Source organism: Lissotriton vulgaris, chromosome 5 (genome assembly GCF_964263255.1).
Source record: "Lissotriton vulgaris chromosome 5, aLisVul1.2, whole genome shotgun sequence".
Taxonomy (NCBI): domain Eukaryota; kingdom Metazoa; phylum Chordata; class Amphibia; order Caudata; family Salamandridae; genus Lissotriton; species Lissotriton vulgaris.
Window position 1 is genome coordinate 1,943,899,723 of NC_141693.1, and position 72,089 is coordinate 1,943,971,811.

Below are 72,089 nucleotides of genomic sequence, written 5' to 3' on the forward strand. Positions count from 1 at the left end.
TTTTCTCCAAGAAAATTTTGGAAAAAGACAGGCCAAAATGTTGAATTTTACAGCACATTTTTCATTACATATTCAATTGTTTCAACTTTCAAAGCACAGTAAATAGTAGATGATGACCTTAAGAGCACCAGGTTACACACCCAGTCATATGTACCCCTAGACATTCTTACAGAGAGCACCAAAAATAGACACGAGTAGTGAATCAAAGAGATCAAAGTAAAAGTGAGACCAGCCCCTATATGGTGTGTAGTGAGCAGGAACTATTAGGGGGAGTTTGGGGGGGTTCTCCCAGAAAGAAAATTTGGGAGACAGAAAGGCCAAAACAAAGCATTTTTCAACACATTTTTCATTACATATTAGATTGTCTTAACTTTTAAAGCATAGAAAATGAACTGAATTTAATTTGGAGGAATCTAAGGCCGACAAGGACTTATCTAACCATGTCTCAGCAGTCATTATGAACAATTTGTATGTAAAAAACACCCCACAAGGGAGGCCTGTGGAAGACTAGAGCTACAGCTCACCGTCCTTGAAGAGCATCACCCCACCATGTCCCAGTATCATTTTGAATGTTTAACACAGGAGAGTTTACGGATGCATATTCTTTAAAGTGCTGTGAGTGCAACTACTTCTGTAAGTGTATGGCTAGTGTAGTGTATCACTATTCATTGTTGCACTTTTCTGAGCATAGCTATTTCCACTGGAATTAAGAGTGCTTGCTCCGCTGGCAAGGGCTCTATTGCTCCACACCTTATTGGGCTGATTTAATATTGCCTGTTATATCATATGGTAACTCCATCTAGCAGTGTTTAGATATTGACAAGGCTTCAAAGGCCCAGATGTGCCCTCTAGTAGTAGCGCTTAGTAGCCATTGACTAGGGCATGTGCTTCGTCTGAAGGTAACCTGTACCTACACTCAGCTTCTGCTATGTGTCCCAGAATCCACACAGAGAAGACACAGGACATGTGCTGAGTGTTATGTGAAGCAGATTAGCAGATATGTATGTACATTTACTTTGAGGAGTTAATAATTGGCATTTCTCACTGCCATTGTATCAGCAGCAAATAGTTACAGACCCTACCACCAATCATTTAGCCCAACCATGAACATGAAGCATAGGTTGTCCTCAAGGGCACTTATGTGACAATTCACGTGACTTGTGTGACAACTTGTAGGACACTTTATGCCAGGCATGAGCTCAATAAATATCCATGACTTAACTACATGTGCATCGCATGTGCGCAGCCTTTTGAATCTCGAAAGAACACGGAGGAGACTACGGCGAGTGATCCCATTTAAATGGATGGATATATGGATAAATGGATGAATGAATGGATAGATGGATAGATGAATGAGCTTTGATGAAGATGTCTGCGAAAGACATTGTAAGAGTTTGACCCGACAGGGTTATCACTGTAGAACTAGGGTTCCTTCTCAAGGCCCCCTCTCGCCTCAAAGGCCACCTCCTATTACATAATAAAAATAGGTTCCCTCTTGCTTCCCTAAATCGGTATGTTTCCTGATGATAATGTTCCCCCAGCAGCAGGATGGCACACGAGTGAGAGACGTTATGGCTTAAGCTGCATAGTACTTCCACTGCACAATCAACTTGGAGGTTCCCTGTGCAGCAAAGTAACTTCATGTTTTCACAAAATGCAGATGTTCAGGGTTACTATCCTGGCACTAGACAGTATGCTCTCTATTCACGGCTTCCACTTCTATTGCTAGTGGCGCTGTAAGCATGTCCTTGTGTCGCTGTTGACTGTACTGGAGAGCACGTACAGACTTTTAAAGTCATACAATGCAGACTTACTGTAAGTATTTATGCAGCACAATTGGCGCACATGTGAGGCTTCAGAGCATGCGCTATGGCATCATAGCATGGGCTTGGCAGGACTTTGACGTTGTGCAAAAGGGAGGGTGACTGGCATGATTGCCTCACATGACTATGACATGCTCTGCTGGAAAAATGTGGGTGAGGTGGTGTAGCATTACCCACCTATGCATGCTCATGGATACCACTGAGGGCGGCAAATGAATATTTAGTCTAGTGCAGTGACAGGCTGATATGGGGTCTCAGATTTACATTACCTGGAGAGTTACACAAACCACGGCTCATCAGTAACTAACAACTGCCAGTTCTACCAATTTGGCTCCCAGCCAGGGCACTCAGAAGAAAGAGCACACCAGCACTCTATTCTTCGGGCCCACCTCCAGTCCCTTCGCTCGATCACTGACACTGCTTTAAATTCTGCGTGTGCCTACACTCCAGTGCAAAGGTCAATGTGATGTAATGCAATGTGGTGCAGCACAAAACAGGCCACACAAATATCGTGCTCTTTTTCGGAGGAGTCCACCATTGTGGCCAAGAGCCCTGATGTAACATTAAGAGTCCCAATTCTGACTGAATACTTCTCCATGGCACTGAATGCAGCTTTTGCTATTTTGTTGACTTTATATATCAGGCCACCAAGCCGGTGCTTGATCTATTGCTAGAAGGGCAGCCCCTGTCACCTTCCTGGGGGTTCAAAGTTTTCTTAGAGACCCACTTCAGGAGTAGCTGAAAGCTGGGGTGCCTAGACTTGTGAATAACTAATGTCATTTTCCACCACCCCCACACTGCTTTAGCTTTATTCTCTTACAGGTTCTTTTTCGTCCATGCTTTCCTCTTTTTTACTCTTTTCCTATCTCTCCTTTTTCCTTTCTCTGCCTTTATCTCTTTTACTCTGGGTAAAGTCTGAATAATGAAAAATGTGTCCCATTCCGTTAAAAAAGATCGCAAGACACCACAACCTGGACAAATGAGACGCTGGATATTTAGGATGTCAGCCAGATCTACTGTCAGGCCCTTGTCAGCAGGACACCATGTTTACACAATCCAAGGCTTTCGTTTTAGGTATCTTTATTTGCAAGTGTATTCATACAAAGTGGTCCACTGAGGGGCATATCAAGCCCACAACTCCCAGAAAGCACAGAATAGTTAAATCAGTGCCATAGCTGCCAATTTTTCAGATTGCTATGTTTGACATTCTCATAATTTCATTGTAAATATGAGTCAGCCGCCGCAGATCTTCTTAGAGTTTCTTGTTGCTCAAATCATGGGTCTAATTTTTGTATTTATATGTTTCCCTCGCCTTCATTGCTTGATTTTTGCCTGCAAGAAAGTATCATTCATACTCATTGTAAGTGAAACGTCACTCATAATTACACTGTAATTATGAAAATGTCACACATAGTAATCTGAAACTTTGGCAATGCAGCTATGCAAATCAAAAATGTTAACTATGACGATTGTCACTCACTATCGCTGACCCTGACAAACAATCATCACGATTAAAGTATTTTATTTATTGCTTGCAGGCTGCAGCCAGCCACAGCCACGCCCACGACGGTGCGCAACTCAAGCCACCACCTTGTCCGCCCTGCTTACAATTTAAATCTACTGCGCAGAACCGGGCCCGGGCATGAAATTGCAGGCAGATACTGGCCACAGGTGTACAGAAGAAAGTAGAAACGTCGAATACAAAGGAAACGTTGAAAATTATGCAGCAGCCAGCAGGGTTGCTATACATAATGATTTGTCATGTGAATTAACTGTAATAGGAAAGGGAGGGCATATTTTAAGTTTACAAAGTATGCAAAGCGCCTGATGAATATGTGATTGCGCATCTACGCGCCCAGCACTCACACAGAAATGCACCCGCACCCCTGACATCTTGTGTGATCTTTATGAGATCTCTCCTTAAGATTACACGGAGGGTGAGGAATTCTTTGCTGGACGCCCGAACGAGAATTTAATGGACATTATGTCGCAGCTAAGGTGCATTTACATGAAAACTAAAGCTACCGGCCGGGTCCTAATTATACCTTTTGCTTTTTTTAAACCCGGCCCGGTCGTGACACCCGCTCAGCAAAGCCCACACTGCCCATGATGATTGAGACTGGACAGACTCACCTGGCTGTGGACGGTAGACAGGGGGCTCAAAATATTTAAATTATGGTCGCACAAGTCGGTGCGGTGCCTTGCCTCTCCCTGTCTCATTTGACTCGTTTCTCTAGCAGGGGCCTCTGGGATGCCTTTGCGTCCTTGCCTCACCAGTCACGCGCTCTTTTTAATGTGCGAGCAACAATGCGCATGACAGATCGCCAGCCCCACCCTAAGGGTGCACTGCCGCGGAGACATCTGCGCAGCCTGCGCTGCGCACCCTATATCCGCCTGGCCAGACTGCACCGGGTGGTGCTTAGAGTGCCCCAGAGTACCAGACAGTTGAGCTTTTTGGCCGCATACAGCGGAGTGGCCTGGTATGGTGTCTTTCTAATCTCTGCTGGTGCTACTCCGCAGCCCGCAGCGGAGGTCAGGTCACACAGACAGACAGACTACTGACTAACTCATGCACAGGGTGCCGGTTTTGTTGTGGGGCTGATTTTCGATCCGTGACTCACAGACCGAAAACCGGCCCCGCAACAAAACCGGCCCCCTGTGCAAAAACCGGCCCCCACCCCAGCCAGCCTACCGGGGGATTGCCCGGTGCCCGGAAATACCAGTCCGGCCCTGGAGCTGTCTCTGAGTCTTCACACACTGAGATGACCTCCCTCCCAGGGTGTAACCAGGGGCCAACTCTCAACTCCTAGAACGTCATCATGTCAGACCACACTCATTGAGGGCCCTGTACTAGTGTTGTAATATTTTTTTAGGGATATTAGATTTTGTTTTAAAGGAAACCTGTCCTATTTATGAATGGCGAGGCAGCTGATACAGCCAATGACCTCCCTCCCAGGGTGCAACCAGGGGCCAACTCTCAACTCCTAGAACGTCATCATGTCAGACCACACTCATTGAGGGCCTGTACTAGTGTTGTAATATTTTTTTAGGGATATTAGATTTTGTTTTAAAGGAAACCTGTCCTATTTATGAATGGCGAGGCAGCTGATACAGCCAATGCCTCGAAAGGGCACCTGTTGGAAAATCTGTCATCAGTGGTTTTTAAAGTTTGAAAAGTGGTGGTGCTGGCCGTGGGGGGCTCGCTTCTGTTTATGGACCCTGTCCACGCGAGACTTCAGCAGGCCAGCACCCTCACACTGGGATCTTGACGGACCCCTCACCTCACACAGTGAGAGGGGACCGACCACTCCCTGCACCGTGTACACAGGGACAGACCTCTCTTATTACACACTGTAATCAGGAGACACCCCACACCTTCAACACTGCAATCAAGAGCGACGTCCCACTGCAAGCACTGCAAACAGAACTGACCCCTCAACTCACATCGCATCATCTGTGGCAGACCCTCACTCCCCACGGACGAACCTCACTCCCCACAGGGTGTTGAGGGCAGACCCTCACTCCCCAGGGACGAACCTCACTCCCCACAGGGTGTTCAGGGCAGACCCTCTCCCCACAGGGTGTTCAGGGCAGACCCTCACTCCCCACAGGGTGTTCAGAGCAGACCCTCACTCCCCAGGGACGTCCCCACAGCGTGTTCAGGGCAGACCCTCACTCCCCACAGTGTGTTCAGGGCAGATTCTCACTCCCCACAGCGTGTTTAGGGCAGACCCTCATTCCCCACAGCGTGTTCAGGGCAGACCCTCACTCCCCAGGGCAGACCCTCACTCCCCACAGCGTGTCCAGTGCAGACCCTCACTCCCCAGGGCAAACCCTCACTCCCCACAGCGTGTTCAGGGCAGACCCTCACTCCCCACAGCGTGTTCAGTACAGACCCTCACTCCCCAGGGCAGACCCTCACTCCCCACACCGTGTTCAGGGCAGACCCTCACTCCCCAGGGCAGACCCTCAATCCCCACAGCGTGTTCAGGGCAGACCCTCACTCCCCAGGGCAGACCCTCACTCCCCACAGCGTGTTCAGGGCAGACCCTCACTCCCCACAGCGTGTTCAGGGCAGACCCTCACTCCCCACAGCGTGTTCAGGGCAGACCCTCACTCCCCAGGGCAGACCCTCACTCCCCACACCGTGTTCAGGGCAGACCCTCACTCCCCAGGGCAGACCCTCAATCCCCACAGCGTGTTCAGGGCAGACCCTCACTCCCCACAGCGTGTTCAGGGCAGACCCTCACTCCCCACAGCGTGTTCAGGGCAGACCCTCACTCCCCACAGCGTGTTCAGGGCAGACCCTCACTCCCCACAGCGTGTTCAGGGCAGACCCTCACTCCCCAGGGCAGACCCTCACTCCCCACACCGTGTTCAGGGCAGACCCTCACTCCCCAGGGCAGACCCTCAATCCCCACAGCGTGTTCAGGGCAGACCCTCACTCCCCACAGCGTGTTCAGGGCAGACCCTCACTCCCCACAGCGTGTTCAGGGCAGACCCTCACTCCCCACAGCGTGTTCAGGGCAGACCCTCACTCCCCACGGTCTGTTCAGGGCACACTATCACCCCCCACAGGGTGTTCGGGGCAGTCCTTCATTTCCCAGAGCGTGTTCAGGGCAGACCCTCACTCCCCAGGGTAGAGCCTCAATCCCCACAGCGTGTTCAGGGCAGACCCTCACTCCCCAGGGTAGAGCCTCAATCCCCACAGCGTGTTCAGGGCAGACCCTCACTCCCCAGGGTAGAGCCTCAATCCCCACAGCGTGTTCAGGGCAGACCCTCACTCCCCAGGGCAGACCCTCTGTAAAGTAAGACGCTGGAATTAATTAAGGAAGTAAAAGGTTTATTAAATAAAAAAGCACAGGAGCAAGGTAGGGCGCAGCCTACTCAGGACTTCTTCCCCAGCAACTGTCCTGCTGGACCTGTAACGAATTCTAAGATACAATGGAATGGGGATTAAAAGAAAACATTCTACAAAACAAGCATTACAAATATTTAAAGAAACATGACACATCTTCCTCCGTAACACAAAACAAAAACAAAACACAAAAATTAACATACAAAAACGTCTAACCGTTTAGGTTTAGATGAAATACGTTTCTTAAGCTTATCTACATTACTGTTTGAAACATTCCTATTTACAAAATCAGTTTTAGACAAAATATCATTACTAGAAGTAGAAGCTTCAAAAACAGGCTCATGCAAAACCTCATTGCCAGAAGTACCAGCCCCAATGGTAACATCTCCAGAAGAAACTACCTCAGAAATGGCACCACTAGGAGGAAACGCACTTTCCGAAACAATGATGCCACCATGATCCTCCTTTTGAGGAGTATGAAACTCTCCAATTTTTGAAGAACAAGAAGAAAAAGGTATAACCGAATCATTCTTTACATCGTTCTTGCCCCTGTAAATAGCAATTCTTCTGAGGTTCCATACCTTACCATCACTCAAAAGTACAGCATTACGTAAAACATTAACCAACAAAGGTTCTGAAAATTGTGATTCACCTTTCTTCACCTTCCAAGGTTTTTTAACCTTAACCCACATGCCTGCTTTGATGTCAACCAAACCATCACCAAATTTGTTATCGAAATGCCTTTTATATTGAAGATGCTTCTCAAGCACATTATTTTTAACCTCATTGATACAAATATCCACACATGAATGTTTTTGCAACCGATCAGAATGACACTTTGTCCTAGCAATATGGCATCTCATAACCTCAAAAGGAGACATCTGCAAAGCATCATGAATATTAGTCCTATAAGACCAAACTGCCTTATACACATGTGCTTCCCTATCCTCTCCTTTAACACCAGCAATTTGGATAACAATTTTGAGCACCTTATTAAATCTCTCGCAAAGACCATTACCACTAGGATTGTACAAGGAGGTGGTCCTATGAGTTATATCAGTTCTTTCAAAATAAGATTTCGCCAATTTAGACATAAATTGTACACCGTTGTCACTTATGATTTGAACTGGAAGACCTTCTTCAATGAAAACACTGTCCAAAAACTCCAAAACTTTAACAGAATCTACTTTATCAACAATAGTGATGCTAGGCCACCTAGAAAAAACATCAATAATAGATATTATATATTTATGAAAATCACCCAACGGTCCCATAATATCAATGGCAACAGTATGCCACGGACCATCAGGAATGATAGGTACAGACATATCGGGACTTAAGGTATTAAGTACTTTGTCAGAATTAGCACACGTAACACAATCACGATCAATCATTTCAGCAGCCAAATCCACTCCTGGCCACCAATACCATCTCTTAACATTTTGTTTAGTTTTAACTATGCCACAATGGTCTTTATGACACAACTGTAAAATGGAAATTCTCAAGGAAGTAGGAGGGACAGCTCTATCACCACGAAAAATTGTACTATCCTCTAAAGTCAATTTATTCCTAACTTCCCAAAAGAGTTTACGGTCAGTAGATAAAAAGCTTTTATCGGGCCAACCTTGACGAATGTAGGAAATAACAGAAACGAGTACATCCTCCTTTAGATATTCTTCACCCCATTTCTTCTTATCTATGCAAAATGAATTTTCATCATGTACTAAAGCAACTTGTCGTGAATCCCATTCATTCACATCACACTCTTTCAAATCAGACGGCATGCGGGATAAGAAATCTGCCAGAGCATTGCTTTTGCCAGGTACATATTCAATTTTGACTAAAAATATCTTGAAGACGCATAGACATTCTTGCTATCCTGGCAGTAGCGTTGTAAAGCCCATCGGTAGAAAGAAGTTTTGTAGGAGGTTTGTGGTCAGATCTAACAACACATTCTTTTCCCCATATAAAACTGTGAAAATGCTCCAAAGCCCAAACCACTGCCAAAGTTCCCTTCTCAATTACTGAAAATTTACTCTCAGGATTAGATAGAGCTCTAGAGGCGAATGCAACAATACATTCCTTACCATCAGTATCAATTTGAGAGAGTACACCCCCCAAACCTTTGTTACTAGCATCTACTGTGATTACAGACTTTAAATCTAGGTCAAAAGGACTCAAAACAGGTGCATGAATGATGTCCATCTTAATACTGTTGAATTCATTCTCGCAAATTGCAGACCATACAAATTTCACATTGCTTTTAAGCAGCTGCCTGATATTAAAGACTTTGCTAGAAAAGCCCTTAATGAATTTAGCATAAAACTCCACCATACCTAAAAATGAACGAACATCATCTTTATTGGAATGAGGTGCAGCTTCTTTTATAGCATCTGCCAATTTGGGTTTAGTAGAGACACCATCAGAACATAACACATGGCCTAGATACGTTAAAGATTCAACACCTAACTTACGTTTAGAATACTCAGTGGTCAATCCTTTGTTCTCAAGAATGGTTAAGACCTCCTCCAAAACAGTATTATGCTCAGCTTTATCCTTACCAAAAATGAGGATATCATCCTGAAAAAATCTTACATTAGGGTGTTTACCAAATAATTGATGCATAATACGTTGGAAGATGGCGGCAGCAGAAGCCAAACCAAATGGCATTCTTTTAAACTGAAAACACCCCATGGGTGTAATAAAAGCAGTGAACTGTTTACTGTCTTCATTAAGTAAAATTTGGTGGTACGCCGAGGATAAATCGACTGTAGAAAACATAGAAGCACCACTTACAGAAGACAACATTTCCGAAATCTTAGGCAAAGGGAATTTGCCAGCAACAATATTATTGTTTAAGTGTCGAAGATCAATGCAAAGACGAATTTTGCCATTGGCACGTCTAACAAAAACGACTGGAGAAATCCATTCTGAGGATTCAATTGGTTCAATTATATCCTCCTTAACTAGCCTTTCTAACTCTTTTCAAACTTCTTCTCTAACTAAAATAGGTATATTCCTGGCCTTGAATGTTTTGGGATTAGCATTGCTTTTCAAAACAATGCGGTGTGAAAAACCTTCCAAAGTACCAATTTTCCCACTAAAAACATTTGTAAATTTGGTTAACATATGATTACCAATTTCCACACCATCATTAACAATGAGAACAGGGTCAGGACTGTTGGGATCCAACATGATGTCTAAATTACCTTGGTCACACCAACCAAGAACAGATGGCCCATGTTTAGCAACATATAATTTGCCAAAAGACTCTCTCCCCTTGAATCTAAATTTCAAAGGTCTGAACCCAATCATGTTAATTTTTTATCCCAAATACCCTTCAGGAGAAATATCAGACTCGTAAAGGGTGTTACCCAAATAACGAACAAAATCTGAATTCCACACCTTCTCGTTAACAATAGTATAAGGAGAACCAGAATCTGCATAAATATTAATTGGTACTCCACCTATCAACATGTTGCAAATTGTTTTTTTCCTAATTTCCTTATTAAAAGAGTCATTGATGTTAAAGGTTTATAATCACCCTTATTCTCCACTGAACAGTGCATGACTTTCTTGACAATGCACTCTTCATCATCTGAAGAAGAATCATAAATAACTTTCTCCTTTTTATTCTTCGTCCTATTGCAAGCCCTGGAATAATGTCCTATTAATCCACAATTAGAACATTTTTCCTTAAGAGCAGGACACAATGTGTTATTGGCTAAATGTGAGTCATGGCCACAGCGGAAACATCTTAACTGTTCACTCTTTTGGACCTCCTGAGCTTTACTTTTAATTTTAATTTTTTGTTTAAAATTAGATTTACTTTGAACTTTAGAGACAGTCTGATCAGTTACTGTTTTATCATCTTGCTTAATCGCTTTAGCACTTCGACCAGATAATTCAGCCTTCCTGACAATCGCTAAAACATCTTTGAGGTCGGCATCCCCATTGATCCATAATCTATCCTGAATCGCTGGGTCTGAAGCATGCATAACAACTTGATCTCTAATAAGTTGTTCTTGAAGATGGTCAAATTTGCAATCTTCAGCCATCTTCTTAAATTCAGAAACATAAACATCAATAGTCTCACCTGGAAGCAGTTTCCTACGAAAAAACGTATATCTGGTAATACCTATGCAAACTTTTGGGGAAAAATGATTATCAAAGTCTTTTAAAATATCAGTAAATACATTAGAATCACCACCCCCAACAGTTTTACTCATTTCATCATAAATTTTTAAACCACAAGCACCCACTGAATGTAAAAATAATTTATTTTTTCTTTCAGGTTTAATTTTTCCTTCTTCGTCGATAGTCTCAATAAAATTCAGGAAGTAAGATTTCCATTGTAACCACTTCATGCATGGTTCAGAACCAGTAGGCCAAAATGCCTGTGGGTATTGAATAGTATAGTTCTGAGAAGCCATGGTTGACAATCCAAAATGAATAAGGATTAAACAAAAAACAATTTTAAAAAATGCAATTTAGAAGGAAATAAGTCTTACTGAGAGTTCGCCGAAAAAAATCGAAGAAGAAATGAAGGAGAATAAAAACATGAAGGTTTAAAACTAGATGAAATACCGAAGATCTTAGTGTTCAAGCGTTTGTATCCAGTTGTCAAGGAAACAAAAATGGCCACTGACGTCTTACATCATCATGCAAGCGTCATACATCACAACGTGATCTGCACGATGAATCCTTGCGTCGGAGAACACAGAGGATGCCGGCGTCAGGAGGAGAAGAATGCAAAGCTCCAGCGTCGAAAACAGAACATGGAATGAAGAAAGGAATCAGTTGCTCCACGCTAAGCTTCACAACGAGGTAACGTTGAATTAAAAGATGCACTTGTAGAAACGAAGTAGAAATGCTCACAGAGTCCAAAACACGTAGCAAAATTATATGCACATAATCCAGAAGGACACTCATTAGGTAAGCTTCACCACAAAAGTCATGCAACTCGTTAATCAACGCATAATATTTAAAACAGCGTGGCAACCTTTTAAAAGCAAATAACAGTCTCAAAATTCCAGGAAAAGTACTCACACGGCTTCTATTAATCAGAAATCACAGAATCCTTGAAGTGAGCCTTGAAGAAATATAAAGATGAAAATCCAGGAATGGAAATACGAAGAAAAAAAATAAAACAAAAAGAAGATCAAAAGTGGGTCCAGGGATTCCCTAGTGCTTCTTCCACATCGTCGCCAATTGTAAAGGAAGACGCTGGAATTAATTAAGGAAGTAAAAGGTTTATTAAATAAAAAAGCACAGGAGCAAGGTAGGGCGCAGCCTACTCAGGACTTCTTCCCCAGCAACTGTCCTGCTGGACCTGTAACGAATTCTAAGATACAATGGAATGGGGATTAAAAGAAAACATTCTACAAAACAAGCATGACAAGTATTTAAAGAAACATGACACCCTCACCCCCCACAGCGTGTTCAGGGCAGCCCCTCATTTCCCACAACGTGTTCAGGGCAGACCCTCACCTCCACAAGTGAAGACAGGACAGAAAGAGATGCCATTGAAGACCCCACTAAAATAACCTGTTCAAATGAAGACCGTAATAGAACCACCTATTGAACTTTAAACAGGACCTTTAGATGACCAAAAACAAGATTGTGGTTAAATGTGTACAGGCTAGGGTCACACAGCCCCATGTATGCAGCTGTACATGGAAGGATGGTGCAAATATAACACCTTGACACGTTCCATACATAGGCAAGAGGGACTTTAAATGAACCCCCGTAGCAGCCAGGGATGTACAGATCTGGGTGCCAATGGCACATACCCTGAGTCAGACCCTTCAGAATCTGTCTGCACAAAGAAATGACTGAAACATTTCTCAGTCCCCCTAAGGGGGTTCTGAGGAGCAGCTATAGGAGTATCCCACCCTCCTATGAGTGAGTGAGTTCTATTGTCCTCAGGGGTACCTGATGCGGGGTGGTGTGGACAGGGCTCCTGAAATCTGTGATTACCATGGGTGGGTACATAGAAGGGTGCACCCACAGCTGGGTGGCAGGGTGGACGATGCTGCTGGGCTCTTTATGCATGCAAGTGGATACTAATTCTTACCAGTGTTGCTCGGCAATGATAATTATGTTGTGTTACTTTACTTGAATTTGTAAAGCGTGGCTAATCACCCGTGAAGGTATCCAGGCGTTGAGTAGGGCAGGCCTGAGGGGGAGGAGGAGGTCATGTCTGTTTTGTCTGGAAGAGCACTGTCTTGAGGTTCCTTCGGAAGTCCATGAGGTGCTTTGTGAGGTTTTGCTACTCACTCTGCCCTGTCAGGAGCAGCTCACTTGCCTTTAGTCACACACTAAAAAGAATGGACGAGAGGAAAAAAGCTTTCCCTGGTGCTCCCTCAAATATGTCTAACCACACACAAAGAAGAGAAGTCCTTAGAATTCAGTATGTATTTGATGATCTGTGTTCGGGGAAAACCCTCCGGGTTTTTAATACTGCCCTCACCCACTAGATAGTGGTATGCTTCATAATAGGGCACTTGTAAACCCTGCTGCAGGCCAACATACAGGGTGGAGTGCAAAAATATATATTTTTTAAACTCTAGGGATCCATTTATGCAGAGCCATACATTTTGGTTAAAACTATCTAGTAGGGTACCCTCTATACTACTTTATTCTTGGGTCCTTCCTGATAGGGTTAAAAAATGTATATTGTGGGTATACTTAGGGAATTATCGTCCCTGTCACCCTCTCTGCTTTATATCGACATGTTTCTTCCCAATTTTCTAGCCCTATAGGAGTCTATGGCATTCCTCAGGATATCGGTCCCGTATTTTACCTCCCAAGAATTTTTTTTCTAGGTGAATATTATAGTGTATACTCAACTGTCCTGTTACAGTAACACATCGGGAAATTCCCAAGTTTCATACATTCACCCTGGAAATTAGGGAGAGAGTGGGACGTTGGCCTAATGTCACATTTACTTCAAGGATCGATAGTCGCCCAGTTGGACTGCTCTGCTCCCTGTGCCGGACCCACTTTGCTTTTGTCCCCAACTCGCTGTTTTCTCACAAGTCTTCTAACTTCAAAAGACATATCTGAGTACACAAGATGAGTGTTTGTACACACCTCTTGCAGTAACTCTGGGTATGACCGTGCTTAGTTCCACTAGTGGCCTGAATTTTGAGCAAACGGACACTGCCGCCATCTTGAATCCTATTTTGGAGATTATGGAAATTGGTTACTAGCATGGCTACCAGTAGGACTTCTTGTACTGTGAACACACAGCAAAAGACATACTCTTAGGTTAACAGGAATGTTTTTTCTTTTTTACTTCTATCCGTCATCCCCTCAGCCAGCCAGCCAAGCTAGCCGGCCGCGTTAGCCAGCCTAACCTTCCAGCATAGCCAACCAGCCCAGCCAATGAGCCTAGCAACTCGGCAGAGCAACTCGGCCCAGCCTTCCAGCCTAGTCGTCCAGCCTAGTCAAGCAGCCTCGCCAACTAGAACCACCAAACTGTCAGCCTAGCCTATCGAAGCTTAGCCAGACAACCTAGCCGGTCAGCTTAGCCTTTAGTTGCACCTCTGCCTTTCAGCCGAGCCCGTCAGCCTAGCCAGCTACAATACGTAATCTTAGCCAAAAGGCCGATGAGTTAACACGAATGTTGCTACATCTGTACCACAATTGTAAAGCCATACTGCATTTTTATTAAATCGAGTAGGGCACTTCTCACTTAGGGCATGTTCCAAAGGCTGTGGGTAAAGTGCATCTTTCTTTTCATCCTTCCAGTGCACTGAAGAACACTTTACAATAAACCGGATCTTTACCTTTCACTGAGCATATGAGGATTTGGTGAATCTAGTGAACCTAGTCCCGCAGTCGAGGTGCATGCCGGGATACTCTAACTTTATGGTATTTTATGAAACACTGGGGCATATTATCAAGGGGGTTTATCTCCGCTTTTTTGGCTTTAAAAGCCAAGAAAGCGGAGATTAAATTATCTCCCTATTACCTAGCTGTCGCTAACACCAGTTAGCGACAGCTAGTAGGAGATAGCGACCATCTTGGGCTCCACTTTGCATGTCAGTGATATTTATCACTAATGACATGCAAAGTGGGCGTGCCAAGATGTTAGCGACTGGAAACAGTCGCTAACATCGCCATCTCCTAATACCAACCTATGGAGAAATTCGCGCTAAGCGCGAATATCTCCAAAAGCTAACACCTGCCCTGAGCAGTTCTTAGCCATGTTATCCAATGGGAGGTGGATAACATGGCTAAGAGCATTAGCTCGGTAATGCATCAATATCGCTGACTTTTCAGCGATATTCATGCATTGCGGCCGATTTTTATCGCATTTGCGATAAACCTTGGTAATACCAAGGTTTATCTGCGATAAAAATCGCCGCAGCTCAGCGGTAAATTTTTGTCTCTAACCAAGCAATAGCGATAATTATCGCTATTACTTGGTAATATGCCCCATGAACTTTAAGCTCGCTGTCCTTTTTATGGAGACCCAGAGCTAACAAGTACAACTGACTTACAATGTCTTTAACTGCTCCCTGAAGCAGCAGTTCAAAATCTCTCTCCATATTTAAAATAAATGAGAACTGGATTATATTTGAATTTCTTTCTACCAGCCTTTATTACCCTCTGTGCCCTCTGCCGATGTCAAACTTCAATAAAATCCTCATTAAACTACAAATAAATTATTTCTGGCAAACTTTGAAGAAAAGAAAATCAATAGCACGAGCATCTCCAACAAAATGTGTAATAAAGCGGCAGCGCCGATGCTGCTGCTCTAATGAATCTCACATTAACTACATTTATAAACTCCGGGACTTCCGAGAAGTCCACCCTCCCCCCTCCCCCCAGCCGCCAGCCCTGATCTGCTCACAAGGAAGCCGCAGATCTTGGCTCCAAGGTCAAGAGGCATGAGGCAGAATCAAAACCAGGCAGCCTTGGTATTCAAGAAATAGAGATAGAGAAAATTTAGGGTGGTGGGAGCAAGAAGCATGAGGTGAAATCAAGACTAGCAGCCTCGGTATTCATGAGAGAAAGAGACAGCGAGTGTAGGGTGGTGGAAGACAGAAGAATGAGGGGAAATCAAGACTAGTAGCCTCGGTATTCAAGAGAGAAAGAGACAGCGAGTGTAGGGTGGTGGAAGACAGAAGAATGAGGGGAAATCAAGACTAGCAGCCTCGGTATTCATGAGAGAAAGAGACAGCGAGTGTAGGGTGGTGGAAGACGGAAGAATGAGGGAAAATCAAGACTAGCAGCCTCGGTATTCATGAGAGAAAGAGACAGCGAGTGTAGGGTGGTGGAAGACAGAAGAATGAGGGGAAATCAAGACTAGCAGCCTCGGTATTCATGAGAGAAAGAGACAGCTAGTGTAGGGTGGTGGAAGACAGAAGAATGAGGGGAAATCAAGACTAGCAGCCTCGGTATTCATGAGAGAAAGAGACAGCGAGTGTAGGGTGGTGGAAGACAGAAGAATGAGGGGAAATCAAGACTAGCAGCCTCGGTATTCATGAGATAAAGAGACAGGAAGTGTAGGGTGGTGGAATATAGAGGCATGGAGTGGGATCAAGACTAGGCAACCTTGGTGTTCATGAGATAAAGAAACAGGAAGTGTAGGGGGATGAAAGTAAGAAGCATGAGATGGAATCTAGACTAAGCATTCTTGGTATTCATGAGATAAAGAGACAGGAAGTGTAGGATGGTGGAAGAAAGAAGCACGAGGTGGAATCAAGACAATCAAAGAGACATGACGTGTAAACTGGTGGAAGAAAGAAGCATGAGGTGAAATTAAGACTAGGAAGCCTAAATATTGACTCACTTTGGTTTTCCGCAGCGCCTGGGGTGCGCTCCTCACTCTCTGGGCTCCGGCATTGATGCTTGCACAGATTAAGCACTGGTGGGAATGCAATGTCTATTGGGTTCGATAGATCAATAAGTAGTGCACACACTGGGGTTTGCTGGAATGTCAGTGATTAATAGGATGCCCCACCTACCCTCGTGCCACCGCCACCTATGGCTGACCTGTAAGGAGAGCAGTGTGTCTTTTTTGTTATGTATATGAGTCTACTGTGTTTTTCAAAACACACATGCACACACCCTTGCATTGCAACCACAAACCATGTATATTTTTATGTGCACTGGAGCACGTGTTTGTGGATTATCGAGAGAGAAAGCGCAGGGCTGCACCTGCAGTTTGCACGTCACCAACAGCTGCAGCACAGGGACAGGCGCATTAACCCTCACTACTGCCACTCATTCACAGGACAGGAGGTGCTGCACAAGCTGGTGCAGTGCAAGCTTCCATAGCTAATTCAGACGAGGTAAAGCTCAAGCAGTCAGTGCAAGTGGAATTGCTTAATTTGTAAAAAACATAAGTGAAAGGGCTCTCGTCAAGAGACCACCTTAGCTTGGAACACCCACTGCCAGCCACTGGTGACAGTACCTACACCACTACTAACCATCACACTCCTACAGGTGTTAGAATTCAGACCGTGTACAAGACCCAAACCTATAAGAATGGATTGGGTGGCAGGAATGAGTTGTGTTTAATGTATATCAAACTAATAAACTGCTGTTCTTCTCATTTCTAAATTACGCAAACAGTGGCACCATGTGGCAGCTGTCATAAGTGTTGATGTTTTCAATTAAGTGCCAGTGCTGAGCACCAGAAAACACTGGCTCAAATTAAGAACTGGCAAGTGCCCTTCACATGAAGAACAGGTAAATGTATTTGCATTTATATAGCGCTTGCTACCCCTTACGAGGTGTTCAAGCGCTTTTTGATGAGTTGCACGCTATTCCGGAACCCAAAGAGTATTAGTGGTGAGAGGGAGAATTACTTGCTCGGCGTTCAGAGTTGGGCTGGCAGGATTTACTATACCTGGGGATGTTTTGATGGCTCCAGTACAATACACTGGACCTTTACTAAAAGAATCTACCACATGTTATTAAGCGAAGTGAGAGATTTCGTCTGGCAGGAACTGTCAGACCCACTATATGTCTGTAATTGGCTTCAGTACAATATACGAAAACAAGTATGAATAGAATCTACTACGTGAAATTGACATCCTAAGAGGAATAGGCTCATACAAGGACACGTATCGACCTTGGATGAATACAGCTATCTTGACATCACAGAGCCTGTATATTCGTTCATATTAGAGGGTTTATTGGAGTTATCATTATCTGACTTACGTAAGGATGCACACTCACCTTGGAAGATTCCCCGATTTTTTAAGTCAACAGAACACCAACATTTGCCACTGTAGGAGGGCACATTTCAGATGTCACTCTTCTATTGCCCTGATGAAGTTCCCAGAAAGGGAATGAAACGCGTTGGCTGGAGTTTCTTAGTTTGATGAATTTTACTGATTTGAAATAAAGAAGTTACTTCTAAAATTACTATCTGACTTCTGGACTTACTGAGCTGCACGACCCCATTGGACAAAAAAGTATTTCTTCGATCTGGAGCACAGTAGTGTCACTCAACGGCTGGCGTTGGGGTTGAATGCACAGCGTACGTACTGATTGGAACTGGCTTGAGGTGCGGAACTAGGGGTCCGCCTTTGCTCCATTGAACAAAGTATTAGTGGTAAATTAGTATGGGGAAACACTAAATTAATTTGATCGACGGATGTGAGTCTGTTATTTGGATTGAAAAGGATAGTGGAGGGATAGAAGAGGGAAGGGTCTAGAAAGTGCTTATTTGGAGATCATAGCAGCAGGAGCAGGATTGGGATGAGTAAAGGAGAGATGGAAGAGGGAAGAGTCTCTAGAAGTGGATTAAAGAGAAAGATGAGGTATTGGATGAGTCTAGGATGGAAGGATACATGATGGAAGAGTTTAGGAAGGCTTGTTTGGGAGAACTGAATAGTAAACGAGGTTTGGGGTGACAGGATGTGTCAGTGCAAGTGTACATCATCCATGGAACCAGCATATTACCAGCAGCAGCAGAACAAGCGTCCGTGACCCACAGAACAGGTATAGCACCGGTAGCAGACGTGCAAGCCTCATCTGACACATGCAGCGCAAGAAGCATTAGCGCAAGCGTCCATCATCAACAATACAGTCATTAGCGTCTTGGGGCAGCAGTAATTGTCGCAGCAGTGGGTTTGGTTCACACGATGTTTCGCCAGACCACGATGGGCGTGAGATTGAGGCCACCATGGAAATAAATGTTGCCCCATGACGACGACGCCGCCTATGCAGTGCAGTATGTTTACAGCCGCTTGCTGTTTACCGGTCTGTATTCAAGGCTTGGGAGCGAGAACAGCTCCTGTGGGGTAAGAGCTCTCTTGTTTATTCTTGTCCTGAAGAGGACAGAATTTTTCACTGCCAAAACGTGTCGACTTTCATAATGGAGGAGCCTCTCGTCAATTTAGCAGCTTCACAGGGAGCTAGTAAAGTTAGTTGAATTGAGCGCAGAGATACTCCTTCGGGAGTCGATTCTAGCGCTATATAAACCTACAAATAAATAAATAAATAAATACATTTCTCCAATTGACTCTTTGACTTTTATGAATCTGTCCCATGTGGATTAAGGAATGAAATCACTACATAAATACCTTTCATGATACATTCTTTGGGAGACAAGAAGCAGATTAACACTGTTTATATATTTGGTTGTATCTAATGTAATTATTCATTTGCTGTTGCGTTAATTTTGTGTTCATGAAATGTGTGTTTATATGTACATAATTAGATACCCCGATGGTCTACAGATATATTCTGGGTGGTATTTTCACTGAATTATATCAATGAGCTAATGATGTTTGATTAAATCAAGTGTCCAATGATAATGGACTGTTTGATTGTATTATTTATATCACTTTAATTCTGTTGCGTTCTAACAACTATATTACCATGCATGAGTTCACATGAAGTGTGTAGTATTTTTTTCATTTACAAATCTCATGTGGCGCTAGGAATGTGACTTTTAAAGTAATCAATATATATATGTATTTTTTATATAATTTTATGTCGATTTAGTTCTATATTGTGTATTATAATATCATGATATCTTACACAGACTGCAGGCCAGATTTTTTCTTTTTAATAAACAATGTTATTGATTTTTATAATCGGCATCAATTACAGAGTGTAACTGCGACATATAAAACATTTCGGTACATTCACAGAACATGCCTGCATCAGGCCCAGTGATGGAGAAGATCTAGATTGCCCCCGATTCACCCCACCATCACCCATGGCAGATCAGTCCAGCAATGCCAGCCATTTGCCCCATATACGTCCGTGTTTGGCCGGACAGCCTCTTGCCTCCTACACAGTTTTTTCTAGGATGGCACACCAGTCCACTCTCTTGCGCCATTTTGTAATAGAGGGAACTGCTGAGTCAGGCGAGAGTTTTTAATGTATGCATATGGCCGGGATACCCATCACCCCCTCACAACACTATCCCCAAGAATGGGAAGACGGAAACGGTTCTTGAACTTTTGGAAGGCGGGAGGGAGTTACCCTCCCGGCCGTATTTATTAAAATATGAAACAAAATTAAAACATTAAAATAACAGTTTCATATCATGTACAATTTCATTTACACATTACGATGTTTATTGGCTAACCTTAACATATCTCTTATACAAAGGTTCTCCTAGCCGATTCTACAACATCCTGTAAATGCATGTCTCAAAAATTCAAATTGTACATCCTAACATTACGGGCCAACGGCAAGGTCGTAACCGGTGTCAGATCCCTAATACCAGAACTCCCCCCCTTACTTGTGAGGGGCGGGCGCACAGAGGACTGTCCCTCTGTGCCAACTTCCAATTTCCCTTGTCTTAGCGGGGGCCCCATATTTACTCGACGCCATCTTGGTGGTCGTCCGAGGACTCGTGTGAGGTGTCTAGAAGGTAGCGTAGACCCCCCTCCCACCCCACACTGCTTACCACATCCGCCGTCGCGGATGTCCTGGCCCCGGGAAATTCCCAGGAGGGGCCCGTAGCCCCTCCTCCCCAGGGAGGGGCCTATGACCGCCTTCCCTTTCGGCGGCCCCATCCTTAGAGGGTACCGCCTCTCCGTGTGAGGGGCCAATGGCCGCCTCCCCCCGGGCGCTCCCATCCATAATGGGTGGCGCCCCACCTCTAGGGATCTTCCAATTACTGCTCACCGATCATGACCTTACCGCCCGACCAAAAATAAATACGACATTTTTTAACCTAAGGAGGACGGAATAAACAGTTATACTGGGCATTTCAAAGTATAAACTTCTAACTATGCAATAACACCTCTTTCAACTCAGCTGCGATACTTCGCCTAAAAAAGAGCAACCATTTTATTGTCACATCAAACAATCCCAACTTTATTAGAAACAACCTGAAAAAGAGATAATATCCTCGTTAATCGACTTTATTGCAATACAAATCGCTGCCATCAGGGGCTGGTGGGTGGGTCAAAATTGGCTCCTTGTTCCGTCTCGGGCTCACGTGCAACGAGGAGGTGCAGCTTCCAAGCACAGGAACAAGAGGATGCTTCCTTGGATTGTTGCTCCTTTTATTCTTCCTCGGGAGGGCGTGGACCCTCCTCCAACCGCCTACGGGGCGTGTCCAACGGTGTAGGTGTCTAGGACAACCCCTCTTGGGCGGGAAAAGGCGCGCCCCGGCTACGCCACTTCGGGCATACCAGCCGAGACACGCCTCCCGCCCAAAATGGTTTCCCGGGGGGATCGGGGCACTCCACCATACGTTCGGGGGGACCGAGTGGTCGCCCCTTTCCATATGGCCGGGATACCCGTCACCCCCTCCCAACACAATCCCCAAGAATGGGAAGACGGAAACGGTTCTTGAACTTTTGGAAGGCGGGAGGGAGTTACCCTCCCGGCCGTATTTATTAAAATATGAAACAAAATTAAAACATTAAAATAACAGTTTCATATCATGTACAATTTCATTTACACATTACGATGTTTATTGGCTAACCTTAACATATCTCTAATACAAAGGTTCTCCTAGCCGATTCTAAAACCTCCTGTAAATGCATGTCTCAAAAATTCAAATTGTACATCCTAACATTACGGGCCAACGGCAAGGTCGTAACCGGTGTCAGATCCCTAATACCAGAACTCCCCCCCTTACTTGTGAGGGGCGGGCGCACAGAGGACTGTCCCTCTGTGCCAACTTCCAATTTCCCTTGTCTTAGCGGGGGCCCCATATTTACTCGACGCCATCTTGGTGGTCGTCCGAGGACTCGTGTGAGGTGTCTAGAAGGTAGCGTAGACCCCCCTCCCACCCCACACTGCTTACCACATCCGCCGTCGCGGATGTCCTGGCCCCGGGAAATTCCCAGGAGGGGCCCGTAGCCCCTCCTCCCCAGGGAGGGGCCTATGACCGCCTTCCCTTTCGGCGGCCCCATCCTTAGAGGGTACCGCCTCCCCGTGTGAGGGGCCAATGGCCGCCTCCCCCCGGGCGCTCCCATCCATAATGGTTGGCGCCCCACCTCTAGGGATCTTCCAATTACTGCTCACCGATCATGACCTTACCGCCACAGGCCGGATAGTTGACCGGCTATCCGGACCCCCCACAAAACTCCTACTAAAGGTCATGGCTACACAAACTCTTTAACCAAGCTATGAAGTCTCCTATGAGTAAGACATTTCCCTCCCGGGACAAATGGACCCCATCTTCCAGATACATATGGTCCCCCTGGATACATCCATGTGGAATACAATGCAATTTTCCTGTATGAAACAACCTACCCAGTTTGTTATTAACCTTTTTTACCGACTGATTCAAGGCTGACACAGAGAGGGCCCCCCGCCACACCTTCCGAGGAACCATGTGTGACCATGCAATCGTGCACCCCGGAACCCTTCTCGCCAACCAACTTACTGCAGATAAGATTACCTCGAGAAGTACTCGTCGACCAATGGTCACCAAATCATTGCTCCCAAGATGCACTATGATTACAGATGGCGGTGACCTCGTCCGCCCTAACAGTCCCTCCATAAAACCTTGAAACTGGTCAATACAGAGCCCGCCCCTTCCGTGGAAGGTCACCCTGTACCCGTATTCCCCAGCCACGTGAATCATGTCACCTGCTTTGAATACGTCTGCGGCGCGCCTCACGTATGAGTGGCCAACGACCCACACCACTCTTCCCTCAGCCGGTGATCTTTGACCGCTGGTCCCCAGGTGTCGTGTCAACTGCACAGTCCGCCCCGCAAAGCCTGCTCGCGAAACTGTAAACCAAACAGAAAACAAGAAGCGTGAGTGCATGACATTAGCTTCACAACATGTGCAACCGCACATACCTTTTATAACAATTCGAGGACCAAAGCCCCAACTGTTTCACTTTTTCAACACTCAGACCCCTGGCTGTAGCCTCTGTAGCAGCCCCTATCCGGAAGGAATGGGTCCCAAAATCGCTCGGGTTCAAGCCCGCTGCCGCGATTGCCATTGTTAGCACCCGCTGAAACTGAAACCTAGTCAGTGGGGTGGCGTCGGTGTGCCTCAGCATGCTCCCCCCCCCATGATGCCGCCCTCTGCGCTAAATACTCCTCCACGCATTTTTCCGGGCACATGGGAGACCCCGGAATCCGCTGGACTACCACACTGTCCCCGATCGCTCCCTGATCGGTCTTGGACCTGGCTATTGAGATTACCATCGTCTCACCCTTAATTTGAATGTGTTCTCGACGGTACACAGTCAAAATATCGAGTTGTAAATATCGACCTACCATAATATCGAGTCTGAAATATCGAAGGTGCATAATATCGAAGGCAAGAATATCGTAGGACAGAATATCGACCCAAGGTAAGTAATATCGAAATACTTAATATCGATGTAAGTAATATCAAAGTAAGTAATATCGATAGCATATATATCGATGTTACTAATTTCGATGACACTAATATCGATATTTGTATTATTGTATAGTTTTTATTATGTATGTGTTATATGTTTAATTTAAGTATTTAGAATAATTACTATTATATGTGTATAAATTTTATATAATAATAAATACTTTTATAAGTAAATTTTATGTTTTTGTACCGGAGCGGGTTGTGGGTTTATAGGGGAATAGGGTGGGAAGTAATTTAATTATGGTAAATTGTTTAGTAATTAGTAGGATTAATTAATTAATTATAATTAATTGGTAATTATGTGAAAATAATAGGAAAATAATTTTAATTAATTTATTAATTGATATATATATGTTCTGTAGCGGGTTGTGGGTTTATAGGGGAATAGGGTGGGAAGTAATTTAATTATGGTAAGTTGATTAATAATTAGTAGGATTAATTAATTATAATTAATTGCTAATTAATATTGATTAATTGGGAAAATAATTAATTGATTAATTGATATATATTTTCTGTAGCGGGATGTGGGTTTATAGGGGAATGGGGTGGGGAGTAAGTTAATAATAATTAATTAATTAATATATGTTTTTATAAATTTATATTTAATTTATTGGGAAATAATTAATATTAATTAGTTAATTAATTATTATTATTTTGTACATATTTAACATTATTAATTAATTGGTAATTAAATAATATTAATTAGTTACATTAATTAGAGTAATTTATTGATATATAATTTTTAATTACTGTTAATTAATTAATTGGGAAAAAATAATATTAATTATTAAATTATAATAATTACAGCAAATTTGCTAATATATTTACTTATTTTGTTATTGTTCATTAATAATTAATTGCTAATGAAATAATATTAATTAATTTTGGGTAAAGGAGTATTTTTAGTGTTTAGGGTCAGTTTTGAGTTTTTGGGTAAAGGGTTTATTTAAGGGTTTAGGGTCAGTTTTCAGTTTATGGGTAAAGGGGTATTTTTAGAGTTCAGGGTCAGTTTTCAGTTTTTGGGTAAGGGGGTATTTTTTGGTTTCAGGGTCAGTTTTCAGTTTATGGGTAAAGGGGTATTTTTAGGGTTCAGGGTCAGTTTTCAGTTTTTGGGTAAGGGGGTATTTTTTGGTTTCAGGGTCAGTTTTCAGTTTATGGGTAAAGGGGTATTTTTAGGGTTCAGGGTCAGTTTTCAGTTTTTGGGTAAGGGGGTATTTTTTGGTTCAGGGTCAGTTTTCAGTTCTTGGGTAAAGGGGTATTTTTTGTGTTCAGTGTCAGTTTTCAGTTTTTGGGTAAAGGGGTATTTTTAGGGTTCAGGGTCAGTTTTCAGTTTTTGGGTAAAGGGGTATTTTTTGGGTTCAGGGTCAGTTTTCAGTTCTTGGGTAAAGGGGTATTTTTAGGGTTTAGGGTCAGTTTTCAGTTTTTGGGTAAAGGGGTATTTTTATGGTTCAGGGTCAGTTTCAGTTCTTGGGTAAAGGGGTGTTTTTTGAGTTCAGGGTCAGTTTTCCCTACTGTTGTACTCTCTGGAGTAGGAATAGAAATTTTTAGCCTTACGCTATCCAACGTTTTATTTAATTAATTGTTAAAATATCAAATATTTATTTTATATTTTATATTACTTACATTTTATTTATGTTACTCTTTTATGTTTGTAAATGTGTTAGTAAATTAGAATATATTTCATTAATTTATAAATTCGTAAAATAATTATTAATACTTATTGTTCAGTGTATATATATTACATATTTACTGTATATATTTAATTAATGTATTCTTAATATATGTATTATTTATTACTTTTAAATATTATTAGATACTTTTAAATATGTTTCTTTTATTTATTAGTCTTATAGACTTAATTTTACATTTCTATATTAAAAAAAAACGATATTTTTAACATCGATATTTTTTACATCGATATTTTTTTTTCGATATTTTTGTACTTACCATGTTGTAGATAGGATGTCGATATTTTTGCCCTCGATATTGTTGACTCGATATTCTTGTAGGTCGATATTTTTGTGGTCGAAATTCTGTCATAGATCCGTTCTCGACACAGACCTCCCCCCCGTATCCTGCTTATTCCTCGCTACCAGCTCGCTTACCCGCATAGCCCCATTGAATGCTAATGCGAAAGCGGCCCGGAACAGCACCGTCTCTGATTGAGATGAACATGTCGCAGGGAGTACGGACATTAACAGGGACAACCTTGCTAGCCCTATCGGGTGCCTCTCATCCACTCTACGACCCTCAAGGCGTTGCCACCCACGCAGTGCCTTCCTTACGAGAAAGGACGATGTGGGGTCCTGGATGCCATGAGCCTGTGCCATGAAGGCAATGGCGGCCCTGTGCCTATTGGCTGTTGCCAGTGATCGGCCTGCCTGATGTAGTGATACCAGAAATTTCAGGACATACTCCTCCTGCCCCCAATGCTCCCCCCTAGCTGAACCCAAAAATGACCAATAGGAACGGAACGCTCCTTCATATGCCTTCCTTGTCCTGGGTGCTAGACTCTCTCCCACGAGGTTTTGTAATCCGGGGCACCGAGAGACCAGAGAGCTTCGGGAAATGGTGCCGCCACCAAGTCCGCTGAGGGCAGAAAACCCCGGAAGGCCTGAATATGGGAACGAGAGAGTGCATCAGCTGCCTGGTTCAGTACCCCCGGCACGTGTCTTGCCCTAAAGTGGACGTTTAGTCTCATACATAGCAGGACAATTTCTTTCAGCAATCTCAAAATCCATTTGCAGCGTGCTGCCTGATTATTGATACATTTAACAACGGTCATATTATCAAACCAGAACACCACAGAGCGATCACGAAACCCCTCTGGCCATGTTTTCAAGGCCACCAGAATGGGGAACAGCTCAAGAAACCCAATGTTACCTGTGAGCCCACTATCGTGCCACCACGCCGGCCATGTTCGTGCCGACCATCGATTACCAAAGATGGCGCCAAAACCCACACTTCCTGCCGAGTCGGTCCACAACCCCAGCTCCTCGGAGGAAGCTGACGGTTTGTTCCATATGACGCGACCGTTGAAATCCGCCAGAAATGCCAGCCATATGCGCATATCCTGGCGAACCTCTGCTGACAGTCTTGTGCGGTGGTGCCCTTCCTTGAGGCCAACCATGGCTTGTGCGATAGAGCGGGAAAAGGGGCGAGCCATCGGTATCACTCTAAGGGCAAAGTTAAGCTGACCCACAGCTTGTTGCAACTGATGGAGAGTTACTTTTCTCTCGCCAAGGCATATTTCAAGCGAGGCCTTAAATTTCATTACCTTCTCCTTGGGCAAACGGAAGCACCCCTCTACAGAATCGAGCTCAATTCCCAGAAACTCGAGTGAAGTAGATGGCCCCACTGTCTTGCCTGATGCCAGTGGCACGCCAAATCTTTTCATGAGATTACAGAATTCCCTCAAAGCCTGTTCACATTCCGTGCCCCCGGCTGCCCCCAGAAACAGAAAATCATCAAGGTAATGCATAACCTGCGTGAAGCCCGTGGCTCTGGTGAACGCCCATTGCAAAAAAGTACTGAACTTCTCAAAATACGCACAAGAGATGGAGCAACCCATCGGCATACATTTATCCATGTAGTAGCGTCCTTGAAACACAAAACCTAAGAGACGCTGATCCTGTGGGTGTACCGGGAGCAACCAGAACGCTGACTCGATATCTGATTTAGCCATCAGCGCTCCGGGCCCCAGGCGATTCAACATGGCGACGGCCTCATCAAAGGATGCGTACCGCACCGAACAAACTCCCGGGTCAATCGCATCGTTCACCGAAAGACCCCTAGGAGCGGACAAATTATGGATTAACCGAAACTCACCTGGGTCCTTCTTGGGGACTACTCCCAACGGTGAACAAACAAAGTTAACAACTGGTGGGTTCCCATATGGTCCCGCAACCCGACCTCGGGTCACCTCCTTAGCAATCTTTGCCTGTACCACCGCCGTATTTTGTTGAACCGATAGTTGGTTTTTACACTGTGCTTCCCCCCGAAAATCCCCCGCCGGGATGTGGAAACCATATGAGAAACCGTCTCGCAACACCCCGGCGGAGACATGATCAGGGTATTCTTTCAGCCAAGGGATCAATGCCATGATGTCAACGGGAGTAGGTAACGGTGCCCCTCTGTCGATATTAGACCTGTTTGGCCCCTCCTCTACCTCCTGTATCACCATTCTTGGCTCTGCACGAACTCTCGGGGTGTGAAGACTGTCGCACCCTGCACACTCATGCCTGAACTTGCATGTCCCTTGTGGCCTAGTGCACTTGCCTCTGTTAAAGCTCCAACAGACCCCTTTTCTACCCGAGTTCCCATTATTCTTTGTGTGCTGATCACCGTTGGCGCCTGCCCGAAAGGGTGCCGCCAAATAATGGCGGGAAGGCTCCGCCCCATTCCCGCCAAGAGAAGACGACTTCGTCGTGTTCGGCATAACCTGCTTCTGCCAGGAAATGGAGTCGAAACAATCCCACGTCAGGGATGAGTCGTGCTCCTTGGCCTTACGAAATTTGTTATCATAACCCATCCATTGATTGCCTTCATACGTTTCATAAAATTCCATAATACGTGTCTGGTAACAGGCTAATTCCGACAACACTTCAGGCCTACATTCCCCCATGATCGCAGTGAACATTCCAAACGCCCTGGCCCAATTAGCGATCGTTTCATCTACTCTGAAACCCGCCATTTTGGCACGCCATACACTCGGATGCAACAACTCCTTCTGATTTTTAACGTGCTCTATCTCATAGTGATCGGTCAACAATGAAAACATGTTCACATATTTATCCGCCCAAATCCTTTCTTTCACATCCATCGGGATATGTTGGACCACCTTTTCCCTCCTTGAGGGTAACGATCCCTCCCCCGCCATTGGCAACGGCTGCTTACCCGAACCAGTAGCTGGATCTGTTGTCGCTGCTGTTCCAACGCTCGACGCCGGTTTTTCCGAGGGAACCTGCGGGGAAACAAGAGGACAAGGTGCCTTCGCAGCATCTCTCGATTGCCGCAACTGCTTCATTATTAGGGCTCCCGGTTTTATGGTATTTATTTTTTTGCCTTTTCCGTCTGTATTTATCTGTATTTATTTTTTGGGCATTTTTTCTGTATTTATCCACATTTATTTTTGACACACGCCAAAGACGACGCTACAGCTAGTATTTTTCCACATTTATTTAAATTCAAAACACAGTGAAAATAAAATTCCTTTCTACACTTGAAGTTGAAGACATTAGCTGCATTTTTTTTTATGTTTCCTTACCGGTGCTTTTGTAGCCATAGTTCATTCAGGGCCCCTGTTCCCTTTAATCTGCTTGTCATTGGATTAAAAATAAAATCAAACAGCCCGAAGCACACTGAGCAAGTGCTAAAATCTAAAGAGCTCTGTTTGAATCCCGGCTCAGCAGACTCAGGCTTTCATCCTTCTGAGTGCAATAAAATGAGTAAGATATAGTTGGGCGTTAGTGGCAGAAGATATTTGTAGCTCTGCGAAGCTGCAAACCTGAAACAGCAAGCACTATATAAATGAATACATTGTCACATTACACTCTGTGCTGGAAAACGCATCTCTGTACCTTGTGTTTGCCGTGTCTTTGAAGTATTGCAAGGGGTGGAAAGGAGAACGCCTCACTCTCTCACATATATTACTTTCTTTTGTTCAGTTCAGTAAAACTCGTATGGCCGGGTCTGTGCAATCCAGAATTTAAGTACCCACATTCATTAGCAGTATTCATTAGCAGTAACCTTACTAAGCTACCTTACAGGAATTTAATAACAATAACATTTTTTTTATGTATAGTGCTTCTACCGTAACCAAGGGCGAAAAATAACAGATGGTATTAGTGCTCAATATAAACGTTCGCCATTCACCAGCCTTAGAATAAAGGAAGGCCGAGTCAGCAGCGCCGGGATTCGAACTCCTGACCTTCAAATGACTGCATTTCATAGAAGTGAGCATCTGAAACAGAAACCATCATGTTGGCTTTTTGGAGCTAGAATCGCACTTCGCACTTCTTTGGAACTCCACAGGATTCAAACGCCCCTCCCCACCCTTGCACAGGCTGTGGACAGCCCATTGTCATTCTGACTGCAGATGATTACCAGATTTAGAATGACAATGGGCCGCGACCTGCCTTTAACATAATTGCACTGCAAGTGTCTTTGAGGCGAGTGACTCGCTTGGCGCCAGAAGATTGTAGCAGGAGTTTAACGTGCGCCCGAGGTGTGCTTCCTCACTGCTTCTTGGAACATGCCAAAAGATGACCTCATCCATATACTGTTTTACTAGTATTTTTCCGTTTCTACATATAATTACAGACAATGGAAAAATAGTTTTCCGTCTGTATTTATGTGTATAAATCCGTAAAAACGGAAAACCGGGAGCCCTATTCATTATTAACCTGGCCTCCTCGGCCGTGTCTCCCGGTGCCACAGCACTCTCGTTGTTCTTGCCTAACCACGCCGCCAACTGGGCGGCCAGCTCGGGAGGCATATCCCCCTCGTTAACAGGTGTAACTACCACAGGGATCGGCTGTCCCGCGTTCGGGATCGGAACTGGGGCCTCCACCGGACTGACGGGGCTCGCCGGAGGTGACTCGGGAACCGGGGCCTCCCCTCCTGCCGCCCTATTCCTGGCCCTTTTACCTCTCCCGGCAGGGACTACTCCCGGCAATGCTGGTCCGATGACTTTCTTCGGTCTACCCGTGCCATTCATTGCCGCCATCTGCTTCTTCATGTTCGCCATGTCCTTCACCAGCATGCAAAGCATTTGTTCGGTCCCAACCTTTTTTCCGACCTTCTTGCCAGGCATCGTTCACGGATATTCGATTCGAGGTCCTGGATGCAAAGCTTCGGAATCACTGAAAGGAAAAACACAAAATTACAAGTTCTCAAAATTGGCTCCTTGTTCCGTCTCGGGCTCACGTGCAACGAGGAGGTGCAGCTTCCAAGCACAGGAACAAGAGGATGCCTCCTTGGATTGTTGCTCCTTTTATTCTTCCTCGGGAGGGCGTGGACCCTCCTCCAACCACCTACGGGGCGTGTCCAACGGTGTAGGTGTCTAGGACAACCCCTCTTGGGCGGGAAAAGACGCGCCCCGGCTACGCCACTTCGGGCATACCAGCCGAGACACGCCTCCCGCCCAAAATGGTTTCCCGGGGGGATCGGGGCACCCCACCATACGTTCGGGGGGACCGAGTGGTCGCCCCTTTCCATTTGGTTTGCTGTGCGTTTCTGGATTTCTTGCTAAAATCCAAATAAAGTTTAATTAGATGTGATTTGACTTTGTGAACCATTATTATAGGTGATAATCTATCCTGGCTACTGTGTTGTTATTAATGTAGGTTTACCACCAGCAGCAGCAGTGCAAGCTTCCCTCACACATACAGCACAGGTAGAGTGCAGCTCACAAGATGACAACCCTAGCACTAAATTACAGTCCAAATAGTACCATGGCCCTGGTGTGCAGATAATAATTTGTCTTGAATGAGAGTCAAAGTCTAATTGTACACTAAGTGGTATGGCTAAATTATATCATGGGATGGATTTGAAATTGTGGAGTAGTAAATTTTTTATGAATTTATTTTGACCTTTCTAAGGCAAGATTAAAATCACCATAGAACGGCTATTGGGGCCCTTCATTTCTTCTCAGTATGTTACAATGTTTCTGCCCACTGTGTCAATGCTAGGCCTGAGGTCTTCTTCTGGACAGGACTCCCACTTGCCACAATACTGAAAAGGATGTACTCGGGGTAAGGAGGGGATAACCCGTAGAGTGAAAGGAGGTTCACCCAGAGAGAGATTTTGTGGGGTAAACGCTTTTTTATTGGGCTGTACTTCAAAGAAAACAACAAGAGTCTTGTGTCTTGAGACAACAAACAAAGTCTTAGGTCTATATCCGGCCAGCTTTAGGTCCTTCACTGTAGGCTCTCAGGGTGTAGTCCAACAGAAAGTCTTCAGGCTTCGAAGGTACTCAAAATAAGGAAAAGAAAGAATACCCTAGGTTACTGGCGTGACCGATAGTCCGGTTATGACAGGAAGGGGGATGGGGAGTGAAGGGGATCACCAGGGACCACAACCGATTCGTGCAATGCAGCATTTTAATGTACTCGTGGATGTGATTAGGCTCGCACGCACTCACGCATGTCCCATGACCACCCTCAACCACCCCCACCCGTTCCCTCCTGGTGTAAAGAACACTCCCCTTAGTTTCGCCCGTACCTTGTGGAGCCACACGTCTCCTCCTGAAGTGTGGCGGGGCGGAGCGTGGTCCCGTTGGCCTCCCCGCTTTTTCTTCTCCTGCGGCGACTCGGCTTCTCTGTCTTCTCTCCTCTCCTGGGGCGGCAACGTAGCTTCCGTGTTCTCCCTCTGCATGCCGAAGTCCTCCCGAGGTTCACTGGACGCTTCCTCCTCTCCTGTTCCGGTCGCGCAGTTCTCCTCCTGACTTTGCGTTAACAGTGCCTCCGTTGCTCCGGATTGGAGGAACAAGGATGACGTCACCGGCGGAGCTCCCACCTCCGGGTAAGCCCAGGCTGCCTTAAAGGTGGCGTATCCGTCCTGTGTACGCTGGGGTGGAAAGGAACAGAGGTTAATGTCGGTACCCGACTCGTGGCAGGCAGGGACCCCCTGACACATCCCTCCCCCAGGATTTCCCCGATCGGGGGAAAGAGGAAATCGGGACAAAAATTCAGCATTCCCCTGTTCCAGACCTTTGCGATGACGGACCTCAATTTGGAAGGGTTGTAGAGCCAAAAACCACCTGAGGATACGGTCATTGTGACCACGGTTCCGTTGAAGCCACGTCAGTGGGGCCTGATCCGTATATAAAACAAAGGGCCTTCCCTCCAGATAGAACCGGAGTTTGTCCGAACTCCAGCGGACCGCTAAACACTCTTTCTCTATAGTAGAGTAGGCCAGTTCTCTGGGGAACAATTTACGACTGATGAAAAGAAACGGTCTTTAAAACCCGTCTGAGTCCTCCTGGAAAAGGACTGCCCCAATACCAACCCCTGAGGCATCAGTCTGGAGGATGAAGGGTTTTGTGAAGTCCGGGGAAATCAATAGAGGTGATGCGGTAAGGACAGTTTGTAGTGTCTGGAAAGCATTGGTTTCTTTGGGATTAGGGGTTGGTAACCTAGGAGAAGACTGTTTTTTTTTTAACAAGTCTGTAAGAGGCCCAGCCATGTCCGCGAACTGTGGAATAAACCTCCAATAGTATCCGACCAGGCCCAGGAATGCTCTCAGATCTCTTTTGGTGTTGGGATAGGGGACTTCTAGGATAGCCTTCACTTTCTCTGTTTGTGGCTCTATCATTCCATTACCTAGGACATAACCTAGATATTTCACTTTTCTAAAGGCTACTCTGGTCTTTTGGGCGTTTATATGAAACCCTGTTGCCCTTAGACTAGTGAGGATCTTTTCAAGATGTTTTGTATGGTCTTCCCAAGTTTTACTGTAGACGACAATATTGTCCAAGTAAGCAGAGGAATATTGTTGGTGGGAAGACAAGACTGTGTCCATTGCCCTTTGGAACATTGCCGGAGCGCCGTGCAGACCAAGCGGAAGAACCGTAAAATGATAGTGGCCTGAGGGGGTAGAGAAAGCTGTTTTCTCTTGGTCTGCAGAGTTTAGTGGAATCTGACAATACCCCTTGGTGAGGTCAATGGTTGTGATATACCGAGCCTCACCAAGGCGTTCTAGCAGTTCGTCCGGCAGTGGATAAGCATCTTGTTTGGAGACCCTATTTACTGCTCTGAAGTCTATACAAAAACTAATACTACCATCCGGTTTGGGAACGAGTATTAGTGGAGAACACCAGTTGCTGTGTGAGGGTACAATCACCCCGGAGCGCAACATCTGGTTGATCTCATCTTGGAAGGCACTTCTTCTAGCTTCGGGGACACGATAGGGCTTTTGTTTAACTACAGTCCCGGGAGGAGTAGGTATGGAATGTATTGCAATGTTTGTTTTTCCTGGTTGGTCTGAGAAGACATCTGAGTAACGGAGGAGAAGAGATAAAACCTCTTCTCGCTGTGCTTCTGTTATGTCTGGATTTATAGGAGTGTCATAAACAGTATGAGGGGCAGTCGTGAGGGTATTTCCCCAGCCACTTTTCCAACAAATTTATGTGGTACATTTGTGTCTTATTCCCCTTAACTCGCAGGATATAAGTGGTTTTACTGATTTTCCGGAGAACCTCAAAAGGTCCTTGCCATTCTTTTCTGAGTTTGTGCGTGGAGGAAGGTAACAACACCAAAGCCCAGTCACCAACATCAAGTTCCCTCCATTTTTTTCCTTTGTCATAAAACGTCTTTGTTCTGGGCTATGGCGAGATGATCATGGGCCAAAGTCCTAAGTTTATGAAGTCTAGTCTGGAGTTGTCATGTGCAGTCTAGTAAGGCTTCTGCCTCGTATGCTCCTTCCTTTTCCCAGCTGTCTTTAGTGATTTCTAAAAGGGTTCTTGGGGTCCGCCCAAACAGCAACTCAAAAGGAGAGGTGCCTAAACTGGCTTGTTTTTGGCTCCGTAGGACAAAAAGAGCCAAGGGTAGCAACTGATCCCAGTTCGTACCATCCCCAGACAAAAGTTTCTTCAAGGTGAGCTTTAAGCTACTGTTATATCGCTCACCCAACCCATCTGTCTGGGGATGGTAGACAGACGTTTTAATGTGTGTGATTCTTAGTTGTTTACAAACCTGGGCCATTAAGAGCGAAACAAAAGGGGTTCCTTGGTCTGTAATTATTTCACGAGGAAATTCCATTCTAGAGAAAACCTCGACGAGCTTTTGAGCAATGGACGAAGAAGTAGCTGCCCGGAGGGGATATGCCTAGGGGTAGCGAGTGGCATAGTCAACTAAAACCAAGGCATATAGATGACCTCTCGCAGATTTAGGCAACGGGCCTATACGGTCCATTCCTAATCTATCAAATGGTTTCCCTATGATGGGTAATGGATTCAAAGGACCCGCAGGGGGAATATAGGGATTTTGCCGTTGACAGATCTGGCACTCCTGACAATAGCGTTGTATCTGTGCATATACTCCCGGCCAGAAGAAGTGCTGTAAAATGGCCTGCCCTGTCTTTTCTGCACCTGAATGTCCTGCAAGTAAATGTGCGTGTGCAAAAAAGAGTATTTGGTCCCTGAAGGCAACAGGTACCAACAGCTGGGGAACTGCGTCGGGTTTAGCTAGCCTATATAACAACCCATTCTTTTAATTGAAAGTGGGATAGGTTCTATATACAGGGTCCTGAGCTGAACGAGCTATGTGCCAAGCGTTGGTGAGAGAGGCATCGTTCAGCTGTGCAGTCCTGAAATGGGTATCCCTAGCCCATGGTTCGGGAACAAGCAGACTGTTACGTGGAGTACATTGTAAGGCATCTGACATAAGGTCCATGAAGCCCGGGTTGTCAGTTCCTATTATCACTGGTTCAGGAAGTGAAGGGAAAACCCCAACCACTACTTCTGTTCTAGTTCCTGCAGCGGTACAGAGGCTAATGGTAGCTAATGGATATTCCCTAACGTCCCCATGGACGCACCTTATGTGAACACTTTTCCCTGGCATTAGGCAGGAGGAAGGAACCAATTCTTGTCTTACTACCGAATGCCTACATCCAGAATCTAGTAATGTATTAACCACCTTCCCATATATGTTCACACTCACATAAAACACTGGTCCTGTCTCCTGGGTGTATAAAAGAGAATGTGGGGCGTGGCTAACGTCCATAGGTTCTTCTTCTTTCTCCTTTTGTTTTTTTCTGCAATACCTTGCTATATGGCCCCACTCACCACAGTCATAACATTGAGGACCAGGGTTGGGCTGAAAGTCTGGTTTGGGTAAACGTTGTCGTGGGGGCTCTGGCGCTGGTTTGGGGTATTTCTTCTCAAGCTTTCTGGGTATAGTTTTACTAGGTTTCTCTGGTTCTCTTACAGGGGGCGTCCTTGGGACCGGGCATAGGAAGTAGCCATTTCAATGGCGTGTTCAAGAGTCAGGCCTGCATGTTGTTTCAACCAACGCTGTGTGCCATAGGGTAACGCTTCCAAAAACTGTTCAAGATAGATTTTATTCATCACCTCTTCTATATTCCCTTCTTGTGGCTTAAGTCAAAGGTCAGCAGCAGCTTTCAACTTATAAAAGAGGGTTTTAGGAAGGTCTCCTGGGGTTTCACGTTCCTGTCGGAATTTAAGTCTGTGGGTCTCTTCATCTACACCCAGACGGTCGAGGATGTATTGTTTAACCACAGCATAAACAGAGGTGCCGTCCTTATTGACCATCCGATAGGTGGCTTGGGCCTCTCCCGTTAAAAGAGGGGCGAGGTAAAAAGGCCACCGATCACCAGGCCAAGCACTGGCCCTAGCAGCCCTCTCGAAATTCAGAAAGAAGGCCAAAGGATCGTCTCCTGGCTTGAACTTTTGTAGAGGGACTACCGTTCCTGAGGGTGGGGCATTCGTTCTTCCTTGTCCCAATACCGCCATGAGTTGGTTTTGACCTTCGGCCAACTTCAAAAGACTATCTGACTGAGCCTGTATGGCACTGGTGAACGCCGTGTTCTCCGCTTCAGCCTGAGTAGAAGTTTGTCCAATGGCCCACTCAAGTTTATCCTGGCCCTCCTTCATTTGTTGTACGAGGGCTTCCATCTTGTATCAGAGGATGGTTTGACTCCTATCTGGCTAGCCACTTGTAAAGGATGTACTCGAGGTAAGGGGGGGGGATAACCCGTAGAGTGAAAGGAGGTTCACCCAGAGAGAGATTTTGTGGGGTAAATGTCTTTTTATCGGGCTGTACTTCAAAGAAAACAACAAGAGTCTCGTGTCTTGAGATAACAAACAAAGTCTTAGGTCTATATCCGGCCAGCTTTAGGTCCTTCACTGTAGGCTCCCAGGGTCTAGTCCAACAGAAAGTCTTCAGGCTTCGAAGGTACTCAAAAGAAGGAAAAGAAAGAATACCCTAGGTTACTGGCGTGACCGATAGTCCGGTTATGGCAGGAAGGGGGATGGGGAGTGAAGGGGATCACCAGGGACCGCATCCGATTCGTGCAATGCAGCGTTTTAATGTACTCGTGGACGTGATTAGGCTCGCACACACTCACGCATGTCCCGTGACCACCCTTAACCACCCCTACCCGTTCCCTCCCGGTGTAAAGAACACTCCCCTTAGTTTTGCACGTACCTTGTGGAGCCACAATTCTCCTCCTGAAGTGTGGCGGGGAGGAGCGTGGTCCTGTTGGCCTCCTGTCTTTTTCTTCTCCTGCGGCGACTCTGCTTCTCTGTCTTCTCTCCTCTCCTGGGGCGGCGACGTAGCTTCCGTGTTCTCCCTCTGCATGCCGAAGTCCTCCCGAGGTTCACAGGTCGCTTCCTCCTCTCCTGTTCCGGTCGCGCAGTTCTCCTCCTGACGTTGCGTTAACAGTGCCTCCGTTGCTCCAGATTGGAGGAACAAGGATAACGTCACCGGCGGAGCTCCCACCTCCGGGTAAGCCCAGGCTGCCTTAAAGGGAGCGTATCCGTCCTGTGTACGCCGGGGTGGAAAGGAACAGGGGTTAATGTCGGTACCCGACTCGTGGCAGGCAGGGACCCCCTGACAAATACCTACACATGTGCATAGTGATATTTATGAAAGGAAAAATGCTCTACATTTTTGCTCTGTAGCAGCCTTCATCGCAGGAACCTGTTGCATAACATAATACCAAACTAGATCACGATTATGCGACACTTGCTCCTCAATACAGATAACAAGGGTCGCGCAGATCTACAGGCTTCAGAATGAAAACTGATACTTTTCACAATTGCGAATCATCCTCCTTTCCACAATTTTGTATGCAGCTGTAATTTGGCATATCTTTCGCTCATGAGCTTCGATCACCCACGTGGGACGCACTATAAGGCATGTACTTCACACAAGTGCATGAAAGAACGTCTCTCGGAGTAGATGACGGCATAGGGGAGTTGGAAACTTCGCACAACAACACTTGTGTAAAACCTTCACACATCCGTATCACTAGAGTAGGGGTAAGGACAATGGACCATGTAAATGTTGTATTATTTGTATAGCGCCCGAATCACCCCACATGGGGTCTCTCCGGCGCTTGTACGAATATCGCTGTGGAACCCTTCCTGGCTTTTTCCCTGTGAGGCTCCCACTCCTGGGCACCCCCAAGGTGCAGCCAGGCATCCTAACGCTGTTGGGGCCGTTGTGGAGATTAAGGCGAGAATGATCAGGTCCGAGGAAATTGAGCCCAAGACCCGCCGAGGTGGGAATTGAACCCTGGTCCCGGGCCAGACCTCTGCATCAGGGTCTGCCGCTCTAACCATTGAGCCACACATTTAAGTGAGACTGTAAATGTGTACGTTCTTGTGAGCGGCCACAGGTGTGACTCCCTACACTGGTTGCCTGAGGTCCATGGCATCCTTGATCTTTCTTTAATATTTCCTTATTTAAGAGTTTTAAAATATAACGAGAGTAAAATCGACAATACCATAGAGTAGTTAATAACAAAAATGGGATCCAGCTGATAAGCTGTTAACAAGAAACAGAGCTGCCAAGTTTTAGTAGAGTGGAGCAGTGACAGAGAAGAGGGACTAAGATGGAGGGCACGGGAAAGAGGAAGTGGAGGGGTGGATAGAAAACCGACGGTCTACAAAACATGTATAATGCTGCAATCACACTGACACGCTAACAAATTAATAACGATGAAAAAGATATAAATACAAAAATTCAACGCTGAAGCCATTGAGAAGGGCACATGCACGCCATTGCTGCTGAGGATATTAAATTGTTTAAAATCCAAGGTGCCATGACTCTGAAGCAAACCCAGAAAGACGTAGACCGAGCAATGTCCCTAGAGAAACAAGCTTGTATAGAATGTATTACAAAGTCTATAGATAAGTCTTACATATTTAGAAATACGCTTCTGGTCCGACCACCCCTCTCCAGTGGCTACACTTGTTCGGGGGGAGGGAGGTTGCCATTTCTTTGCGGGGGCGGTCACTAAAACCCAATAGTCTCAGTTGAACCATGTGTACCAGGTTCAAAGTGGGCAAAAAACTAGGCCCGGACACCTAAGTAAAAGAGGCCTCTATTAGTGAAATAAATAGCTAGGAAAAAAAGAGACCCATATCTGCAAATGGGGCAGTTTTGAACTTGTAGAGACATACTGTGTGTGTTTTGCAAGGTATGGAAGACTGCTGTGGATTTGAGCTTGCTGCAGGCAATGTTTGTTTTAATATCAGGGAAATGAACAGTAAAAACCGGCCCAGCTGACTATAAAACAGACCCACAAACAGCCAAAAAAGCGGCCCACACAGTGACGAATCGCACCAGCCTTTCAGGCGCTGCCAGGTTGCCCTAGAAGCCGGTCTAAACCTGCCGGCCTCGTGCCCTGTCACATGGAGGCGAGCGGGTCACACTTCCTCACATCGCTGCAGAGAAGAAAGGAGTGTTTGAGTCAGCGGGTGACGTCGCAGCGGTGCTGCTGACACCCCGATCACAATGCACTCCCCCCACCTCAGCAGCAGCTGACGCGCCCTGACGCTCCAGTCAGGGAGCTATTCCGAGAACTCACAGCCCCGGCCCCGTCCTCTGCGGAACATTTCACGAGGCGCTGTAGAGCCCGCAGCGCCGCCTGAGCCTGACAGCGCGCTCAGAGCCGGAAGCAGTAATTGGGATCTCACGGGTGCGCTGTCGGGGGTGGGGGTCAGGCTTCACCGCAGCCGGCTCTGACCCACTTTCGGAGCCGCGCACCTAATGCAAGATTCATTCTCAGTCAGGAAATCTCCCAAACCTTTTAAAAAGAGGACAGCGATTCGTTTCACAGCAAAAAGCGGTCTATTCCAAGAAAAGCTGCAGGCCTACACTTTTCTTCGTCCAACCAAGCAGAGACATCTTAAGGATTTTGGGGGCCCTGGACCAAACGGATTTTGGGGGCCCCTGTTCGAAACACCTTTGGATTTATGACCCAGTTTCAGCTCTTTCACCCCATCTTTGGCCAGGGCACTGACAATGCGTAGGCGCACTCGTGCGCATTCTAAATATATTCACAACAGATATAAGGGGATAGTGACCTGTTTGTAATGTTTGCAACACAGCAGCGGCTCACTAATATTACTCCAAAAAATCTGTCACACCCTCCCATTTCTCATATGTGAGGTACTGTTATTATGTAAAATAAACTTTTTTTTTTATAGCTGTTGCATGAAACAAACAAACACCGTTCTCTGCAAACTGTCTGTAATAGACTCTCACACGTCACCCACATTCAAAATTAAAGGCAAATGGTGTTAAAAAAATATGAATAAGAATTATTCAAAGTCATTAGGACAAGAGTCTTTGGAGAACAGGTCTGGCTCAATCAGGGCCCCCCTGAAAGGTGGCGCCCTGGGCCAGAGCCCACTTTGCCCACGCCTTCGTCTCTGCCACCAAGGAGCCTCATTTCTCATCCACAGCAGCGTAGGCACGTAGGTGGAGTTAGGTATAGAAAATCTAGACTCACCCTTTGATGTTTTTTTTTCAATATTCAGGGGATTTGGTCCCGTCTATTCACGCTGTCTAAAAGCAGTAATCCACACCCTTGCAGACCTGGGACCGTGTAAAAGGTACTTTTCACTGGTGCAAATATAGACCAAAGCCTCTTTGTAGTATGTTGCTTCTTGCGTAATATGGAACACGGTAAACAATTTGCACCCGGTGCTTATTAGAGAAAGGCATATTATGCAGAACAAAAATGACAAATGCATTGTTTTGTTTATAAATAATTTCATGTCACTGAATATAATCATGATCCGAGAACAAGTTATTACAAGCCTACTAATCAAAGCGCATTCAGATTTATTACTGCAGTGCAAAGGTCAAATTCCCTCTTGTCACAATTGTCTATTGTCTCACAGAATGCATGTTAAATAGAATTGACAGAGTAAAGCAACTGTGCAAATAGTTGCAAGGCCTAAGCAGTGTGCATGCATTTAACACTTTATATCCTGGTCCTGGTTAATGATAATAATGACTATACATGACATCACAGCACGGCATAAACTATTGATACAGAAGCACAGATAGTAATATGCTATTTGTAGGAAATAGGATTATATTTTCGCAATGTGTAAACTATTTGCACAGGTCCAAAACAGTTATAGAGCTGGAATGCAAAACAATCCAAATACCAAACAGAGAGTAAAATTGAATTAACAAAATAAGAGCAAAATGACAAACATCCACTGAGGGGAAGCAGTCATATGGCTTTTTAAAGTTTTAAATAGGACTAGCGCCAAAAAGCACAAAGAGCGAATGATAGTCCATGGTTGCAGTAGACCGAGACATTGGCACAATTTGACGCTGACCATAATGGAGTGAGAGTCGGATACACCAACCAGACTATCCTGGTCAAGCATTTTACCTTCTGATTTTAGTCTTTTAAGTCCCAATCTATCACAGGAGTGCACTTCTAAAGCCCACCAGAACCTCAGGAGAGGCCCTTATAAACTCACAGGGTGTCAGGTAGAGACAAACAGCAGGATTTACTCCAGGTTCAGTGGTGACTAGTCAGATGGGCGTTCCAGGAAATGCCTTTTCTAGCTTGTTTTATCCCTGTAGCTTGAAGAAGAGGTCACCCTCGTATTCCACTTCTTTGTCCTGGGTATAAGAGGAAGCAGGTTGAGTCCTTCGGGGCTCCTCTCATGCTACAGACAGTAGGTCCAGTCCTCTTTTATTCTTCCTCAGGTCCAGGAGTGTTTTGAAGTTGACGCATGAAGATCCCAAGGTTATGCCTTGCAAAAGCTAGTGGTTAGAAATTACTCTTGGGCCCACCCTAACCAATAGAGGAAACCTTCCTGGAGCCAACCCTTCCCACATTGAATATTTCAAGATCATGAAAGTCTCTGGCCATACTCAACTTGGGCTCTGAGGACTTGGATGTGTGTGGGGAGTGCACTATGGTAATACTAGTGTCCTTCCTCATCTAACACAAAAATCCAGTTCGAGAGAGCTGCCAGACCCCCATAGAACGCAGAGACAGAAGTCTGGTAGGACAAAAACAAGGCTTGCCAGTAACCAGACAATAAATACAAAACAATGGTCTTGGCATCCTGTTTCCTTACGTTCAAGTGTGTCCCAAGTATTTCATGTAAAACACAAAGGCAGAAGTCTGGTAGGACAACAGCAGGGGTTTTCAGCAACCAGAGAGTGGGTACACAAGAATTGTCTTGACACCAGTTTCATTCCTTTCATGTATGCCCCAAGTGTTATATGTAAACCCCAGCAGACCCTTTCAAGCAGGATGTGACACTCCAGCAGGATTTAACACTGTAATGTCAAATGACCATCCAGTTCAACCTGCCAATCCCACTGACCTACTGTGTAGCTCTTGGGAGGAATTTCACGCATATTCAAATACCAATCACTGGCTGGGAGAAGTTGGATTACAAATTAGCTTCCAGGAACCTCAGGAAGGGAAAAAGTAATTTTCTAAAAGTTACTTTCCTTAATAATTATTAAAAATCCAACTTCATAATTAAATTTGATTTTTAATTGCTACCACATATCTCTATTATCTGTACTCATAAGACAGCCAGGACTGACACAGTAAAACATTGCTTTTGGGTACTAATCATGGTAAGGACATGTTAACATGAAACCTCTTTATATCCTACTTTTAAATACCATGGACCGTGTCTTTTGACCTAAAAGACCTATATAAGGATGACATATTAATATTTACAAAGGAGGTTTTTACCTTTCTAAAGGGCTTATTTTAAAAGGTCGAATTGTAGGTTTTACACTGTTACAGTCAGGCTACACAGAGTAGACCGAAGCCATTTTTCCAGTGCTACTGTATTGGATGGCACAGTAGGTGCTGCAGTCTACAGGTGGCATTTAACTTCCAGGCCTGGAGTACACTTTGTATCATGCACTAGGGACTTATAGGCAAGTTAAATAGCGCTCTGATACCTCCGGGTCTAGCCAGCGATATATAAAACTTTTCAAATAAATAAACCATATCAAAGGGAGAACACATGCACTTTACAACTGGTTAGCAGGGATAAAATGCACAGATTTCTAAAACCAGCAAAGATATAGGTTCCGCTATCAGGGGAAAAAATCTGGGGTGATAATGCAGAAAAGATAGATTTCTGACACAGGATGTCCCCAGCCAGTGAGCTCTTACTGGTGAGATTCCCTGCTTCCCTGCGATAGTAGATGGACTATTTGCCACCTCTGCAATGGCCGTTGTCTGTTCTGTGCCCCTCCGAGCATCCCTGCACCCCTGAGTCAACATTTTCCCTAGCCACTGACCCTGTCTATGGGGAACCTGTCTCCTCGTCTGCAGACACTACCTCTGAGGTGACTAACCGTAGCTGGCTCTCAGGTGCATCCCAGTAGACAGACAATATCACCATGGCCAACAAGGCTATGTGGGCCATTCTGTCCCCAGCTCAGACCTCTGTCCCCTGGTGAGAACCAGCTCTGCATATAAAGCAAGCAACCAACAATCGCTCTGTTCAAGATCTATTTGGGATAACCTCTATCCTGGAACCTTTGCACCATGACCTCCTGTTTGTTCATATATAACTCTTTAGAACTAGAGTTCCTTCTGCCCTCAGCAGCTTCCTGTGATACTTCATTTAAGCAAATCCTGGTGGAGGCTAAGGGCATGAATAATACGGTTTCCTGCAGTGGGTTTCCCGTAGAGACAAACTATATAACCTCCCATCAGTTACGTGATCAATACATTCAGGAACTCTACACAAAGGGACAACAGACATGTTGGTCATGGCCCCAGCAGTTACCTGAGGACCAGCAGCCTGCGTATTACGCAGGGGGGGGAGAGGACACCAGGGCTGCGATGGGCCTGGATAACAGTGCTCTTGAGATTTGGTTAACGTTGGCCCGCTCCGGTGAGGGGGCTCATTAGACTAGTTCATTGAGCATAGCTGCGGACGGGCTTAAGAGCTGGGCATTCTTCCTGTGTGCATGTGTTCCTCTCGCAGATTCCATCTGGTGAGTGACTCACAAACCACCTGTACGCTGGACCACCGCGATAATGGGGCCCCACAGCCACTGGAAGGAAGCGGTGACTGAACGTCAGGAGAAGATGGCTACTGGGGACCAGGAGGATGGGGCTGATCCATCAGAGGGTCCCACATGGTCCTGCAGAACAAGCTCGACTCTATATTGCTGGCTGTCAGAGACATGAAAGAAACCCTGGAACATAAAATGGACACTATAGCGACGGACCAAGGCTCCTCCGTACCAACTTACTTAAACTGGCTGAGAGACTATCAAAAACTGAACTAACCATGCAGGATGTCATTCCAGCAAAGGGGAAAATGAAAGCACAGATGATCAATGTCTTGGAGAGTATCTGCCTCCTGGAGACTAGTGCAGAGGAGTCAGAAGGAAGAGCCCGCAGAAATAATATCTGGGTTGTAGGAATCCCGGAGAGAACAGAGAGAACAAGCATGGTGGCCTTTCTGGAGGACTGGCTCAGGAGTGCGGTGGCCCCAGAGGGTCTCTAACTCTTCTTTGCTCTGGAGAGGACAAATAGATTGCCGGCATGCTTGCTACCACTTGGGGGGGGCCTTCCAGGCTGACTGTCACTCGCCTCCTCCACTAATGTTATGACCATGACCATATACTCAGGTGTGACAGCGATTTCAGAGACCTGCACACAGAGAACAGTAAAATAATGATTTTCCCTGACTTTACTCCCGAAGTACAAAAGAGGAGGCTCTGTCAATTGAACATGATATATTCTATGCTGTACCCGACAAGACTGCATATTGTCACAGACCAGAGGGCTAAATATTTCTCTGATCCATGTGAGGTCTGAATCTGGCTGGAAATGTGACCACATATGGGGGCGCATGGTCCCCCCGATCTCACCCCATGCCAAATGCCTGTGTGGCGGTACACCAACAGCGGCTCAGGCGCATCAAGATCATCAAGATGCAGTGGATGCAGCTGCCAAATTCATGACTTCGGACTCCTAAAAGACACTGACACCAACAAGGGACATCTTGTGGTACACGGACTCGGACATGGATTCTGTATTATACTCTAACCAGATTATGGGCTTTCCCCGAGTCACCCCGCAGATGACCTTCATTAAGGCTGCAGCCTGTCGATGTGGCTGAAGGGAACAGGAGAAGGTAATTGGCCCAAATTACAATACCTACACCACTTACACATGTCCCGGAAGCACCAGATGCCTGGGAGTATTACTTCATTGATGTGGGCATAGCTGGGCGGCAAATAGCGCTGCCGGGGCTCCCCCTCACCAGGGACCGCCCCTTTTTTCCCTTCCTTTGTTGGGTAGGCAGATACAGTACCATACTTGTTAGGTATATTGCTATATCATGTTTGGGTGGGGTAAGTTGCCTTACTGTCCTGGGGTTGGGATTTATACTTAAGAAATCTTGTGGATGTCCATCTCTCACACTTGTAACATCATGGTAGGGATGGGAGTAATCACTTCATTGAACAGGGCTGTTTGGGGACACTTAAGTGTCTGCAGATGTTGGGTGGGTCTGACACATAAAAAATAATATCCTGGAATGTGCATGGCCTGAACAATATGATTAAGGCTCACAGTTGTCCGTTTTTACTGATTTTTACAGATAGAAACAGACAGAAAATAATGTGTTTCCGGAATGTATTTATTTGTAAAGATGGAAAGATACATACAATTGTGCTGATTGTGACTGGCTCTCTTTGCTGTCTTTCATGAATTCCAGGCTAAGAGCAGAGCAGATAGACGGCAAGAGGAGTTAAAAAAAGGATGAAATTTCCTTAAGGGCATATGTTAAAATATTTTTACATATAATGTTAATATTTACATGTGGGTATAGTGTTATACTATATTTAGCTGCTAAGTTTGCTAAAACGTCAGATGCATTGAAGTATGAGTGCATGTTTATCAGTTAAATATATGGAAATATACCATTTTATGATTCCATTTATTCTTATAACAAAAATAAATATGGATAAATACTAATAAGATGGCCCAAAAATAAATATGGATAAATACAGACGTAAATATAAAAAAAGAAATACCATACAACCGGGATCTGTAAGTATGACTAAGCACTAAAAAGAGAAGGTGAACCTAAGAGAAAAGGCGGTGTATATATAGTCCTGTTACAGGAGACTCATTTAAATGCCCGTGAATGGGTAGAGTTGTGTGAGATGGAGTGGACATACCATATATACCATGTACTCTGCTTTTGCCAGGGAGCCACTCATATGGGTGAAGCTGGAGGTGCCTTTGCGGTGAACTCTGCTCCGTTCGCGGAGTTTGGGGAGTTTTCTGCACTCCGTGCTCCGTGGAGCTCGCGGAGTGCAGAAAACTCCGCTTCGCGTAGTGCAGCAGAGTTTTTTCCCTGCTTGCGCTTGCGATCAGTACGTTTGCGAGCTGCAGGTCGGGTAGAATGTGTACCCGAGCGGTAGGTAGACCAGCACGAACAGCACCTTACACTCTGCCACTTGCGGAACTTCGCAGAGTTTTTTTTTACTTCGCGGAGTTCCGCATAGCAAAACTCCGTGAACTACGCCTAGGCCTAGGTCACTGGTGAAAAGGCAGTTGCAGAAGAGAGGTATAATATCATGAAGGGCTGCTTAGCAGGTAGGGACAATAGTCAATATCTATGCACCTAACATCAACCACAGAACAGTTTTTGAACCCCCTCTAATGCTACCGACGAAACTTATTGGTGAATACTTTAATTGTGCAGCCAATGTCAACCTGAATTGCTCTCACCCACCACTCGCCTGGCAACACCATTGGGGGATCATTGACGTATGGAGGCATGTTTACCCTAATGAATGAAATTGCTCTTACATATCGGCCCGACATGCATTGTATATCAGACTGGATACGTTCCTCTGTTCACATGATGTGCTGGGTGCGGTAACAGACGTACAATATTTGGCAAAAATTATATCTAACCATAACTTCCTTCTCCTATAACTTTCATGGGAAGGCTTGAGAACCTTTATCCCGAGCTTATGTCTGAAAACTGAAAACCTGGAAGACCTTGCGTTTTGGGGGCGACCAATGAGAAGGGGAATTAAAAATTATTTGATGGATAATGAAAGCTCGAATATCTTGGCACTCAGCGAATGGGGGGCATTTAAATTTGTCATCCTGGGTCGCTGTATATCGCAATTGGCTGGGGTCTGGTGAACCCTGCTGGCTGAGATTACTACACATGAACAATCGCAGCAGGAGCTGGAATGGGTTTGACACAATAGGGTGAACTATGGAGCTCCTCCTATGCATTGATTACAGGGAGTTTACCATACGAGCCCACGCAGAGAGAGTGAGACAAAACATGCTCCTTATTAGCCTGTTTGTCCAATTGTGCCAGACGCGGTGCTCAGATCCTGAAATTAGTCACAGCTGCAGGAGATAGGGTCTATAAACAGGATGATATAAATCGGACCTTTACTGGATATTATACCACATTATACGCTAGTGATAGAGGTGATATGGAGGCCATTATCCAGCGCTTATAGGTGGATATAACCCTGCAGACTGCTGCCTGAAGAGGTGGAGGAACTGAGGAGAGATATCTCAGTGGAAGAGATCAATGCTGAAGTGAGGAAAATGGCTGGTGGAAAGTCCCAGGAACAGATAGGATCCTGGTGGAGGTTTATATGACAACGTGGGCCAGACTGGCCATAGCAGGCACTGGGCATTTCCCCGGTGGGCCGCCAGGGTGGGGGCCGTATTTGTTGCCAGGGACCGGCCCCCTGTAACAAAAGCAGCTGCAGTGTTTTCCATCATCCCCCCACCCCTGCGGCCGTCCCAAGATTCAATTGCCAGGACTGGTTTGTATTGCCTGTCCGGCCCTGATGCAATATTTTGAACTGCTCTCTCCATGGCTGGCCGCCTCACATCTGGAAGCACTGGGGGCCCGAGCCCTGTCTCCATTATTGAGAGAGGCCCTAATAATACACCTGCTCAAACCTGGGAAACCAGTTACAGATGTGTTGGCGTATAGACCGCTGTTGATGCTGAACTATCTCCTCGGTATACTCAAACGTCACAGGACTCCAGAGAAGAGCTACCACTCAGGGTACACAGACCATACAGATGCAAACAACAGCAGAGCTATCTCCTCAGTTTACTTAAACCTTGCAGGCCTCAAGAGAAGAGCTACCACTCAGGGTACAAAGATAATACAAGTGCAAGTCATACAGAGCAGAACCATGCCACAGGTTAAACAGAGCTCACACCCCTCACTCATCAGTGCCACCAATCTGTTCAAACAGCTCATACATATACTAGTCTTAAGCAGCAGAAATATCCTTTCAGTTTATTATTATTATTATTATTATTATTATTATTATTATTTCATTTATTGAGCGCACAGCTACCCGGAGGTTTCCCGGCGCTTGCCTTGGGAACCCGTCCTGGCTTTTCCTTGTGAGATAGCCCCTACAGGGCATCCCCAAGGTGAAAGCCAGGCATCCCACCGCAGGGGGGCCGTTGTGGAGATTAAGCAAGCTTAATGCCCAGAGTTGCAGAGTGAGAACCCATGATTAGAGCAGGCACCGAAGCGAGAATTATCGAGTCCGTAGACATTTGAGCTCAAGACCCTGCCGCGTCGGGAATTGAACCCTGGTCTGACCTCAGCTTCCGGGTCTGCCTGCTCTACACCGTGAGCCACACTTCTCCACTGAGTATATATATATATGTATCCATCAGCAGCACTGCCCCTTAGGTTACCCCAGACTCACACGATTCAAACAGCAGATCTACCCAATCACCACATCCCCCAGTTAAACAGATCATAGAAAAGAAAGTCTTAGACAGCAGAAGTTTACCCTCAGGTTACACAGACCTCCCAGGTCTCAGACTGTACAGCTACCATCATGTTAAATTTACCACACAGAATGATGCTTCAGGTGCAACAGTTTAGTCTCAACAGAAGTTATCCTATAGGGATGTAGGGATCTCAGTGGCTGCAGACATCAGAGCTACCCCATAGATTATATAGACCAGGCAGGTGTAGTTCGTGGTTAATCAACAAGTAATCTAAAACAGTCTAGAACTTTGCTAGTGGAGAAAGCATTCCAATTATAGACCAATGTTGCAACTACAATTATTAAAACCTGTAGGGGAAATTGGCACAACATCATCGCTCCCGATCTGAAGACACTAAACTGGCTCCCTTATGAGGCAAGGATACAGCTGAAAATTGCTTGCATGACATATAAAGCCCTACACTTTGACACACCTAAGTACCTAGCCGACAAACTGGGGCTGTCGGCCGGCTGCAGATCCTCCAGGAGAACCCGCACCTTACTGTTAAAACCTCCGAAATTTCAGAAAACGAAAACATACAGCCGAGCCTTCCCTGGATGGCCCCTAGAATTTGGAACTCCCTACCCCTGAAACAAGACTGAACCCATCAATCACATCATTCAAAAAAGAAATCAAACTGTTTTTGATTACCAGAAATCTACCCTAGAACTCTCAGACTCATTATATTGATAATTAGCTGACAGTGTCTCAACCTGGGCTTTTACTCGCCGCCAACGTCCGGGTGTATAACTCAATGACCACCTCCCTATTTGCTAAGGGTATGGACAGCGATTGTGTTACTTGGTTGCCATGTTTTCTTTTTGCCTAACCAATTGTAAAGTGCACTACATTAAACAGATTCAGCCGTCAGACAGCAGAGCTATCTCCCCAGATTACACAGACTTTACAGATGCAGGCCTCAGACAGCAGAGCTCTTCCCTCAGGTTACACAGAGCATACAGATTCAAGCCAAAGACAGCAGATCTGCTGCTCAAATAACACACACCACACAGATTCAGTTCTCAGACAGCAGAGCTACTGCTCAAGTTACACAGACCATACAGATTCAGGCCTCAGACAGCTGCGCTGTCCCCTCAGGTCAAACACACCGAACAGATTCAGGTGTCACACACCAGAGCTATCTCCCTAGGTTACACAGATTTTACCTATGCAGGCCTCAGACAGCAGAGCTACTGTTGTTTACACAGACCATACAGATTCAGGTGGTAGACAGAAGAACTATCCCATCAAGTTACAGAGACTGAGCAGATGCAGGCCAAAGACAGCAGAGCTCATGTTCTGTTTACACACATCATACAGATGCAGGCCAAGGACAGCAGTGCTACTGCTCAGTTTACACACATCATACAGATGCAGGCCAAGGACAGCAGAGCTACTGCTCAGTTTACACACATCATACAGATGCAGGCCAAGGACAGCAGTGCTACTGCTCAGTTTACACACATCATACAGATGCAGGCCAAGGACAGCAGAGCTACTGCTCAGTTTACACACATCATACAGATGCAGGCCAAAGACAGCAGAGCTCCTGCTCAGTTTACACACATCATACAGATGCAGGCCAAAGACAGCAGAGCTACTGCTCAGTTTACACACATCATACAGATGCAGGCCAAAGACAGCAGAGCTCCTGCTCAGTTTACACACATCATACAGATGCAGGCCAAAGACAGCAGAGCTCCTGCTCAGTTTACACACATCATACAGATGCAGGCCAAAGACAGCAGAGCTCCTGCTCAGTTTACACACATCATACAGATGCAGGCCAAAGACAGCAGAGCTCCTGCTCAGTTTACACACATCATACAGATGCAGGCCAAAGACAGCAGAGCTCCTGCTCAGTTTACACACACCATACAGATGCAGACCAAAGACAGCAGAGCTACTGCTCAGTTTACACACACCATACAGATGCAGGCCAAAGACAGCAGAGCTCCTGCTCAGTTTACACACATCATACAGATGCAGGCCAAAGACAGCAGAGCTACTGCTCAGTTTACACACATCATACAGATGCAGGCCAAAGACAGCAGAGCTCCTGCTCAGTTTACACACATCATACAGATGCAGGCCAAAGACAGCAGAGCTACTGCTCAGTTTACACACATCATACAGATGCAGTCCAAAGACAGCAGAGCTGTTATGTTATGTTATGTTATATGTTTTTTAAAGCGCACAGCTGCCCCAGCAAAGAGGCGTCCCGGCGCTAACAGATCTAACTGGAACAAAACTCCCCAAAGGGCTCATCAGACAGCAACCAGGGCTATACTGAAGGGAAGAGGAGAGTTTTAATTGCTTTCCTAAAAACTAACACATCTTCCATTCCCCGGATATGGGCCGGCAAGGAATTCCATAACTTGGCCGTCATGTATCTAAATGAGCGGCCACCGATGAGGCTGAGTTTGACCCGTGGTACCGTCACCAGATGTTGTCCAAGTGAACGTAGGTTTCGGTGAGGGATATATGGTGTCAGAAGGGTGCATAGAAGTTCTGGGCTGCCAAATTTGACGATCTTAAACCCCTGACACAGAGCCTTAAACTGAATCCGGGCAGAAATTCTATTATATATACTATTCTTTATCGGGACATATTTCATTGTCACATCATACCCCTTTCTAATACTAAGGACACATTTCAGGTGTTATATTTCTCCCTCTCGGATGCTGCTAACCCAGCATTCAATGGCATCTTGATATACCGCCCCCCTGGTCCACGAGCAGGCTTTGGGTTGAAACTGATGCAGGTCTTGGAACCCTATTTTGGTCTACAAAATCTGACCATCCTAGGTGATTTTAATTTTCACCTGGAGCTACTGGAGGCCCACGACACGATTTCCTTGGTAGAAACTATGTCAGCCTGCGGACTCACCCAGTTGGTGAAGGGTCCCACCCATCGAGCGGGCCACACCCTTGACGGCATCTTTTCTAACGATCCTAGACTGACAGTTGCTAGCCCTTTTCCCCTCTCCTGGTCGGACCATCTGGCCGTTCCCTTCAACCTGCTGTATCCCGCACAGGGCTATATTACAAGGGCCGCTAGCACCACGGAAGTGCGAAGGAATCTTAAAAAGATCAGGGAAGATTCCTTCCTCCCATGGACCACTAGGCTGTCCATCCCTCGGGAAGCAGATACCTCCACTGCGGTCTCTCTATTTGAAAGTACCATTGCTGAAGCCATGGAGGAGCTTGCTCCTGTAAGGCCCTGTTATTCTGCAAGGAAGAGACCCTCCGCCCCCTGGTTCTCCGAACAACTCCGGTTTCGGAGACAGGAAGTAAGAAGACAGGAGCGCGCATGGCACTCGAGCGGGGCCTCTAAAGATAGAGAAGCCCATAGGATCTTGCTTAAAAATTATAAACTCGAAGTCATTAAAACCAAGCAGGAATACTTCACGGCACTCACCTCCTCAGTGTCATCTCCTAGAGATCTATTCAGGATTGTCGATTCCCTCACGACACTCCAGACACCGGATCCTGTGGTTGCCTCCCAGGACCTGTGCAATAAGATAGCGGCCTTTTTCCAGTCTAAAATCGCTGACATTTACACTGCTCTGGAGGTCCAAAAATCCCTTACCACCGTCCCTCTGCTGCCTGTCCTCCCTGAACCCAGCGTTGCGGTATCCTCTCCGCCTCAGGAATTGACCTCCTTTCCTCCTCTTTCCAGTCAGGATCTTGAAATCCTGCTCGATAAAACTAAATCTGGCTCTCCGCTGGATGCCTGCCCGCTAAAGATCCTCAAGCAGTGCAGAGAATCTCTCCTTCCTCCTCTGGTTGACATCATGAACAGAGCGATGAAGGAAGGCATTTTTCCCCAACAGTGGAAAAATGCTGTTGTAAAACCCTTGCTTAAAAAGCCTTCTCTGGACCCCGGGGTGCTAAAGAACTTTCGCCCCATTTCACTGCTCCCGGCTCCCGCAAAGATGCTTGAAGCCTATTTAAATAAACATCTGGCGGCATTTGTGGAGAGTTCGGGCTGTTTGGATCTTTCCCAGCATGGGTTCAGGAGGGAACATAGCACCGAGTCTGCCCTCACCATAGTGCTGGATACCATCCGCACCAGAGTTGATGAGGGTCAGACCTCCCTCCTGATCCTGTTAGACCTTACTGCGGCCTTCGACACCCTTTCTCCTGCGGTATTAACATCTCGCCTTAGGGAAATTGGTGTCTGCGGGTCTGCTCTGGGACTTCTTTCCTCCTTTCTCGAACACAGAGAACAAAGGACAATGCTGGGCTCATTCCTATCTCCATCCCTGTCTGTGCAATGTGGGGTCCCTCAAGGGTCAGCGCTTAGCCCTACCCTTTTTAATATCTACGTGACCCCCCTTGCCAGACTTATTAGATCTTTTGGGATGGAGGTAGTGTCCTATGCGGACGACACCCAGATCCTAGTCTCTCTCTCCCAGCCAGCTACGTCAACTGCCGCAAACTTTAGATCTTGCATGGAGGCAGTTGGCCAGTGGATGATCCACAATTCACTCAAGCTGAATGGGGAGAAGACAGAGGTGATGGTTTTTGGTGGAAAGGAATCGACCTGGTCGGCGGAATGGTGGCCGGACTCGCTGGGTGCATGTCCCGAGCCCACCCAGTCAGCCAAAAACCTGGGAGTTATGATCGACCCCAACCTCAGTATGTGCCAACAGGTCAACAGGACTGTTTCGACCTGCTGGGGGATTATTCACACACTGAGGAAAATCAGGCACTTCCTGTCACCCCAGGCAAGAAAGCAACTTGCTGTTGCCTTCCTGGGCTCGCGTCTGGACTACTGCAATGCGCTGTATGCAGGGTTGAACAAGAGTCATCTACAGCGCTTGCAGGTGGTCCAGAACGCAGCAGCGAGATTTGCCCTTGACCTACCCAAGCGTGCCTCTGCCACTGAAGCCCGAAAACAACTGCACTGGCTCCCCGTTGAATACCGGATCCGTTTCAAATCCCTGTGCCTGGTGTACAAAGCTCTTGCTAAACCCAACCCCACAAGTTTGGGATCCATTCTCTCTCGGCACAACCCTAGTAGAAATCTTCGCTCCGGTCACAAACTCCTCCTTTCTGTACCTCGTATCAGAAAAGTAAGATGGGGAGGTAGGGCCTTTTCCTTTTTGGCACCCAAGTGGTGGAATGCCCTCCCTCTAGAAGTAAAATCTAGCCCCTCTCTGCAAACGTTTAGGTCTGCGCTCAAGACCCATCTTTTCATACTTGCTTACCCCTAGTGGCATTCTGCATTAGTGGCACTCCATTTTCTGTATATTTTCTGTTTTTTGATTTGGATAGGCGCCTTGATACCTTCGGGTTTAGTCTGCGCATTACAAATTGCTTAATAAATAAATAAATAAATAAATTGGAAGCCAATGTAATCCCTTGATGGTAGATCGGACCAAACATCGGCGGGGAAGCCCCACCAGCATCCTAGCTGCCAGATTCAGGACTCGTTGGAGTCGTTGAGTCTCAGCTTTGTTGTCCCCTAGGAGTAACACACTTGCGTAGTCCAATCGAGACAGGATAGTAGATTGAACAGTGAGCTGTCGCACTGCTGGTTCAAAAAACTTCAGAAGAGGGTTAAGCCCTCTTAACAAGCCCATACATGTGGCAGCCACTCGCTTAGTGTGAGTCTGAAAGCTAAGCGAGGAGTCCATCCAGACTCCTAGGTTCTTCGCTAAGGTCTTAGGTATAGGCATAGTCCCTAGGGAGTCCGGCCACCAGTGCGCATTCCAAAGGGTGGTATCTTTCCCGAACAGCAGGACCTCAGTCTTGGTCGCATTAAGCTGAAGACAGTTATCTGCCATCCATTGGGCCACAGCTGTCAGCCCGTCTCTGAACCTAGTAGCCGATGTAGATGGCCCCTCAGCTAGAGTGATAACAAGCTGGGTATTGTCGGCATATGATACCATCGTTAGGTCCCAGTTCTTTGCTACAGCCGACAGTGGCTGAACATATAGGTTGAACAGAGACGGGCTTAGTGCTGAGCCTTGCGGAACTCCCTGGCCTATGGGATGGATTTGAGAGAGAAAAGGCGGTGCCGATACCCGAAAGGATCTGCCCCTCAGAAATGACCTAAACCATTCCAAAGCAGATCCAGTGATCCCTATTGCCTCTAAGCGATGTAGAAGAATGGCATGTGATACCGTATCAAAGGCAGCGCTGAGATCCAGCAGGATCAGCGCTGCACTCTGACCGGCATCCAAAATCAATCGCAGATGTTCAGATGTGGCTAATAGGGCGGATTCGGTACTATGGCCAGGTCTAAAGCCATTTTGAGATGGATCCAGAATATTATGGAGGCTCATGTATTGAGATAACACATTATTCACGTGAGCCTCAGCAATCTTCGCCACCCACGGGAGGAGAGAAATAGGTCGACAATTCTCTGGTTTTTAAGGGTCCAGCGTGGGTTTTTTAATGATAGGAGAGACCCAGGCCTGCTTCCAAATCTCCGGAACAACGGCCGTGGAGAAGGATAGGTTAATTATCTCGCCTAGTGGTTGTTGGAAAAGTGATAGACATTCAATGAATTGCGCAGGTTTCATAGGATCTAGTGGGGACCCTGATTTGATTTTGCCACAAAGCCTGGCGAGATCTTCACTAGACATCTCTGGTGTTAAAGCCAGAGAAGGGCCCTCAGCTTTTTCCCCAGCAGGGGTAGATGGGCATTGATGGTACTGCGGGAAAGATTGGAAAATGTTTGGAACTTTTTCGATGAAGAAGGTAGCGAGTTTCTCGCATTGCTGAGCGGATGTGATAATAGAAGAAGTAACTCTTTCACTCTTGAGGTTTTTTACAATGTTAAAAATACATTTGGAAGGGTTCGAGCTGTTTTTAATCTCATCCGCATAAAATGCGGCACGTGTAGAGCAAATAGCTTTATGATACTGCTTTAACTTACTCAAGTATTTTATTTTGTCTTCGCCATTGTACTCTCTTCTCCATATCCGTTCTGCCCTCTTACATTCATTCCTCATGGCTCTCAATGACTCACTATGCCAAGCTCCTGCTCAGTTTACACACATCATACAGATGCAGGCCAAAGACAGCAGAGCTCCTGCTCAGTTTACACACATCATATAGATGCAGTCCAAAGACAGCAGAGCTACTGCTCAGTTTACACCCACCATACAGATGCAGGCCAAAGACAGCAGAGCTACTGCTCAGTTTACCCACACTATACAGATGCAGGTCAAAGACAGCAGAGCTACTGCTCAGTTTACACACACCATACAGATGCAGGCCAAAGACAGCAGAGCTCCTGCTCAGTTTACACCCACCATACAGATGCAGGTCAAAGACAGCAGAGCTCCTGCTCAGTTTACACACACCATACAGATGCAGACCAAAGACAGCAGAGCTACTGCTCAGTTTACACACATCATACAGATGCAGGCCAAAGACAGCAGAGCTCCTGCTCAGTTTACACACACCATACAGATGCAGGTCAAAGACAGCAGAGCTCCTGCTCAGTTTACACCCACCATACAGATGCAGGTCAAAGACAGCAGAGCTCCTGCTCAGTTTACACACACCATACAGATGCAGACCAAAGACAGCAGAGCTACTGCTCAGTTTACACACACCATACAGATGCAGGCCAAAGACAGCGGAGCTACTGCTCAGTTTACACACATCATACAGATGCAGGCCAAAGACAGCAGAGCTCCTGCTCAGTTTACACACACCATACAGATGCAGGTCAAAGACAGCAGAGCTACTGCTCAGTTTACACCCACCATACAGATGCAGGTCAAAGACAGCAGAGCTCCTGCTCAGTTTACACACACCATACAGAAGCAGACCAAAGACAGCAGAGCTACTGCTCAGTTTACACACACCACAGGCCTCAGCCAGCAGAGTTCTTCCCACATTTTACACAGCTTGACATTGATTTTTATGTCTGCGTTTGATTTGTAAAGCACTGGCTGTGATGTGTTGACACTCCATAGAGCTGATAACAGTGAAAGAAGCAGCTTTACGCCTAATCCATTTTAGATCCAGACTGAAACCTCTATCACAGTTGTAGTGGCAGTCAGGGTATAATGGTGGAGAATATAGCAGTCTATATGGCCCTGTGCCTTCAAGGGACGAGGAGGACAGCACAGTGTTTTGATGGGTGGCCGGGAAGGCGTCTTTGAAGAGCAAGGCTCTGTTGATTCCTCGAGTCTGGTACAGCTTGCTCCAGAGCTGGCCTCCTACTACACAGACAGGCTTTCCACCACTAAGAGTTTCAATGAATTCTGATTGGCTCCAGTATAAAGAACATTACGGTAGTCCAGTCTTGAAAACACCAAAACTCTAGTTTGTTCAATGCAGCACAACAGCTGGACATTTCACAGCAGCATCAGATGAAAAGTGATGTTTTTGGTTATAGCTGTGATAGGATGGCCACAAGAACTGTCCATATTAAACCACTGCTTTCAAAGGAGCCAGCAAGACACCTGTTTCCTGTGGCCAGATGAGGAGACTGGTAAATAGCTTAACAGATTTCCCTTTAGATGTTATCAAGCAGAGACTGCAGACTTTCCAACAGGAAATTGGTTTCAGCCTGTAGCGTCCCCCCAGCCCGGGAGCATGTAACAGGCCACACCACACACAGAGCTCTGGTGTGCACACCTTTATTCTACAGCATGCAACCGTTATCTGAACGTACTGCGTCACAGACTTTTCTAACCCCACCCACCAGATTATGTAATACTTGTAAGAAGTCTGCTGAGTACCCCAAGAGGCCTCATGCACATAAACACAGGACACAACATCTCCCACTTTGTTAAATAAAAAGTATGAACAAATATATACACATTATAACTCCCCATTGGGAAATTGAGGTGCTCGCAATAGACTTCCAGATCCAATTGTACAAAATGAGAGGGCCACAGGTCAGGAGATGATGAACATCGAGGCAAAGGCTTAAAGTGTGACTAGTCTCTGGTTATGAATTTTCCCAGACATGTCATTTGCGCACCTCAACTCTTAGTGCTTCAGCATCAAACTGAGCATTGGTCTTGCGTTTGTGCTTTTGCTTGACAAGAACTCAGTCTCCTTTCTCGAAAACTGTGTCTTGAGCACATCAACGCTTATTGGCATAAGCCTAATTTTGCATTTGCGAGATGTGTAGGTGACACGAATCTCGTCAGGGTCTATTCAACTAATGGTGGTCAATTGTGGTACGTTTGATCCAAGAGATCGCCCTAACAGCAAGGTGACAGGACTTTCTCCATTCATGGAATGAGGAGTAGAACGGTAGGCATGGAGGACTGGGCATAAAGGTGACTTGAGGTCGACGCCTTCCAGCGCATTAGGCTGCACCACCCTTTTCAAAGTACTCATAAATCGTTCAACAATGCCATTTTCCTGTGGCCAGAGAGGTGTACTTTTCTGATGTTTGATGTTCAAGCGATTATGAAAGTTTTTGAACTCTCTTTTATTGAAGGGGGACCGTTGTCGGATTTGAGAATGGAGGAAACACCCCATGTTGTGAAAATGTCATTCAGCCACTTGAGGACTCGGTCATGTGTGGTTGATGATAAGTCTTCCACTAGAGGAAAATGTGAGTACTTAGCAATAACTACCAAGTGATGATATCTATTATAGAGGGGTCCAAAGAGGTCAACCGCAGTCCTCTCCGAGGCTCGCTTAGGAATATCAGACATCTTCAGCTGGTGCATCGCAATTTTGGAAGATAGTTGCACAGATGACAAGCTTTGAGTTCCCGTTCAACTTGTTCATCAAGGGGCGAGAACCACAATTGATCCCCAGGTGCTCTTTTAGTTGTGGCAATGCCATGATGTCCTTCATAAGGGTGGGTGGTGTTGGTGGAGTGGCACTACGTGGAATTCGGCAGAGTTGCATAAAAACTCAGTGGAATTCCACTCTGCCCTATACACACAGACCTGGAGGGTTCCTGACCCCCCCCGACTGCCATCTGCTTTACCAGATGAGCTTACATCTGCTGTCACCCGTGGCAGTGATAATGAAACCTCTTCACTGCAGAAGAGTGAAGACCTTAACCAGGCTTCCACACTCCATACGTGTGCATGCAAAGTCCTTGCGAGTCCTGCTGCGAAGGGGTTTCATTATTACAGCCCAGAACTGGAGAAGACGGAGAATCCTGCACCACCGAGGATGCAGCCTGGGCATGAAGAATGCCATGCCGAGATCCAGGTAAGGAGGACTCTGGCAGGAGCAGGGCTTCGTTGCTTGGGTGAGGGGTGGGTGGCAGGGGCAAACCAGACCACGTGGCGGAAGCAGAGTTTTTTTGCCAGACTTCGTGCTACCACCAGAGCACGGATTTGGCAAATCTCCACAAACTCCGCTGTCAGAGTGAAGTTCGCCACCCACCCTTTGTCCTTCATATGCCAGTTCAATAAACTGTTGCCTGAGGCTTTCAGGGATAACTATTCTTGCCCCTCCTAGTATGACACTACTGCAAAGGGAAAAGTCCACCCAAACGGATCAAGCAATGGCCCATAAAGAGTCAACTAATTTCAATGCACAATGTGGAGCTCACCAATGGGCGACAAAAAGGTCACATGGTGGAATAAACTTCAAATACAAATGTACAAAATCTTTATTTTCTTTTTCTCATATTTTCATTGCACACATTTTATCCAAGATATTTAATAACATAATACATCAATTCATTAGTTCATAAAACATACATCAATAAATACGCATAATATAATGACCCCACATCAACCTCTCAACAAACATCCACAATCTTCTCATTCAATCACACACAAGCATCCCCTTATACACCAAACACCATGTAGGAGAGTAGGGTCTGCAATCCTATGATCACCCCAGATTTTTGCTTTTTGCTTCACTGGTTTACGACTTCCCTGGCTGTGGGCCTGCTAATCAGACCCACAGCCTAGCTGTTCTCTCACTAAATTGACACGTGTACCTTAGGTGCATTTACCAATTGGTACTGGGCCACCTTATCAGACGCTGTAACTCAGGGCATAGGTGTACCCAGTGCCTACCAGGGGCTGCAGCATGTATTATGCCACCCCTGGCTGGCCATCTAAATCTGACACAACTGGCTGCACGACAGCTGGGGCAAGGTGGTGTAGTCACCCTTTGCTTTAGATATAGTATACCTATATCTAACCCTAAAAAGGACACATAGATTTCTATCAGTAACTCCTATGGCAGGCCTCGACAATCCTGAAGGCAGAGTGCTTGGAATTATGTGAGATGGTGCTCTGGCATGAGCTGAGCCCGTCTGCAGCTTGCAGAACCAAGTCCTAATAGCTGTTCTATGATAACGCATACGGAGGCAGGCGATCCCGGTGGCAGAGGGTTCGCGTCTGCAGGCAGGAGCTTAATTAGATTCCTGAGTGTGATAGCAGCGCCCTGCTGACTGAGAGCAGGGGCACTACATTTTTATCTGCAATACTTATGTTTTAACTTCACTGAAAATCAACAGGACAATAACTTTCTTTACCTTTTCAGGACTCGGTGGTGTGTGGGCGCCATTTTACATCGGGCTGCTCAGGCGACCTAGCTCGGCGCCACACCCCCGCGCTCCGCCCCTATTTAGGAGTGGTTGCACAGCGCTCGCTGTTGGAGGCAGGCGATCCCGGTGGCAGAGGGTTTGCGTCTGCAGGCAGGAGCTTAATTAGATTCCTGAGTGTGATAGCAGCGCCCTGCTGACTGAGAGCAGGGGCCTTGATTAGGGAGTATGTCCCTGCCAGAGAGCTTCGCTCATCGTCCCAATCACTTGTGCAAATTCCACGTTACAAACGCAAAAAGTGGGGAGGGGCCAATTTTTCAACTTTGGCTCCCACTTTTTGGAATTCCCTCCCCGACCACTTACGGTCTGCTAAACATTACTCCTCTTTCCGCAAAGACCTTAAAACGTTCTTGTTCAAACAGGCCTTCTCTCTGTAAACTATCATTAGCCCATTTCACTGCACCAGTATCTACTGCTTCTCTCTGCTAAATTTGTCTCCATAGCGCCAAGAAACCGCACAGTGAACGTAGCGCTTTATAAGTATTTTAAATTCAAATTCATATACTCTTAAGTGCATTATAATCCTCGCGGTTATATGCCAACTCTGGTATCGCTTTATCAAAACATGTCGAGTAAGGTGTCATACGAATTGGAATACTAACCCCTCGCCAATTCTGGCGACGGGGTTAGCATTCCACCCTTCTAGAGGGACACGCCATGTATGTAACTGTGAACCCCGGTTAAAGTTAACTCAAGCCTCAGCATCACAAAATGGATGCTGCCACCACAGACACAAGTCTGACCTCCTGCTGCTGGGAGTCCTTCCAGTGAGGAGAGCTTGGACAAAGGGTTTCATGTCAGGGGCGGTGCTAGCACCATCCCAGACAGGGTTTTGTGTATCCTGGGTATGCAGGGCTGAATAGGAAGGTGACTGCAAGTGGCACCCCGGTGCTCACTATGCATAGGCCGGCTTGAACCAGTTCCAGGGGCACACCAGCCCCTGAGCTGGGGAAGGTCCGGCATGGGAGAGGGGTGTAACCACCCCCTTTCCTGGTCCCACCCATGGGCAGGACCTAGTCCCGTACCAGCCCCTTTCTTTAGAATAAAGGTGGGAGCGGGGACCCTTCCAAATTTGATCATCTTTGAATCCTGAAATTACTTTCTATGAAAGGAACTAAAGACTTCTTCTCAAGATTTCTCCCTTGTGACTAAGGAGTAGTCACCCTGCATCAGCGGGCACCAACTAAGTAACCTGCGGTTTGCTGCACGTCCTTCCTCCGGAACCAGACCGACCAGCACGACGAGACCCAGCTTCCCTGGCACCTCTGACCTCTACCTGCATCATCAGCCCAGCTGAGATTCGTGGGTGTGACGAGACCTCGAGGGACCGGCCATCTTCAGAACTGCACTACACTTATCCAGCACGACCGCCGAGGGATCCTCGAGCGAGTGCTTTGGTGTTTGAGAAGCCCTAACCCTGAGCAGCTCCAGCACCAAAGTCAAGCCCCCCAGCATCCACGAGATCTGTGTTGGACCCTTCTGCTCTTTGCTGCTCACTGCGTTGTCCGGCCACTTGCCTGCTGGCTTGTAGCCCTCTTGACGACGAACTACGACACTTCCATCGCTGGTCTGGTTGCTCCAGACTGGCCCTTGCTTCCCTCCAACAGAGGAGCACCCCGTACCCTCCTGGTCCACTCCAGACGCCATTTTGAGTCCACCGCGTGGTCTTGCATTTGCCAAGAGTTGTTGCCCCAATCCTGGGTCCAGCATCGCCGACAGCAGATACCTTCGTGGGACAGCTCTCACCTCCATCCTGGTCGCCGACAACGCCTCCTGGTCCGAGAGACTGCAGAGCCCAGCGTCGCCCACTCACCTGGTCGAGGTGACTTCATCCGGTGCCATCCTGGTGCCCATCTAATCACTGGCTAGTGATTCAGAACTTGGTCCCCTCTGCTTACAGGTCGTCTCCATCACCGATCCAGGCTTGGATCACATCAACGATCTACACTGGTCGCCTGCCAGCAACTTCTTCTTTCAGGCTCCTGGTTCGTCAACGAAGAAACCCGACGACACTTGAACCCTATGCAGCCGCAGCCCCTGGGCTAGGTAAACAGAGTACCACGGTGCTCCAGCGTAGACCAACTCTCTAAGTGTCTAGATCCACTTTCGTTTTTGACCTACCTAGTCGGGTTTGCCCGAGAACACTAACTTTGTCATTTCTAGCAACCATAGACTTTGTCCCGCATTACGCGTGAGAGTTCCCACTCTGCACACGACGTCCCTAGGCCTCCTGCTTCTAATCCAAGGGTTCAGCATTGTAGGTCCAGCGTTTCTAAAGTCTATGAGAGTAGTACTTACCTGCTGGTAATTTCGCATTCCACTTTCAGAGTATATGGTTTTTCGTGCCCCTCGGGCATTTGTGTAAATTGTGCGACTTTCAGTATTTCTTTAAGAGCTTTGTATTGTGCTTAGCGCCCTGTCCTCATAAAGAGTCCAGGGCAGTTGTGTTATAATAAATATCCTTTTATTTTCATAACAACTTGTGTGGTGTCCTTTCACTTGGTGTTCAAGGGGTATATGTGATGGTATAACAGCTGGCTTAACACGCCCTCTAGAGTCTAGCCTAAAGACTGCTCTTGTCCATGCTACTAGGATAGCTGGTCTATATGGTTGACTTACAATCAATCATCAATAAGGGTCATTTGGACTGATACATAGTGATCACTAGAATAGTGAGCACTGCATATCAGGCCAATTTCTCACACACTATATACAAGTTCCTCAACGTAATCCCCAGAGTGACACAAGAATAGGATCCTGCGGCGTCATCGTAGCAAGTTGCCAGAGAGTCCAGATCGGTGTGGCCGGACCCCAGAAACACGTAACGCCAATGCGCATTTCGGTGCAGGGCCCGGATCTACGAGTGCACCTTCATCAGGGCTCTCACGCCGAGGGAGTGGGGAAAACACAGCACCTTTGTGATACACTCGTGGCCAATCTCTGCCCCTGGTTCCTGGGTCCAAGTATCGCCGCTGGATTATCAGAGTTCGAGATCACTTGCCCAACAGAGATGACGTAGGAAACGCACTAATCCGATTAAAATCCGCTATGGATATTTCTTCCACAACGCGTCCTTCGTAGATCTCGCAGAGATCACAACTTCCTGCTTCAAACGGCGCGGAATTGATATGCCGTAAAATAACCGACACGGGGAATAATCGCAATTTCAGGTACTCGGTCGAGGGGAGTCAGCTATAAATTCCGCATACAGCTACAGGTCCCACGTATTCTAGCACCGAGTATTGGAGGTAAAACTCTCCTCTCGGAACTGGGTCCTCACAGACGATCAGCGCCGCTTGAAGCAGGAAGTTGTGATCTCTGTGAGAAAATAAATATTTTGTACATTGTATTTGAAGTTTATTCCACCCTGTGACCTTTTTTTCGCCCATTGGTGAGCTCCACGTTGTGCATTGAAATTAGTGGACTCTTTATGGGCCATTGCTTGATACGTTTGGATGGACTTTTCCCTTTGCAGTAGTGTAATTTTCCCCTGACGTCTACCCTAATCCTTCTCAGGGGGTCCCTTTTGTATTGGTTCCCTCCTAGTATGACACCTTCATTTGCAGCAGAAAGTTCTTCCAGAACACTCTTGAACGTCTGATACTGAACATCTTCTGTAAGAGGTCTGGTATGTTTCCGCCATGATTTCATTGTAATGATTTCTTGGAGCTTAAGCCTGCCTTTGTCAGTATTAGAAGCAGTCAGAATCTGTTCAATAGAGAGAGCTGCAGGCTCACTTGACTATACTATGAAATTGATGTAGTCCTCAGCCACTTTGTATGTTGTACTAAGACGCTGTAGTGGCCCTCGTGAAAAGTAGTCTGCGGAATTTCGATTCTTCCCCAGTTTGTACACAATAGTGTAATCATATTCCTGCAGATGCAACCCCCACCTCTCGATGCAAGGGGGCATCTTGGCTTTCGGATTTACAAACATGGTGAGCAAAGCCTGATGATCTGTGACAAGGGTCAAGTGCTTTCTGTACAGAAACACGTTTAATCTGAGATTGGCTCCGGCTAACATATGCCACAACGTGTCTATGAGCATTGGGCTGTCCATTGTGTTGGGAAAGGGTCAACCCCACTGGGCTTGCATCCACCACAATCCTTGTATGCAAGTTCAGATCAAAGTCAGCCATTTCAGTTGCAATATCAACTGGGTGTTTCATTTTCTCAAAAATTCGGTCACACTCAGATGACCATTCAAACGGAACATCTCGCTTTGTTAGTACTCTTAGAGGCACACTCACCGTGGAAAAATCCGAAATGTATCTAGAGCGGAGGAGTAGCTGGCCATGCCTTAGAAGGATTGTAGCATGGTCACATCTTCTGGAGGTCAAGTAGATGACAAAGTTTGTACCTTTTCAGAGTCATAAGTCATTCCCTTTTCAGAGAAAAAATGGCCAAAGAATTTAAATCTGTTTTTGTGAAACTCAAACTTCTCTGCATTTAATGTGAGACGTGCATCAGTAAGCAGATGGCATACTTGTGTGAGTGCTTTATCATGTTCCTTTCCAAACACCAGTATATCATCACTGTAGTTAAAAGCATGTGTTACAGGCTAAATTATTCAATGATAGACATCTTGAAAGATTTGTGTAGCTGGCGACACACCAAAACAGTCTACTATATCTGAGCAAACCAACATAAGTTGAAAAAGTAGTAACATACCTACAGTTTTCTTCCAGTTCAAGTTGATGGTAGCCTGTGTTCAAATCAAGGCAGGAGTAAACTTTGGCGCCATTCAGCTGTATGATCATGTCCGCAATTTGTAGACCTGCATGTTTTTCTCTTTTGATTGCTTTGTCTAACTGTTGCATGTCATCACAAAAGCGCACTGAACCTACACTGTCCTTTTTTTACACCATCACGATGGATGAAACCCATGGTGTCGGACAAGTAGAGCACTTGATGACGTCATGCTTTAACCGTTTTTCTAGTTCTTTCTCAACAGCTTATTGTAAGTGAAAATCAATTTGACTGTGTTGCTTTGCAACAGGGAGAACATCTTCATTAATATAAAGCTGTGCCTATATTGTCTTAAGTTTCCCAAGTCCATGAAACAATGTCACAAATGCTTTCACTATTTCAGAATGGGCATTCAAGGTGTAGTTAATAGAGAATAGTCCCATGTCAGCAGCAGTACTGAAACTTAGTAAGCATGTACTCAATGACATACCAGAGAGGACATGAATTTGTGCTTGCATTGTTGTTTTCTTGTGGCACATGGCCGCTACAAAGGAACCTTTACTCTGCAAAGGTGTAGAAGCTGCCCAGGTGTACACCTTTGTTCTCGACAGTGTGAGATGTGGTATCGAAGACAGTTCTTTATACTTTTCTGCTGGTGTGAGAAAGTAATCCTTATGGCCCTGATCACCCCCATTTTTTGACCGATACTAGTGGCACCTGACTCCAACTGTGCCCTGGACTCTGCTAACTATGCCCAGGGCCAGTGCTCTGATTAAAAGGTGTATGATAAGTATAATTGGTACCGACAACCTACCTGTAAGACCCTAGTGTAGGGTAGGGCATGTAGGTCTAAAGGCCCAGCAGATTCAATGCATTTAAGGGGGCACTGCTATGTTGCCTGCTATCATTTTAAAAGTCATCCCTGCTTTGCAAGCTGCTTTTACATCGAAATTATGTGCAAATTCGACTTTGGATTTAAAGGTACTTCTAAATTATTACACAACCTATTTTTACTTAAGGCACCCCCACGGTCTACCCTAGGCGCTCCTGGTGTAGGGTGCCATGTAAAATTAAGCAGGGGCATTTTAAAAGATGTTTTATATGCCCTAGTGAGGGAAAACTACCAATTTCGTTTCTCCCCATTGTAGCATTTTAGGGCCAGATGTAGGTCGGCAAATACCGGTCGGTAGCGGCTGATTTCGGCCATTACCGACACGTATTTGCAAATGGAGATGTAGGGGCATTCAAATATACAGAATCTGTAAATTTACTGATTCTGTAAAATACCAAATCGGTAAATGTACTGAATCGGTAAATCCAGATGTAGGTGGCACTGAAAACAGTGCCACAGGCCATTACCGATTCGTTATTAACATGTAATTCTATTGCATAGTAAATAACGAATCCAGGTGTACACGCACATCTTTGCATGTACACCTGTGCCAGGTGGCACACAGACATGCCCTAAGGGCATGTATGTGTGTCACATGGCACACAAGTCAAAATCAGGGGTGCAACAGGGTGTCAAAGTTACACCCTGTCACCCTTACAAAATCGGTAATTTTACTGAATCGGTATTTACCAATTCGGTAATTGACATTGATTCCTATGGGCCTACAGGCCCATAGGAATCAATAGCAATTACCGAATCGGTAAATACCGATTCGGTAATTACCGAATCATACAGATTCGGTAAAAATTACCGAATTTTTACCTACATCTGATTTACCGAATCTAGAATACCGAATCTGTAAAATTTAGTATTCTAGAGTCGGTAAATCAGATTTACCTACTTCTGGGCCTTAGTTCCTTAGGCTAACATGGGAGTACTGAAATTAAGTAGAACTATTGACAAAAATAAGCTAAAATAACATTTCTAGGATTTAAAAGATTGGTAATGATAAATCCAACAACTTGACACTGTTGAATATATCATAATTAGTACAGAAAAGAAGTAATGGTCCTTTCTTTTCTCTGAGCCAAAATGCTTCCTTCTGACCGCCTCTCCTGATTGTCTCAGTCTGTCAAAGGCTAGCCAAACAGCTCAGATGATGTGATAAGTGGCCTGATTAAAGATAAAGCTTATCTGGTTGGGGGAAGATCTGCAGCTGCAGAGAACAGGACAGGAAGGGGGCTAGGTAAACAAACTGATCTTCACAAAAGGGGGTACAGTAAGGAGTGCCAGCCAGGTCTACATCCCTCTTCCTATTCCCCCTCCAGCCAGATAGGAGCCCCTAATGGAATTTGTAGGTCATTGGAAGGAGAGTGTTAGGGGAAATGAGCCACGCCAGTAGGTTGGCTTAGCCAGATCTTAACCCCAAGGAGAAAGTTTCTCCATCTTGAATTTTAAAGTGCAGCTCTTTGTAAGACAAGAATATGCCACGCTTTGGAGGTACCCTTTATGCTTTTGGGTGACATTCATTACCCCATTGGTCAGGGATGCCCTAATTCTTGCCACCCCAGAACGCTGCAAAAATATGAGGGAGCTACCAAACAACTCAGATCCCCTGCCTGAAAATACTAGAAGAGGAAGGACTGCCTTGCTGGAGCCCTGGCTTGCGCGAAGAAGTCTGCACTCTGAATGACTGCATCCACTGCACACTACGTAACTACAGCCCTAAGGACTTTGCTTTGCTTCGAAAAGAGCAGGAGTAGGTAGGAGTAGGGTTACTGAAAGCAACAGGTTAAAAGAGCTCCACCTGCATCATCTCCACTACAAAGAACCCAGATGACCACCTTTAGCAGGATTTTAAAGGTTTTGGATAGGTGCTTTTTGGGAACTGTAGTCTCAACTTCAGAGGAGCAACTCAGAGACTCTGAAATCCTGGATTTTGTTTGTGGACACTTTAAATCCCCCAAAAGGAGCTTCAGGAAGCACCTCCTGAAGTTTGGAGAACTTTTGAAAACTTCTGTGAAAAATCTCCATAAGGTGACTGACCCAACGTCGAGATTCAAGCCGACTAAGTCGAATCGCGACCCAGCCTGAATTTCATGTTCGTCCCACTGAAAGCTCTGGGGCTCAAGACTTCCAGGAGTTGATCGGGTGCTCCAAGCCGACAAAGCACCTACAAATTCGACCAGCTGGAGAGGCCCGCTCAAAACCGAGAGAAGATCCTCCAAAAAAGTTTCTAAGAAAGAAGGTAAAACTTTGACCGAGGCCTAACACTTAGTGTATCCGACCAGAGTTCCATTGTGGTAGGCCTGAAACTTTCACTTTGTCCTTGTAAAGAGCAGCCAGAAGTCCAAATTCAATGCTATTCCTTTTTAAGCATAAGAAAGTGTTAATTTTTTTTGTTTCATATCTCCTGTTCCCTTCATTTGGTTTTTGTTGTTTTTTTGTGTCATTTTAAAGATAAAAATATTTCCTGTTTTTGTAAATTGGTGTTGGATTTTTATTGTGTGCTGTGTCTTATTTACTGTATTGGTGTTTTTGAATGCTTCACATACCGGTCTCCTAAGTTAAGGCTGCCTGCTCATTGCCATCTACCAAGTGTTGAGCAAGGAAATCATTTTTTAAGACTTTGTCTGCATCTTATATTATGTTGGTGGCCTTCTTGCTAGTGGTAGGTGCATACTTACCCCTACTAACAATCCACATTCCAACAGCCAGTATGATGTTTATCAACAACACACCACTGTCTTTCATAAAAGTTGCAGGGCAACCATTCACCTTGAGAGTTATTTTAGGACAATATCCAAATGAGCGTTGTTGCTTTATGTGGCAATTTTCTTTACATTCCTGTTCTTCTTTGCAAGTGGTCAATGCTACAAACGTGTTGATCTGTGACTGACATCACTATCTCATATCCATCTTCCTCACTGTCACGTGATGATGACATTAACAAACCTTTGGAAGATGAATTTGATAGCAATCAACTTCATTTCATTTCCACTTGCCTTAGTTGATGTTGCTGTATGGCCTTGTGAAAGTGTCTAGAGTGCTTCTGGAACTTTCTGGCACCATCCTCTCTTCTCTTCGTGACCCAGTTAGTTGCTCTTTCACTTTGCAAAAAGTTATGTAATGGTTTTCCTTTTGTCTGAAGGCAGGACATTTACCTTAATATGGAAAGGGGAATTCACAGAAGGAACACAGGGGCATATTAACAAGGCAGGCGATTTTAAATTATCGCCACTTTTGCGCCGTTTTCGGTCGAAAAGCGGCGATAATTTCTTCACCCTAACAGCAAAGACACGCTATCGCTTGTTTTGCTGATTTTGCGCCCTTGTCAATAACACCCAGCTTTGCATCTCTAATGAGATGCAAAGTGGGCGGTCCAGGGCAAAATAATAGGAGAAATGTCGCTAAGCGACATTTCTCCTATTATCAAGCTGCTCGCTAATAAGCAGAGTGTTAGGAAAATTAAGCTAACCACAGTTAATGCTACTTTCCTAACACCTGCTTGTGACCTGTACTTAGCCATGTAATCCAATTGGAGGTGGATTACATGGCTAAGATTGTCCTGCCCTATCAGCAAGGTTATCCCCATTTTCAATGGAATATCGCTGGAAAACCAGCGATATTCCATTGAAAACGGCGATAATCCCCGCTATCGCTGGGATTTTTATCTCCATGGCGCTAAGCGTTCTTAATAAAACGCTACCATGGAGATTATCGGCAGCGATAGCGGGCGATAGATTTCCTCACGCTAGTAGCGGTCAGCGATAATTATCGCTACCGCTTGCTAATATGCCCCACAATTTCTTTTTCTTCGGAGAGATCACTCAGTGGACCTCTGCCTTGTGTTTCTGCTTGCTTTTCATGTTCAATGCTGATTCATTTTGGGTTGTTCCAGCTTCTATAACAGCAGCTTGTTGATTGGCATGTTCCTCCGCTCTTTCTGCCATGAGCACTTTCTCCAATCTGAGCATTGCTCGCAGCATTCGTTGTCGGAATGAATTAGAGATGCAGCCATTGATAACTCAAAGATTTATTGCTCCTTCATCACTGAATTCACTGAGCTTGCAGTGCTTTATAAGCGTATCAAGTCACTCAACAAACTCATCCATCATCTCGCCAGGTTGCGGTCTTGCTTGGTTAGATTGTACCTTTGATAGTCGACATTCAGCACTGGATTGAGCTTGACCTCCAACATTTACTTCAACATCTTGTGATATCTTATTTATCACTTCTTTTACTCCATCACCTGCAAGGTTCTTTAAGTGTTTGATAATCTTTTAATCATCAGCTTCTTCTATAGCATCAAATGTTTTGATGCATGCAGTACATCTGGTGCCATTCTGTTTTTTGATGGTATCGAATGGCAGGGGGGGTTTCAGGAACGTGGCAGCGCTGTATTTGTCGCTCTTTTTCGCAACCATTGACAGTGTCCACATTTTAAAGACCTTACAGTGCATTGGAAGCTGCTTGCCACTTTCCAATTATTAAAGGAAAGTCCCCCAGAACCCTTTTCTTCCTTTGTTACATAGACGTTAAATAACGTTGGGCCCAGCAACGACCCCTGAGGGACTCCACAAGGAAGTGAAAAAGGTTCAGATTCAAACTCCCAGTATGACACTGTCTGTACTCTTTCACTGAGAAAGGAGCTCAGGAGGGCTAAAGTGACCCCTTTGAGTCTGATCTTGGAGAGACGGTCAATCAGTTATTTATGGTTGACCTTCTCGAATGCTGCTGACAGGTCGAGCAGTATGAGTGCTTCCTTCACCCTGTTGAGGGTTTCCCTTATTTCCTCAGTTGCTACGATCAAAGTAGTTTCCGTGCTGTGACCACTCCTGAAGCTGAATTGGTTGTGATCAAAGAGCTGATGGTTCTGGATGAAAGTAGAGAATTGCTGTTTGACTCTTTGGTCCAGTTTTGGCTGGGAAAGGAAGCCTCGATATAGGACGAGTGCTGTTTGGGTCTTTGGGGTTAAGGTGAGATTTCTTTAGTGGTCGAAAAATCAATACTTTTCTTCACTGCTTAGGGAAATAACCTGATGTGAACATTGTATTGAAGATATCTGTAAATTGATTTGTGATGATGTTGGGTGCCAGTTTGATAACCGAAGGAGGGCAAGGATGTTGCAAAGAGACGGATTTAATAGAGTGGATTAGATTTTTTACCTGTTCCTTATCGAGAGGGGAGAATTCAGTGAACGTGGCGTACTCTGTCAGATGGGGAGCGGAGTTGTTATCCTTGGTCTCAAATTTGACCTTGGAGGAGAACTGGTTAAAGATTACTGCAACTTTATTTAAGAAACAATTAGCTAATATGTTACAAAAGGATTGACTACTAACTGTCATATTCGTGCAGGTTACATAAGACAATTTGTTAAGTGTCTGAAAGAGTTATTATGATGTGTTTTAGCTTATTCAATTTTTTGGGTAAGACATTAAGTAATTGTCTTCATCTGTTAGGATTTTGCGTTGTTCCTCATTGCTGATATAATTAATCCTCCATTTTTGATTTTTGTCTCCTCCACCTTTGTTTCTGGATTCTGAGTTTATCAGAGAACCATGGTGCAGTTGGTTTCCTTCTGTGGTACTTTACTAGTTTAGCTGGTCCTAAGACGGAGACAGTGGAGCTAATCCAGTTGTAGCAACCGGAAGTTAGCTGGTCTAAGTTTCCAGTTTTGTTAGGCAAAGATTCGGGCAGAAGTTGGTTACGTTGTTCAGAGCGGATTTTATGCCATGCCCTATGTGGTTTTGAGAGGTGCGTTGCCTTTTGGTTAAGGTTTTACATCAAATCTATACATGTTTTTGTGATCAAATACTGCCTTCCTCAGGATTGTCACAAAATAAGGCGCCTTCAAACTTCTCAGATCCTCTCAGGTGGGTCTTCCAGGTCTCCAAGTTCTGGCCCAGTTTGGGCATACACTCCAATCAATCAATCAATCAATCAGTTTTTGTGAAGCGCACTACTTACCTGTAAGGGTTTCAAGTGCTGGGGGGTGGAGGGGGGGGGGGGGTTGCTGCTGCTGCTACTGATCGAAAAGCCAGGTCTTGAGTCGTCTACTGAAAGTAAGCAGGTCTTTAGTTTGTCATAGGTTGAGTGGGAGGGTGTTCCAGGTCTTGGCGGCGCGGTGGAAGAAGGACCTGCATCCAGAAGTGGTTCTACGGACCATGGCCAGGTCGTGGTCAGCGGAGCGGAGTTTCCTGTTGGGTACGTAGAAGGAGAGTCGACTGTTGAGATAGGCTGCGCTGGTTTTGTGCAGTAATGTGGAAAAAAACAAGGGGCCCCCTGTGAAAAGGTATATACCCTAACAAGGAAAATTACTTTTTGGAAAAAGTGTATGCACCGGGTATAGTGCTGAGTTTATAGTTGTGCAGCAGCTGTAACATAGATAACTCTAGAATCATAAATCTTATACTTCAAATTTTGAAAAAATATATAATTTTTTATTTTCATTTCAGTTTTTTATCATTGTCGATATCAGAATATAAAAAACACATACATACATAAATTCAATGATCATTTGTTATAAAAAAGTACATAACAAATTTCTCCTATACATAAATTACCACAAGAATATAAATGAGGTATAGTCTGCCCACAAGGCAACAATGTCTTAAATTTCAAACAAGTGGGTAATCACAGATGTTCCTAATCTACATGAGTCATTTTGAATATCCCTATCATTTTGTGAATACCATACATACACAACAAACACTGGTTA